This window comes from Erigeron canadensis, chromosome 8 (genome assembly GCF_010389155.1).
Source record: "Erigeron canadensis isolate Cc75 chromosome 8, C_canadensis_v1, whole genome shotgun sequence".
NCBI classification, from domain to species: Eukaryota; Viridiplantae; Streptophyta; class Magnoliopsida; order Asterales; family Asteraceae; genus Erigeron; species Erigeron canadensis.
Genome location: NC_057768.1, coordinates 7,145,940 through 7,209,120, shown reverse-complemented (window position 1 = coordinate 7,209,120; position 63,181 = coordinate 7,145,940). Strand labels below are relative to the sequence as shown.

The 63,181-nt window shown below is 35.3% G+C and overlaps 3 protein-coding genes across 3 annotated transcripts; all 3 read right to left on the bottom strand.

Moving 5' to 3' along the window:
* Positions 1–21,528: 21,528 nt before the first annotated feature.
* LOC122610192 lies at positions 21,529–21,915 on the bottom strand. Its single transcript, XM_043783184.1, has one exon. It carries the CDS (start codon positions 21,913–21,915, stop codon positions 21,529–21,531), a length of 387 nt encoding a protein of 128 aa, XP_043639119.1.
* A 123-nt stretch (positions 21,916–22,038) lies between these two features.
* Positions 22,039–22,692, bottom strand: LOC122610191 (uncharacterized protein K02A2.6-like). The gene is made up of 2 exons (XM_043783183.1): positions 22,444–22,692; positions 22,039–22,392 (listed from the first exon to the last, which is right to left on the bottom strand). Exons 1-2 carry the CDS (start codon positions 22,690–22,692, stop codon positions 22,039–22,041), a joined length of 603 nt encoding a protein of 200 aa, XP_043639118.1.
* Positions 22,693–36,206: 13,514 nt separating this feature from the next.
* Positions 36,207–37,408, bottom strand: LOC122610190. Its single transcript, XM_043783182.1, has 3 exons — positions 37,388–37,408; positions 36,996–37,331; positions 36,207–36,902 (listed from the first exon to the last, which is right to left on the bottom strand). The coding sequence occupies exons 1-3, from the start codon at positions 37,406–37,408 to the stop codon at positions 36,207–36,209; spliced, it is 1,053 nt and encodes a 350-aa protein (XP_043639117.1).
* Positions 37,409–63,181: the final 25,773 nt, after the last annotated feature.

The following is a 63,181-nucleotide window of genomic DNA, read 5'->3' as shown; positions in this document are numbered from 1 at the left end:
AACCAGCTCTACCTATACAGTAACTGTATTTAATTATGAAAGTTGGCTGGGCAATTGACCCTGTTAGTCCGTTCTTACCAGATAGGTCTATTTAAGATTTCCTCCACTTAATAGATAACCATTTGCTACCAATGGAGAATTATTTCTCATCTTGAATTGAGGTGAGTGATTTTACACCAATAGAAACCATAAATTCCATACATAATAAAAGGGATATGACCCCATTTTTTATTTTTAGTTTTCGATAGTAAATGTAGTACTATGGTCTTTAGTAGGAGACTAGGAGTGTAAAAAATAAACCGGAAAACTGAAAAACCGGTGCGAACCACATGATCTGAAACCAAAAACACCGAAACAAAAAAAACACGAAACTCGGAAAAATCGAAAACCAATAAACCGGCGTATAATGGTTCGGTTATGGTTTTTAATCATATGCCTACATATAATCATATATATGTATATTTACACATATATACAGAGGTGGTACCAGAAAATTTTTTTCAAGGGGGCAAAATTAAAATATTCATGAAAAATAAACCTAAAAGGGGAGCAAAATATTAAAAACCTATATAGAAATTTTAAATATCGATGAAAATTTTAAAAATAAATGACAAAATCTAAATTTGGAAGGGGGCATTAGCCCCCCATGTGGTACCGCCTCTGCATATATGTATTACATGAATAGATCATTTACATACTATTTAGCTAACTTTTTATATTTGCTGCCTAAAATTATAACAAATTTACTAACTTTCGCAATCTATGATTAGTTTTAGATATTCTAAGTAAATATTTTATAAGTACAACATCTTCTAAGAAAAGTTGTTAACTTTGTGTAAAATATTTATCAGAAATATTAGTAATATCATATAAAGAACATTGTAAGTAATGATACTCTTAAATCTAAAATTGCATTGCATAAACATAACATCAAAAATAAAGTATTTCAAAATTAGATGTAATGTATATTTTATTTATAAAACAAAATTAGTTGTAATGTGTATTTTATTTATAAAACAAATTACTAGTTAAATGACTATTATAAATAGAAAAGTTAATTAATTACAATGTAAATTGACTATTATAATTAGAAATTTGAACTTTATATCGGCATGACTTTAATAAATGGTTAACTGATAATCGAACCGAAATTAACCGATTTTTTCGGGTAACCGGAAAAACGATTCAAAGTTTTTAGCTAGCCAAACCGAACCCGAATAAACATTCGAAATTTCTAACTAACCGAATAGAACTGAACCGTTTATAGCCCTAGTTTTTAGAAAGCAAGGTCCCTCTGTTTATCACTCTATAGAAAGAACATAGATTCGATTCGGATAAGAGATTCTTTCTTTTAAGAACATGGCAAACTAAGTGTAGTCATTCAGAATTTGCAAGCACCTAGAAGCACTAGACCAACTCCGTTCCTCTCGTTGGTCGAGCTGCTCGTTCCTCTCTCGCTGGTCGAGCTGGGCCAAAATTTTGTTTTCTTATTTCTCCATAAACTATAGGGCCACAAAGTTATAACCTTATAAAAGTCCATCACTATAACTATAAAAATATGTTATCTTTTTTAATATTATAAATAGTTGATAAATGATAAGTAATAATCTGATCATCTTTTTGAGAAAAAATTTTTGTGAACATATTATTCATGACACTTGAAGTTGATTAACACTTTGTTGTTCATAATTAGGCGAGTGATCGACACAAATCGTCTTTGTGGTTTGTCCAAATAGTTATGTTTCATCCTTTAACTTTCAAAACCTCAGAGGCAATCCTTTATCGGAGGATAATGATTACGTTTGATCCTTTATAATAACTGCCGTCATCTCAAGTCTGTTAACTCCTTGATGTGTCTTCCACGTGAGGGTAATATAGTCACTTTATCAAAATTAAAGGACCAAACCTGATATAATACTAATCTTCAATCCAAAATAACCCAAAATTCATTACCACCACCACTACTATCCAATTTTTATCTTTAATCCAAAAAACTTAAAATCATATATAAATCTTTAATATTTATATTTATATCTATCTATATTTATACAATTAGAGATATCCTTTTGGATATAATTACTCATTCACTCATACCTCCAACAATTGAAAACCACGACCACCACCGGTTCAAATACATATATACAGTAATGTATACCATAATAATAATAATAATAATAATAATAATAATAATAATAATCTACAATAATAATCTACCAATATATATATAACAAGGTCCTAAATTCATTCATAAACAAATAGAAACCCTTATATGAATTCCATCTTTAATTTATAACCATTAAATCAAATTTAATTATTTTATCTTTGTTAAATGACAATATTAATACTCTTACTTTATATGATTAGACAAAAAAAATACCCCTTTAAGTTATAAATGTAAATAATATATCTTGATTACTTCCTACGTTAATATTTGTCTTTAGCCTTTACGACTTACATATTTAAATTTTAGTTTATTATTATTATTATTATTATTATTATTATTATTATTACATTTATAAAAATAAGGTTATAGTTTGTCTAATTTTATAATCGAACAAAACTTAAGTTAACAATGACATCACTATTTTAATCTAAAATTTTTAATTAAAACATAATATATTAAATCAATGATGAAAAAGTTACATATAATTTCATGATATATTTAAAGGTTCTGCTAATTATAGCCCGATAGACTGTTGTTAATAGCATAAATAGTTTTATTTTTATCTTATAAAGTTCAAAGTTGAATTTTGATATAAAAAATACATTATTTTCTATACATTAATGACAAAAATTTTGTATGTTGCAAGTATTATTGTATTATTGCAATCGAATGTTAAAAAAAAATCTTTGTAAAAAAATGTTGACATAATGTTATTTACGTCAGTTTAAATTAACAATTTGGAGTTATTTAAAAGCTTTACATGTGAAATAATTCATATAAATGAGAATTTTAATATTTTGCTAAAATGTGATTGAAAAGGGTATATCTGGTATTGATGTGTGAAATCTAATTATATAATTTATAAACACGAATCACTGAAAAACTGACTACAACACACTTATGGGCAGTGTACCCGTTCGTATGCAGTATAGTAAACTGGTAAATCCAAGATCGTTCAGAAGGACTTTGTTAAGCAATTGTTAAAGTAAAATGATTCAAAAGAAAGGGGTTTTTATGGCCGTGTTGCCACGTTACAAAAGTTAGTAGAAAAGTCAGTAATATAAACACGAATCACTGGAAAACTGACTACAACACACTTATGGGCAGTGTGCCCGTTCGTATGCAGTATAGTAAACCGGTAAATCCGAGATCGTTCACAAGGACTTTGTTAAGCAATTGTTAAAGTAAAATGATTCAAAAGAAAGGGGGTTTTTATGGCCGCGTTGCCACGTTACAAAAGTTAGTAGAAAAGTCAGTAATCTCTCAGGATTAATCGAAAAGATAATTTTGGTTGTAATTTATGACTTAAGAGATTTAAAGGTCATCCGTCTTGACCTCGCTCAACAACATGTTTGGATTGCACATTAATGAAGTTCAATTCAAATTAAGTTGATAAAGATAATCGTGACAAAATAAAGACACAAACTAGTACCACCAACGTTTGTAAAATCATTAAAATCACCTAATTAATCAGTTCCTTTGTAAAAGCTGGTACCACCAACGCTTAAAACAATTTCCCTAACCAACTTGTTTGTTTGACTATCGAATTAACAATTGTACCTATGTGAAGATAACATGGTACCACCAACTGTTACACAACACGTTGACAAAATAACTCCTTTTATTAAATGACATTCACTATCATACCATGAACTAATGTTAACTGTTTATAGACAAACAATTAATAGAAAATCACATACGTATTCAACTAGTACCACTAACGAACAACACATATGCCACCAACATCAAATAATACTCCCTCCGTCCCAATCTAAATGTCATAGTTTGACATTTTCGGTTTTTTCTGGTTAACTTTGACCATCTATAATTCTATTTGTGTTATGTAATACTTGAAGTAATATATATGAATCGATTAAGTTTTTAATGTATTTTATAATGATATAACTTTTGTCAAGTATTATAAAACACAAAGAATAATATTAATGGTCAAAGTTGCGAAAGAAAGACTTTGACAGTCAAACTTGGACATTTAAATTGGGACGGAGGGAGTAATTAATAAGGAATTAAATCATCAAGATCTCGACACAACAATAACTAAAATCAACTTTGAATTAATAAAATAGTGCAATCCTACATATTGTCTCACTCCATCAAGATGGATGATAAAGTATTTAATCACTCAAGGTTCTATTTGTTTTTCAGCTTGGAATTGTGTGATTATTCAAATATCCAAGTTACTTACTTTTGGGGTTGAATATTTGAATAATCACTCAATGCCTAGTCGTGATGCATAATCTTTTAACCATAGGCTTGTACTAGAACCATTCATTCATCGCCAAGGTGCAAGCACCCTATAACGTCTATCAGAAGAGGACTTTAAGGCTTGTAATGTATTCTGAGGCTCAACAGGGTATGAAAATTTGGGTAAACAAATTGGTGTTAACAAAGAAATAACACAACATTTAACAAAGTTTTCACATATAGTCAAGTCCATAAACAAACCCATTTCATTAGTTGCCAATGGTCCAAATCCCAAGAAGTCTTCCCGACAATACCCCCCAATAGAACGATAGAAACCGACACTATTGTGGTGTATGACAATCCAACAACTTATCAACCAAACTACCCATGTTGGCTTAAACAAACATGTCAACTAAAGAAAAACAACTCAAAGGATATAGTATTGCAAAATCCTTTCCGTTGGTCATAATAATGTTCCAACTCAACTCTTATAATTTGTAGAAACATTGAAGCTTTTGTTGGTGTTAGATGAACCAACTAACAAAAATGATTTGTCAAAAAGGAGAAATACCAACTGACAACCCAAACTCGTTTTTTTCATTTTTTTTCTTTTTCTGTTTTTCAAATCTTTTATTCTTTTATTCAATTTTTTTTTGTGAGCTACTTTTTCTCTGACTAATTGGCATTCTCTTAAATATTGTAGAAACAGTGACAAATCATTTAACAATATGCTAATATGAACATCCAGACTCAATCTAAAATCATGACGAATCAAACTACCCCTATTAAATGAGAGTATCCCAACCCGACATAACAATATATAACCCAAATCATTCACTAGCATAGGCAACCAATGACCCACCAGGACTTCGACTATCGGTATGGCTAGGAAAGGTGAATATTTAGGTGGATTTAATAACAAAGAACATGCTAATAACAACATGTTTTCTATTGTTTCTTGCACTAAAAGTGAGTGCAACATAAGGGTTTTAACAGGTGGTTCACTAACCATTGTAGTTAGCTACTAAGCACATTAACAAAACATGTACATATAACAAATTTTACGAAACAAAGGGTGAACAAACAAAGAACAAAGGTTTTATCCAAAATTTGCCTCTTCTTCATCTAGAATACCACGGAACGATCAACTAGGACAAGTTCTAGAATCAAAGCAATCACCGGCACACTCATAGCAAATGCATATAATCCGGAAATGGAAAATCAACCTCAAACTTGCACATCATAGTTTAGAGCTCTAAAAGAGACCCTTACTTCCGGATAAATCCAAAAGCCTAAGAGAGGGACAAATTTACAAGGCTAATAATTCCAAAACCGTACACCTATCATATTTAGCAAAGAATCAATAATCTCACAATTTGAGTGTTTTGGTGCTATAAGCGTGCTAGCAATGTTATTAATCCAGAAGGGATTGCCTAATTAATCAGTCAAAACACAATCCACATATTAAAATTTTGTACCAAGGGTATAGTCAAAGTGCTTATTAAGTTCTATAATTAGGGGACAAAAGCAATTAACTACAAGGACAAGCATGCAAAAGTTCAAAATTCCTCTAAAAATACCCGACTTTTTCCTATTTACCACCCCCCACACGTGAGTTGGACAATGCCCTCAATATCCAATGAACTAAGGCAACCCTCAATATCCAATGAACTAAGGCAAACTATGGGAAATAGGGGAAAGTAAACAAAAATAAAATCAAGAACAAGAAAAATTTGCCGGGTATGACGGGTGTTCCATGCTTGAATCATGCCAACAAGAATTTGGGCGCTGAACTTACTGCCAGCATATGCATATGACAAACTTGCTATTCAACATGAACACACGATTAACAGGCAACAGATTATATAAAGAAGCATGCAAATCACTATCCCTGCTTATTTGAAATGTAAATGAAAGGATAGAAAAATACTAAGTCTCATCACCACGTAGGGTGAATACAAACCAAACAGAGAAAAATAAAGTACTGAAATGGAAATAGTTCAAATAAATAAAAATAAAAGCCATCATAAACGGGTAGACGGCAGCAACAACTCCATCTTCCGACACTCACTGCTGCATAGGATCTCCAATAGCCGGCTCAGTACCATCAACAGTGGCATGTCCACTACTTGGACCTCCAGCTCCTGAACTGCTAGCATCACCTGGAAAAGAAGTAATACCCAAATGTCTAGAGATATACCTCAACTGTTGTAGTACAGTCGTCTGCTGCTGTAGAATTTGTGTTTGGGATGTCACAATCTCGCCCACCTGACGACCCAAATCTGCTAAATCATAAGAAGGACAATCCTGAGAGACACCCGCAGGCTGGGTTCGACCATCCCTAGACTCTTCTTCATCTGAACCATCCGCATCTCCATCTGAACCACTTCTACTACCGTCCTTAACAAGCATATTCATTCTACGCAAAGCTGCTATATCAATTAATTGGACGGCAACACTAGCCGTATAACCACCAATCCTTCCCATATCATCAAAAACTACAAGACCCATCCTAATACCTAAATGACAAACAAATGATCCACCCGCGATATCACCTCTCTCTTTACCATGCCCCCTGTCATATAAATACAATGCTAAACACTTGGCTAAATTACATGGTACCTTCTCAAGCATGCAATAAAGATAAAACAAATCTTGAGAAGTGGCATTATTCTGACAACTACCGCGGTTGGAAATCGATTCAGCTATACCATGAAAAAGAATTCGATGCATTGGGTTTGTCATGGAATACTGCTTAATGTTGATATGATAATCCTCTCGGCCCAAATTATGTTTTTTCCAGAAGGTAGCAACATTCATTGTTGACGGCCAAGTTGCCAATCCATTCTTAAAAGCAGTCGTTCTTCCGTGTATAATCCCATATGCACCCCAAATTCAGCATAGGACATAGTGTGAACTCGACCCCTAATTCAAATGTCATCACTGTCCTTAACTTTAGTTTCTGCGGTGCCAAGTGGAAGGTACTAAAAAATTCTGCACATAAATGTCTGTACACGACTGTCCTTATGGCATAAAAAATTCTTCCAGTCATTGGTCAATAGTTTTTCTACTTGCTCTTTATACCCCAATTGCTTAAGAGTAGCAAAATCAAGTGTTCGATGGCCAATAATCTTCTTAACCCTAAGAGATTCCAAATCGGCTTTTGTCTTGTATTGTGCTCCTACATCATTAGGCGATCGAACAACTGGTCGTGAAACATTAGGTTGCTTTGATGAAGGGGGAGCCACATTAGAATCTGTTTCACGACTTCTTTTGGTTGCAAGCAATGCACGTTGGCGCCTTGTTAATTGTTCCTTGTCTGCCATCTACAAAATAGACAACCAACACATTACTAGCATAAAATCACAGCATATGCAAAGACTAATAATTCATAATCTTTACATGACATCCTCATGGACTAGCTTAAAAAGATATACTTTAACACATTCCTGGCAGAAAATATAAAACTAAAATTATCCTAAGAAAAGATGAATCCTAATTTCACGTAATCAAATTTAAGCCAATACTATGTCAAGACATGACTTAGTAACAAATAGCAACTCATGACCCATCATTGTTTATACTCTAAAATTTCAACCCCCACACTTATATCACGCAATGGGATGGAAACATTATTACACAATAACAACGATACAACTACTTCCAACAAATATAACGAACCACAACTAAATATTTAAAAATAAACAAGAACTCATAAGCCATAATTAAAATAAAACTACAAAATAATAGATAATAAATAAAAATAAACCTAATAATTAACTATATACAAATAGTAAAAATAAAATTTTTATATGACTTTAAAACCCTAAAAGTATACGACGACAATGGACTAAAGAAAGAGAAACCTGATTGATGGATCACAGTAACGTAACAAAAAGAGAAAAAATTTTCGCGGCAAGAAGAACAAAAATAAATAAAATTGTTGGACTTTGTGACTTGGGATGAGGTGGTTGAATTCAGAAGAAACAATACCCTCTTGTGAAGTCCCTCACTCGATGGTTTAACCTACAAGTATAGAATAACAAGGTCAAGTATGCACTAGATTGGACTAGTATTGCTTATAATATAAATGCAAGAATATAAATAAAGCAATAAAGACTTAAACAATAAATAAGTAAACAAGTATGTAAATGGTGGAACACCAATGTAATTTTCAAGTGTATTTTATTTATTTATGTTAAATAAAATACAAGATTATTGCGGAACCAAGATATTACAAATAATGTAAATATCCTAACAATCTATGAATTACAAGTGATCTATTCTTGCCAAATAAACTTAAGATCGAAATACTTAAAGTTGTGAAGTATTCCTTGTAGCGATCGAGAGTATTTGTACAAGTTCACCAAATTGCAAAAGTGATTTGGACGAGGGAAATGACTTGGTATTTATAGGCAAATAGAACTAGTATTTAATTCTTTTTGCCATACAAATAAGGTTTCATGCATTTAAGGAATATAATATTTATTCCTTGAAAGCATTGGTTAAGTATAAAGTCAATTTGATGTGACTTGTGATACTTTAACCAACCACCTTTACACGCGTGTAAGAACTTTTAACAAAGGATTGTCCAGATAAAAGCGTGCAAAGGCAAATAAGTCAATTCCTCGTAATCAGTGTTCAGACTTGTATCTAGAACACTGACAAGGACCCTAGTTAGGAGATCTGGTAAAACTGCCAGTGGGCTCCGCCATTTGTCAGTCTTCTTTCTTCAGACTTCAGTCTTCGACTTTAGTGAGAATGTTCTTCAGTTGAGAGATCTTGACTGGAGTGAAGTCCAGTGAACCAATCTGGTGGAAACCAGATTCCTGTACAAGTAAAAGGTTCACTGGCCTTCTCATAATTTCTGGACAAATCTTCAGAGGGCTCCAGTCTTCAAGTCTGGAGCAAGTCCAGTAGATCTGGGCCTAACAAATTCCCCCTATTTGTTTAGAAATTATGCAAGGATTTTCAAGCTTCTATCTATACAACTTTGTGCTTGAAAAATCCTTGAACTTTTGACTAAGTCTAAATTAGAGTTATTGGAAAACACTTTATAGATCATCGGTGTTTCCAGTTTATACATTTTACTTTGCTAGACTTAATCTGATCAATTACTTGAGAAAAATAAAGCTTGCAACTTATATATACAGACATCAACTGAAGAAAAGTTGCAACTTTATACAATGAAATTATAAATACAAGTAAATGATAACAAGAGTTAGGCCCTTTTCTTATCAGCATGTCCAGAAGTTTCTTCCGTGGCCTTTATCTTTGTAGATGGAGAAGATGGTGATGAATCTGGAGTTCTTAATCCCAAAGCAACCTCCATCTGTTGCTTCCTAACCTATTCCTTCTCTATTCTCTTCAGAAAATACTTTGCATCTGGGGACACATCAGTCCTACCTCGAAAAGACAACCCAATTTCTTTCCGTTCACTCCAACCAAAGGCTTTGACTGATGTGTTCTTTCTTTCATCTGTGAAGTTCCCATCTCTGAAGAGCTTGATATGAAACTTGGAGAAGTTTTCATGGTTTTCTGCAAGGTTGATTTCAGCATTGATGATTTTCCTTGCATTGGCTCTGAAGGACATCAATTCATTGTACCTGTCCTTTGTTTTAGCAGCCTGAATCATCTCTTCAGTTTCCCTTGACACTCTCCTTTGCTCTGCAGCCTTTTGTACATCTTGGTTTATTCTTTCAGAGAGGTCCAGAGGAATGAAGGTACTGAGATCAGCATCTCTGGCAGCTTTTGTTTTCCTGGCTAGAGGCTTTGGCAGACCCTTGATTTTCTTTATGTACTCATTTTCAAGGGCTGCAGCATTCTTCCTTACTTTAGTCTAAAGTTCCTCCAGTACTGCTCTTCTTTTAGCTATCAGGTCCAATATACTTACTCCATATGTTTCTGAATCAAACATTTGTTCTTTCTGAGAGTATATGGACCTCAAGTTCACATCATCCAGAGCATCAAGGCATTGACGGACTCTGGGATCTTCCTTCATCTTCTTGTAGACTTCAATTTGCACTTCCACTCGTCCAGCATTGTAAGAATCAAGAGTGTTCATTTTTGTCGTATCTAATCTGTGAGCAACCATCTCTTCTCTTAAATTCTTTTTGAAAACATCAAAGATAATGCCATGTAGCCCTAGTCTGTTGGCAGTTTCATCATCAGCAGATGGAAACTGTTCTTCTATCTCATCTTCAGATACCACATGTTACTTTCTCTTTACCAGTTGTAGTTCAGTGGGCATATCTAGAAATGCTTCAAAAACTGGCTCACTGGCATCAGTACTAGCAGCCTCTTCTTCGTGTTCCTGGGCAATGGCTTCAGTACCAAATGCCTCTTGAGCTTGTTGTGCACTGGCATCTGTACCAGTCACTTCTTGTTCTATTTCTTGAGCACTGGCATCAGTACCAGGCTTCTTTTTTTCAAACAACTTTGTCCATACTTCCACCTTTTTCTTCAGATCTTCCCCCTTGGAAGGTTCAACAGTCGAAGACCTGTGGACATTCCAAATCTGCCCAAGCATGAGACGATCATTTGTCCCAAAGGTTCTTCCATTAATGGGGGTCGAGAAATTAACAATCTGGCTGAGGTTGGCCACTTCATCTCTGATCAAACCAACTTCAGTAGGCAAATTCTTTGGTAGAGCATCTTCAACCAACTTCACCATTTGTTGTAACAAACCATCTTGAATACTTCTTAAAACTGACCCAGAGATTTCATCAGTGATGTCTTTCAACATATATGCCCTGAACTTGCAAACAACGATATCACTGATGTTGCTTTCAACTGAACTCTGGTCTAGGGTTAGCCTGCTCTCTAGACTGCTAATCCTGGCTGTAAGCCTCTGAACCTCTTCTGTCAGACCTGCCAGTGGTTGAGAGATTTCATTCTTCACTACAGTCTAAACAGATGTCACCAACTTCTCTTCCAATCCCTGGACTGCCACTTTGATATTTTCAGTATTTTGATTTGTGGCTAGTACCAGTTCATTCAATTTTTTGAACACCAGTTTCTCATTCCCAATAAACAAATTCATCTCTGAAGCAAGGTTGTTAGATAACAAAGATTTAAAATCTGCAACAACCTGGGAAGAAGACTGAAGTGATCTCTCCAGGTCCGCTACCTTATTAAAAAGGTCTTGGACCTCGGTGGAAGAAGAAGTGGAGAGACCATTGGGAGGTGCCAGATCTAAAGTCATCCTGGCCACCAACGGTATATGTGTCTGGACCCCTTCAGATGTGACAACAGTTGAGTCCAGTACACGGTGTTCAAAACTTGTTGTTTCAAGTGGTGGTGGTTGATCAGATGAAGGTGGAGGTGGATTTGAGGATTCTGGTGGTGGTAGATTTGAGGATACTGGTGGTGGTGGAGGTGGCATTTCTGAAATTTCATGAGGAGGGATGACAGATGTAGCAAGAGTTTTTGTTGGTTGTTCTTTCATCTGTACATCATCATTCAGAAAATCCATGGAGGTATTGAAATATTCTTCTGAAATAGGAGATTCAACATCCCAAACTGGCACATTTTCAACCAACTGCTGACCAGCCTCAACATTTAAATCAATCTGAGCCTCCTGCCCAATCTGCTCACTCATCTGCTTAGAACTAACATTTTCCTGCACATTTACAACATTCTCCTTCACAACATTTTCCTGTTCAATATTTTGTACCTGAGCAACAACTTGTTCAAAAATCAAAGATCCATCTTCATTCATAATGTCACCAGCAGTTACAGTTTCTGCACTACTATCCAGTTGGCTAGGTACAACACTGATAGGATTGACCAGTAATCCTTCTCTTTGAAGACGTCTGGTGTTTCTAGGTCTTGTTTGAATAGCCTGCTGTTGGTCAGAGATCACCTCAGTTTATGGTGACTAGCCTTCAGTAATGAAAGCTCCAGGGAGTCCCTCATTGTGGTGAGGCCTAACTTGAGTTTCTTCATAATCAACTTGTACCATTGTGTTAGTTAATTCTCTTATGAAATTATGGATCATGGCTTCTAGGATCTCAACTTCATTCTCACAGGACACCAAATTGGTGAGATCCCTCAAATATTCAGCCATAGAATAATGACTGGTATTGTAATCATACTGGTCTCCCAAAGCACTTTTAAAAATTAAAGATAAGAATTGAATGAACGGAACACGAGTTTTTCTTTTTCTAATTTTCAACCTCTCAGCCAAATCATTCCATAAAATTTGATCAAAATCAACTCTAAGACCATACCATAAACAATAAGCTATCAACAGTTGTGTTTAATTGATCTGGTCCAGCCCTCCAGATCCACTTCCAAGGCACTCAACCAGATGAGTAAAGAAAAATCTCCAAGAATTAGTGAGTTTACTCTTATAAATTGTACCTTTTCTCTTCAAAACACCATGCTCATCAACGATATTAGTGTGACCCATTTCCCTACACACTTCCCTATGATTAATGCTAGTTGGAAGTTGTAGAGGCAACTCATTTTCAGAGAAATAATTCAAACGAAGGGCCTCTCGAAGAGTATCAACAGTTAATTTGAGAGGGCGAGATCCCTTTTTAAGAGTATAATGAATGGTATTATCATCACCAACCTTGAAATGGGCAGTGTACCAGAATTCACAAAGATATCCATGATACATCTTTCCTGGGTTCATGGTGAGAGCCCCATATAAAGGACAACTGAGAAAGAAAGAGTTGAGTCGTCCGATAATGGTTTGGGAGCTATGAGTTCCGGCAAGCTTTGCCATCCAGTTATGCATGTTGATTCGAATTTTCTCGGAATCAATGATGATGTCATTGGGTTTTTCAACACCAGCAGGAGGAGTGTAATTGTTTGTGAGGAGATTTTTGTCAGAATTTGTTTGTCTGGGGGCCATTGAAACTGAGATTGAGAAATTAGGGTTTATGGAGATTTATTGATGAAAGAGAGTGATGATTGGAAATAAATGAAGAAAAGAGTAAATGAAGGAATTTAGAGGATTTGGGAGTAAATGATTTTCCGAAGTAAATGTAGATGAAGGTAAAAATGGGAGTTATATAGAGGAGAGAGAAAATGAAATTCAAAACGGTTAATAAAAATAAATTCAAAACAATTTTGATCGGTTTTGACATCCGCATTTAATGTTTTCCATCACACATAAATGTATGACGGTTGACAACCCACAAAATTACCAACTTACACTTTTTGTCTTCCTAAGGTAACAAAAACCATCATTTTAAGTTGAAAAAGTCATGCCAAGTAAGATGAACAGTAACTGTCCATTTTAAAAAGTTTGTATGTATGGCACGCACTAACATCAAGTATTAAAATATTATGACTGACACACCATGACTCATTTCAATGCATCTGGAGGTTGACTGGACACTCCAGTATCACTAGTGGATCAGTCTAGTAAATATGCATTGATAGTACACTGGAGGGACACTCCATTAAGTACCCAGATTAGACCATACTGGTAACCTCAAACACGCACATCAACTAATATAGACAAATGAGAGGGACATATTTACAAAGAGACTGAAGTCACCTCAAACATGTGCTTCAACCTATCCAGTATCAGTGAGAGGGACACATTTACAAGGTACCAGAAACATTTTCCAGAAAATTTGTCCAGTGAGAAAATAGATTAATAAATTCCCCCTGACATTTAGACACCAAAACAAAGATATCAGTGTAAAGATAGTATCACAAAGGCGTTCGATAGCTTTACTGGTATAGATTTACAAATCTGGAAATCAAAGAACCATGCCAGTGTCACAAAGGTGTTCATAACAAGGTTCCAGATATAAGGGTTCAATATTCCCAACTCACCAACAAGATGTTCAAAAGTTTTTACATCCAGAGGTTTAGCAAAAATGTCAGCGAGTTGTTTGTCAGAGAGAATAAAATGGATTTCTATGTCATTGTTCATAACATGATCTCAAATAAAATGATACCTGAAATCAATGTGTTTCGTCTTGGAGTGCATGACTGGATTGTTGGAGATAGCAATGGCACTGATATTATCACAAAATATTGGAGTTTTCAAATATTTAATAGCATAATCAAGCAACTGGTTCTTCATCCAGAGTATCTAAGCACAACAACTGGCTGCAGACACATACTTAGCTTCAGCAATTGACAATGAAACTGAAGTTTGCTTTTTATTGGTCCAACTGACCAGTTTGCCACTAAGGAAATGACATCCACCAGTAGTGGATTTCCTGTCTATCTTACAACCTGCATGATCTGAATCTGAATAACCCATTAGATCTATGCCTGAGCCTTTGGAGTACCAAAGACCCAAATTGGGGACACCCTTAAGGTATTTCAGTATGTGTTTTACAGCAAGCATATGAGATTCTTTTGTATTAGACTGTATCTGGCACATAAACATGTTGCAAATATTATGTCTGGTCTAATGGCAGTTAAATACATCAGTGAACCTACCATGCCTCTATAGACAGTGGAGTTCACTGGTTTTCCATCTGGATCTGAGTCTAGAGTGAGTGGTGCAGAAATTGGAGTAGGTTTAAATGGTGAAGAGTTCATATCATATTTCTTTAAAAGATCTCTGACATATTTTTCTTGATTAATAAAAATGCCATCATTTTTGAAAATTTCTTCCATGTGTTTTCATCGGTAGACCCAAAAATAATATCATCAACATAAATTTGTACCAGTAGAAGATTACCTTTTTCACGAAGAATAAATAAGGTATTGTCAATTGCACCTCTTTTGAAACCATGTTTCAACAAATGTTTAGTCAAAGTATCATACCAGGCACGTGGGGCTTGTCTTAGACCATAAAGTGCTTTGTCCAGACGATACACCCAGTGAGGATGCTTTTCATCGATAAAGCCTGGTGGTTGCTTGACATAAACTTCTTCTTCCAATTTTCCATTTAAAAATGCACTCTTTACGTCCATCTGGTAGACCTTGAATTGATGATGAGCAACGAATGCTAAGAAAATTCTGATTGCTTCAAGTCTAGCCACTGGAGCAAATGATTCATCAAAATCAACATCTGACTAGCAGTACCCTTGTGCTACCAGTCTGGCCTTATTTCTGATGACGTGGCCATCTTCATCTACCTTGTTCCTGAAGACCCATCTTGTTCCAATTGGTTCTTTCTTTCCAACTGGGAAAGGGACCAGATACCATACCTTATTCCTTTCAAATTGGTGTAGCTCTTGTTGCATAGCTATCACCCAGTTTGGATTTTCCATAGCCTCGTGAATCTTCTTCGGTTCTACCAGTGATAAGAAGCTGACATATAAACATTGTTCACTGGAGGCTTTTCTGGTCCGAACCCCTCTACTGGAGTCACCTATGATCTGATCATTAGGATAAGCTTTTGTCCATTTAGACTAATGACCAGAATTGTTTCGAACAACAATATCAGTGCAAGTATTCAATTGATTTCCCTCTAGATTTGCTTCAGGAAGAGGGTCTTGCCAGACTATTTCAACATCTTCATCTGAATTAGTAAGATCACGATTTGCATCATGAAATTCTTCAGTTGAGGGTATTTCTTGAAGTACTGGTTCAGTATCAACTAAAACTGATACTGGGGAGTAGTACGGACATCTGATCCAATAACAAGTTCAGAGGGTAGTTTGAAACTTATTGAAGGATAGAAAGGAATACTACTGGGGGGTTTTGCAGATAAAACGGGTTCCAGATCAGGATGACTGGAAACTTTTTCAGATGAATCTTTATTGTAGTTGATAGGATCTGATTCACAGAAGGTAATTGGATTTTCTTGGGGAGAATTAAGGGTTGGCTTTTTATTTATTGCATTGTTTGATTCATCAAATGTGACGTGGATTGACTCCTGAACCCTTTCCAGTCTTTTGTTATAGACTCTGAAGGATTTGTGAATGGCTGAATATCCTAAGAAATATCTCTCATCAGCTTTGGCATTAAATTTGCCTAACTGACTGAAGTCGTTAAGGATGTAAACTGGACATCCAAAAACGTGAAAATAACCAATATTTGGTTTTCTATTTCTTAATATTTCATAGGATGTCTTCTTGTGTCGCTTCACATACACTGATCGATTCTGAGTATGGCAAGCAGTTGCAATTGCCTCAGCCCAGAAACTCGTAGGAAGACCAGATTCAACAAGCATACTTCTAGCAGCTTCTATCAGCGTTCCATTCTTTCTTTCTACAACTCCATTCTGCTCTGGAGTTCGTGCTGATGAGAAGTTCTGAGAGATGCCAGTGTTAGTACAAAATTTCTCCAGAGTTGCATTATGGAATTCTGTTCCATTATCACTTCTTAACTGACACACTTTTCGCTTATACTTGAGTTCAATCTGCTTAATAAGAGCGATGATTTCAGCAACAGCTTCACTTTTTGACCTGAGAAAGATTACCCAACAGAATCTGGAGTATTCATCAACAATCACCAGGGTATATCTTTTGCCAGCACGAGTCTGAACACTCACTGGACGAAAGAGATCCATATGAAGCATATGAAATGGTTCAGATATGCTAAAATTCTACTTGGTCTTGAAACTGGCACGTTTCTGCTTCCCCATCTCACATCCTGTACATGGCCTTTCCTTTTTGAAGGAAACTGAAGGTATCCCATCTGCAAGTTGTTTTCTGGACAACTTGTTAATATTTTTGAAATTTAAATGGGATAACCTTTTATGCCATAACCAATTTGTGTCTTCATCAGCTTTTGTATAGAAATACTACTCTGAGGGAGTGATTTTCATATCTATCACATACACATTCTCTTTTCTGGGAGCAATCAATACTACCTTCCAGTCCTTATTGAATTCAATGCCCCGAGAAACATTAAACAGAACCTGGTAGCCATCATCACACAGTTGGCTCACCCTGATCAGGTTATATTTCAAACCATTCACATAAGCCACCCGTCTGAATTTGACTTGTCCATTGTTCAGGACACCATACCCCTCAGTTTTTCTGCAACCATCATTTCCAAAAGTAATGGAGGTTCCATCAAAAACTGTGAACTCCTCCAGCAGGGTCTTACATCCAGTCATTGTCCTGCCAGCAGCACTGTCAAGATACCAAATATATTTCTTTCGATCACCCTGCACATCCACCAGATTAATTAGTTAGATTTGGGAGATGGGTTCCTTAGATCCTGCCATGTGGATCCCTGGAGGTATCTGGTTGAGTTCACTTTCTTCAATAGTAGTCTTAGTTGAAAAGACTATTGGAGTTGATTGTGTTGAAACCTTTTTCTTTTTCTCAACAGAAGCTATCTTTTTATCTTTCTTTGAAAAAGGTTTAGAATTTTGTTTAGGGCCAGATGAAGTACCCTCAGAGTTGTTTAATCTTGCATTACAGCTTTGGACTTGACGAGCCAGTAGTTGAAACTGACTCTCTAACCTTAACAAAATTGTTTCTTCAGATGATACCTGAGCCTTTCTAGATGACTGGACTTTAGGCTTAGGTATGGCAATATTCTTCTTTTTCTGAACCTGAGGTTTATTAGAAGCAGGTTGAAGCAAAGGTTTATTCTGCTTAACCTTTTTAACTGGAGCAATCATCTGGGGTGCTCCAGTTTTGACCTCAGACAATTGAACTGGTGGAATAAGACTAGTCTTGGGGGTCTTGGGTTCATCATAAATGGTACTGGGTTTGACCTCTTCTGGTAAACAGTCAAAACTGGAATTAAAGCTGCAACATGGGTATTTCCATCTAAATAAGCACGTTTTTGAGATGGAAATTGATTAACTCCGACATCATATGGCTTTCTTGTTTCAAGCCATGATTTAATTACCCGTTTTTCTTTTTCTAAGATTATTTACAAGTCTTGTTTTTCTTGTACCAGTTTTTCAGTGACCAAAACTTGTGCTTTAAAAGCCAATTCAATATCTTGAAGTTCTTTTAACTTTGATTATAAATTTGACATTTAAGAGAAATCTGTTTCAAAATTATTTGTCATTTCGGATCGAACAGTTTCAACAAAGATTAAATCAGAGTTTAGAGCTTCAGCAATGTCCAATTTTAGTACAAGATCAACCTCCTTATCATAATCAATTACCTTTTTAATGACAATGTCCACCCATCTTCCAGATGTGACATCTTCTTTCACAAGATGCTCTTGATCAGCCAGAGCCATATAACAACAATCTCTTTCCTCTTCATCATCAACTGATGAGTCATCAGAGGGAACCCACTTCTCTTCAGCAACCATGCATTGATTATTATCATTTTCTGCAGACATGAGAGCAATTTGAGCCTTAAGCTTTTTGTATTTTAACTTGTAGCTATCATCAGGCTTGTTATAAGAAGTAGATGGACCAGACTGGGATATAAACTGATTGGACTTGCACTCCTTCATGAAATGACCTTTTCTGCCACTCTTAAAGCATGTCAGATTGGCCTTGTCAGTAGAGGAACTGGGTGCATGTTGTCCAGTGGGTCTGTTGGCTCTTGCTTTAAAATGGTTGAACGTTTTTGCAATCATAGCCACCAGATCATCACTATCAGTTTTGTCACAGTCACGAGAGATATTATTAGTGGCTCCAGATTCCATTAATTCAAACATCATCTTCTTCATAGAAAATACATTCTCTGAAGACATTAATGTCGCACAGGGTGGTTCAGTATGACTAACGACAGGGGAACTACTAGAAGCATGATTTAAAGCATCTTTTTCAGCCTCAATTCTCTGGGCTTGATTTTCTTCAGTGAATCTGAAGGCTCCATACAATGTTGACAAAGTATGGGAATGCAAGGTTTTGCCTTGCCTCAAGACCACGATCATATGAGGCCATTTTGAAGGAAGAAAATCACAAAATTTCTCCAAAAGTATATCCTTGTCTTTTTCCACTCCCAGTCCTCTTAACTGGTTTATGATGCTCATAAATCTGGTGTAAGTACCAGTTAGAGATTCATTGGGTAGAGCAAAAAATGACTCATACTTCTTGTTCAGGGAGACTTTCCTGGTAACAATAGTGTCATCACCACCTTCATACTGGTTCACTAGTTCATCCCACATACTTTTAGCACTAGGATAAAGAACTAATGTGGGAATAAGAGATTCAGGAACGGCCCTGAGGATCATATTTTTAAAAATAGTATCAATATTAACAAGTCTTTTATCCTCTTCAGACCAGTGTTCTTCTCTCTTTTCCTTTCTAGATCTTACTCCAAGAGGGTCAAGAAGTGGATTGAGAAGGCTTCTAGGAATATAGGGTCTTTCATTTAAAATTTTTATCATATTCCTCTAAATTCCAGTAACATGTAAAATCATCCTAGCTTTCCACGTCCCAAATTCGTCACCATTCCCACTGAATTTGGGAACATGAGTGTTTGGGTAGTGCACACGCACGTGTGGAGAAGCAGGAGTTGGTAGAGGTGGTGGCGGATTATTGTTAAGAGTTGGGGGTTCATTAGTTTCATTATTAATAATAAGAGGAGGTTCAACATTTAAAGGGTTTCCTTGTGTATTCTCCGTGTTGGCCATCAAGAAAAACAGATATAGGCAAGTATGTTAGCCTTCTGCTCTGATACCAATTGTGAAGTCCCTCACTCGATGGTTTAACCCACAAGTGTAGAATAACAAGGTCAAGTATGCACTAGATTGGACTAGTATTGCTTATAACATAAATGCAAGAATATAAATAAAACAATAAAGACTTAAGCAATAAATAAGTAAACAAGTATGTAAATGGTGGAACACAAATGTAAATTTCAAGTGTATTTTATTTATTGATGTTAAATAAAATACAAGATTGTTGCGGAACCAAGATATTACAAATAATGTAAATATCCTAACAATGTATGAATTACAAGTGATCTATTCTTGCCAAATAAACTTAAGATCGAAATACTTAAAGCTGTGAAGTATTCCTTGTAGCGATCGAGAGTATTTGTGTAAGTTCACCAAATTGCAAAAGTGATTTGGACGAGGGAAATGACTTGATATTTATAGGCAAACAGAATTAGTATTTAATTCTTTTTGTCATACAAATAAGGTTTCATGTATTTAAGGAATATAATATTTATTCCTTAAAAGCATTGGTAAAGTATAAAGTCAATTTGATGTGACTTGTGATACTTCAACCAACCACCTTTACACACGTGTAAGAACTTTTAACAAAGGACAAATGGATTGTTTGAATAAAAGTGTGCAAAGGCAAATAAGTCAATTCCTCGTAATCAGTGTTCAGTCTTGTAAGGTCTAGAACTCTGATAAGGACTCCAGTTTGGAGATCTGGTAAAACTGCCAGTGGGCTCCGCCATTTGTCAGTCTTCTTTCTTCAGACTTCGACTTCAGTGAGAATGTAATTCAATGGAGACATCTTTACTAGAGTGAAGTCCAGTGAACCAATCTAGTGGAAACCAGATTTCTGTACAAGTAAAAGGTTCACTGGCCTTCTCATAATTTCTGGACAAATCTTCAGAGGGCTCCAGTCTTCAAGTCTGGATCGAGTCCAGTAGATCTGGACCTAACACCTCTTTTTGATTTTATTATATCCTTGTGTGTTGGTTTTAAGGATACCAAATCAAACAAAATTCCCAAATTAAATATATATCTCCAGCTTGCTGACAATGGCCCGCGCTGACCACCTTTGACCCGCGTAACGGCCATTAGAAACACTAACGGGCGTTAATTCCATCACAACGTCTGACAGCCATTACAAAATCCTAACGGCCATTCCAGTGGGTAACGAATCACGGACGTATCACGGGTATGACAACCTATAACGGGCATGAGTATCTGACAAATTCTAATCTCACAAAACCATCCTAACGGCCATGATAACAGATAATGGCCATTAGCCCCTTACAATCCATTTTTCGGAAATTTTCACTCATTTCCACAATGAACTTCAACATACATCAACTAAACTAAAAAAAAATTCAAAATCTTTTTGTATTTTGTTTGTTTTTCAATTTTTTTATATTTTTTAACTTTTTCAATTTTTTTTTGGATTTTTTATATTAAAAAAAATGACATTATGCTAGACAAAAATTAAAAATAAAATTACCTAGCTTTGCATCATTTTGACTTACCTACCCCACACTTAAGACTTACCGTAATGCTGGGCACCTTGAAACATGCAAATCTCAACAAAAAGCTATAAAAATGCAAAATAAAAGAAATAACACTAAGAAAAACAAAAGGCAAACACGGGTTGCCTCCCGAGAAGCGCTTAATTTATTAACGAGTCTTTAGCTAGACTTCATCATGAGTTATTCTTCTAGATCAAACAATGGGAGTTCCTCAAATTGAACTCCCTCAACAGCTTCCTCTTCATGATATAACTTCAACCTGCGACCATTGACAATAAACGACCCCCCATTCTGTTTAAACAATTTGATATACCCTGACGGATATACTTGCTTAATTACATAGGGTCCTATCCAACGAGAAGTCAATTTAGGTTGCTTAATCTTGAACTTAGACAAAAACAAAAAAACTTTATCTCTCGCTTTAAAGTCTTTCCTACGGAGCTTTTTGTCATGCCAAACTATGGTTCTCTCTTTGTACAACATGGAATTATCATAGTCACCTAATCTAAGCTCATCAAGCTCATGCAATTGTAAAAACCTATGTTCACCTGCTTTTAACAAATCCATGTTACAATTCTTTAAAGCCCAATATGCCTTATGTTCAATTTCAACCGGTAGGTGACAAGTCTTGCCATAAAGAAGCCAGTATGGTGTAGTACCAATAGGCGTCTTATAGGCGGTCCGAAATGCCTAAAGAGCATCATCTAACTTTTTAGACCAAATCTTGGGGCTATCTCCTACAGTTTTTTCAAGAATTCGTTTTAAGGCACGGTTTATGTTCTCTACTTGACCGCTAGTTTGAGGGTAGTAAGAGGTAGAAAAACGGTGCGTGACACCATACCTCTTTAACACCTTAGCCAATTGATGGTTAGCAAAATGAGTATCACGGTCACTAATAAGAGCACGAGGAACACCAAACCTACAGAACAGCTGTTTCAAAAAGTCTATGACCACCCTAGTATCATTGGTTGGCAAAGCCTTGCCTTCCGCCCAATTAGACACATAATCAACAACAACTAAGATATAAAGGAACTTATTGGACGGCTAAAAAGGTCCCATGAAGTCAATACGCCAAACATCAAAAACTTCATATACCTGAATCATTTGTTGGGGCATTTCGTCACTTTTCGAAATGTTACCTTGTCGCTGGCAAGAGTCACAAGTCTCAACTAGAGTCTTTGCTTCCTGAAAAATGGTAGGCCAATAAGAACCTGCATCATAAACTTTCTTACCGGTCACAGATGGTCCATAATGACCATCGGTAGGTCCATAGTGACATAAATCCAAAATCTTCCGGGTTTCAGCATCGGAAACACACCTCCTGATCATCCCATCTGCACACATTCTAAACAAATACGGTTCTTTCCAAAAATAATGTTTCATCTCAGAAAAAAAATTTCTCTTTTATTGAGATGCCATTTCTTCCGAAAGAACGTTAGCACAAAGATAATTAGGTATGTCTGCATACCATGTTTCTTCTTCATCTTGTACCTGCATCAAATCTTCATCAGGAAATGCATCATTAATTTCATGCTCTTGTAACTCCTCAAGGTGAGGGTTTTCGAGCCTACTTAAATGGTCGGCTGCCACATTTTCCGCCCCCTTTTTATCTTTGATCTCAATGTTGAATTCTTGCAAAAGCAAGACCCAATGGATGAGACGGGGCTAGGCATCTTGTTTAGAAAACAAGTACCTCAATGCGGAATGATCCGTGTAAACAATAGTCTTATTCAAAACCAAGTAGGGACGAAATTTGTCAAAAGCATACACAACGGCCAACAATTCTTTTTCAGTCAAAGTGTAATTTTGTTAGGCCGGATTCAAGGTCTTGCTAGCATAAGAAATGGAACGGAAATGTTTATCCTCCCTTTGGACTAAAACGGATCCTAAGGCAAAGTCGCTAGCATCACACATTAACTCAAAGGGTAATGACTGATGTGCAAAATCGAGTTATAAAATTTATAAACAAGAACTACCTAATTAACGACTAGTACACACTTATGGGCAGTGGACCCAACCGTGTATAGTATATTTTTAAGGTAGACGAGGTCGAACACAGAGACTGCTTAAGAGCAAGTGAGTTTTAAGTAGTTTTAGAAAGAGTTTGGTTTTTAAAGACACCACGTCATCTTGGTTTTATTTGAAAAGTCAGTTTGATTGAAAGAGTTAGAAATTCCGTAGAATTTATCGAATAGAGAATTGTTGTATATCAAATAGAATTAAAAGATCATCCACTTCGACTCCATGACACACATTATTTAGGTTGCATCTATGTTAAAACCAATTCAACTTGTTGATTTTATAACGAGGTTAAACAAAGAACTCACTAGTAGCGCTCCTATCTTATTACCCTATCCGACCCATTAACCAATCTTTCGACCCCTAAGTTCCGGTGACCACCTTCCCTATCAAGACCTACTAAATTGACGAATTTATATTGTTATTGTAAACAATCTTGTCTATCGATTTTACCAAACCGTTATCTATTGTTGTTTATTGTCTTGTTACCACAAGTCAACACCTATTAATTGTACCCAATTAACTAAAACAGTTTACTCCTAAACTTAGATACCTCTAAATCATTCATAGATTATCAACAAACAGTAGATAAGAGCACAAGAACTCAAAACATTAAGATTTCGACAAACTTGAATTCAAAAGATTATGCAACCATTATTCAATGTGTCACTTCATCTCAGTGGATGATGAAGTTATTTAGCTAGACATAATCATAAATAAGTCACAAATAGTAAAAGAAAGAGTAAACATCTTATACCAAAGTGCGAAAGAGAATGAAAAGCTAAAGAAATCGATGTTTGAATGCCTTGAATCCTTCGAGCAACCTTAGAACTTGGAGAACGCAAAAGCTGCTAAAAAGTGCCTCAAGAAACCCTAAAATCGATTGGAAGTGAAAGTATATCGAATGGGAGGGTTTTGGTCTTGTATTTATAGTGTTCTACAAAAGTCTTCACACAGGTGCGGGCACCAAGCATTAGGTGCGGCGCACCTGGCCTTGTTTCCAAAAATATCTCTGCCCGATATGCGACGCACCACAGGGTTGGTGCACCGCACCTCCCTGTTTTCTCACATCTTCCAACTCTCTAATCAAAATATGCTCCGCACCAGCCTTCCAGGTGCGACGCACTAGCTCTGTTTTCAGCCAAAACTTGTAATTTTCATTCCGTCTTCACTTGTACACGTTCACGAATTATCCTTATGCATCTTTTAGTCATCCAAAAGCCGTTTCTAACCATTTCACCTGTTATAAGCCTGCAATCACTAACAATACCATCAAAGCATCAAATATACATGTAATTTGCACATAATTAAGCTTAAAACGTCTTAGAAATGATATGGGAATGTATATATAAATGGACATATCAAATTCCCCCATACTTAAGCCTTGCTTGTCCTCAAGCAAACTCAGATTTCAAAACATTCATTCCCTTAGTTCTCGATTGCAAAACATGAAAATAATCAAAAAGAAGCTAAACCATGAAAGTTAGAAAACAAAAGAGATGATTAAGTAGTTTTAATCTTAAATGAAAATTGAAATGTTTGACAATATTTGAATGATCCACAATCCTCAAAAACACGACTAAGCACTTTAATCAAATGAAAGAAGAATATCTGAACTAACGTACTCCAACTACAAACTATTGGGGTTGAAATATTGTATCAATCACTCAAACCATAGTCGTGATGCATATATTTTAACCATAGGCTTTTAATAGAATCATCCCTAAGTCGCCATGGCGACAGCACCATATAACGTCTATCAAAAGAGGTAATAAACGGCTGTAATGTACAATTCTGAGGCTTACAAGAGTCATTAACAATGTGTATGGAAATTTAGGGATATAATTGGTGTTAAAAAGAAATAACACAACAATTAACAAAGTTTTGCATATAGTCTAGTCCATCACAACCCATATCACTAGTTGCCATCTAACCATAACCCATAAGACGTTCTCCCGACACTACTCCCCCAATAGACCAATAAAAACCGACACCATTATGGTGTATTACATTCAAACGACTTCAAACCACCGAATCTTACCCATATTGGCTTTAACAAACTCTACCAACTTCAAATGAAGAATATAAACAATTTAAGAACATTTTGTTGGTTTAAACATATATACCAACTCAAATACCAAAACTAAAAACAATGAAGCAATTGTTGGTCTAACTAACTCACCAACTTAACTTGATTTGACAAAAATGAGGGAAATACCAACTTACAGTCGAAGTTCGTTTTTCTTCTTTTTTTTTAATGAACTACTTTTACCCTGTCTAATTGGTACCCCATTTTTGAACTTTAAAACATATTGACAAATCATAAATATCATGCTAAACTGAATAATCTAGACTTAATCCAAAATCATGACAAAATCAATCTACCCCAATAATAGAAAATATACCAACCAGACACAACCAAGACAATCCCAAACCATCCAACTAGTATAGGCAACTAATGACCAACCATGGATTTCGACTATCGGTATGGCGAGAATAGGTTAAATATTTAGGTGGATTTCACACAAAAGAAAAGGCGAGGCTCAACAAGTTTTTTAAATGTATCTTGCACTAAAAATGAGTGCAAACAAGGGTTTAAACAAGGGATATTCACTAACCAATGCGATTAGCTACTTAAACACATGCACAAAAACATGGTTAAACAATGATAACATAAACAAAGGGTGATAAACAAAGAACAAGGGTTTAATCCTAAATTTACCTCTTTATCATCTAGCAAACTACGGGACGATCAACTAAGACAAGTTATAGAATCAGCGCAATCACCGACACACTCATATCAAAGAAAGAAATAAACAGAAGTGGAAAACCTCAAACTTGCACATCATAGTTCATAGCTCTAAAAGAGACCCTTACTTCCGGATAAATCCAAAAACCGTACACCTATCATACTAAAGATGAATCAAGATCTCACGTATTCGGTGTTTTGGGATATAAGTGTGCTAGTCATATAATCAATCCAGAAGGGATTTGCCTAAATAATCATTCAAAACACATTTCACAATTTAAACGTGTTTACCAAAGGGAATATAGTTTAATTACTAATATGATTAAATCCTATATGACAAAGCAATTAAACTATAAGGACAAGCAATCAAAAGTTCAAAAAGTCTTAAAAGTCACCCGGCTTTTTCCTATTTACCCCTCCCCCCATACTTGAGTTGTATAATGCCCCCATTGCACAATGAACTAAAGACAATCTATGGGAAATAGGTAACAGCAAAAATAAAAGAAAGAAAAGATTTTGAGAACTTGCCGGATGTTGGTAAACGTTTGTATGCTCGGTAGAATCGTCAAAAATGAATAGGCGCTGAACTTACTGCCAGCATATGCACATGAATTGCTCCTTTCCAATATCATCACGATGACTCAATGCCCACGAAATCCAGCACCGCCATCAACCACAATCACAATCATATCAAAACTCAGGAGGAGGGAAAATAGAATCTACACCATCTCCTCCAGCACGACCATCACCCTCAGAAAAGAAATCTCCACCCGGAACAATGTTTGGAGTACCCATAGTAGATCGACCCCCAGCCTCGTCTCCTACCGGTGTAGAGTAACTAAAGAAATCTCCCCCATAACCTGGAGCACCGATGTACATCCCGTATCCAGTAGACTAAGTGGTAGGATCAAACTCGGGAGGCCGATAAGCATACGACTCCTGCTGATAGCCCTGCGAAGGAAAAAGATAATCAAAAGTACCCTGACTAGGGGGTATAATCTCTGAAGGAGTATAAGTAGGGAGCTCGGGGCGATCATCCTCATCTAAATGCCCGTACTGCTGCTCGTGTTGCTGCTCAAACTGTTTCTGCCACATGGGACGAAAGTGCTCTTGTTGATCCAAAACTCTACCAAGCATACTATTAACCGTCCGGGCATTATCAAGCAACATATCAGTCGTACCCTGCTACCCAAAAACTGCACCCTGCAAAGAAGACAAATCAAAAGCAGATGATGATGAAGAAGATCCCCCCGCAAACTGAGGTGCTCTAGTACCATCCCCTATACGCCTCTTCCCAACCGGCCTATGCTCCTCGGGCAAATCCCCCACAAAAACATCCCTACCATCCACCTCATATATCAACCCAAAGCCAATCAAATCATTCACCCCAAAATGACTACACGACACCTTAATCAAAGCTCTAGTATTCCTACCCGTATCAAATCCCAACATCACATAAACCTTACAAATAAAGTTTCCACAAACCAAAACCCGATCCTTATGCGAAGCAAGATACTTAGCTAACACATATGGTGCACAAGCAAAAGTAGTCGGGGACCCCTCATAAAACAATCTCATCAACCAAAAATTGGTGGGTGAAACCTTCTCATTATGATCATTCCTAGCCAAGAAACAATGAGTGATCATACGGTGAATAACTTTCAAAATAGGTACCTGAATTTCCGATACCTTACTCACTGCCATAACTAACTTACCACTCCCACCAATCTCAAACCAAAAATCTTTAGTCGTTTTATCATTCCCAAAACCAGTTACATCCTTATCATACACTCCTTTACGCAAAAACTCATAAGTCTCCCAATGATTCAATTCCGCCCCCGAAACCATCCCGGATAAATATGCAAACTCAGGCACCGTGCAATGCCTTTGAATACCCCCTGCCCGAAAATGAATTACTTTTTTTGTATAAAACTCTTCACGTTTCAAATTCGTATCAACCCAAATGGTGCTCAAAAACTCAAGACACCACTCACGAACCGGTGTCATATCAAAACTAAAAATATTTTCCCACATCTTATACGTCATTATTTCACCATTAGCATTCCTACTTTTGCAAGTCAACATTTTCAAAACAGGGTCTTTCAAATTCAAATTTTCAAAATCCGACCAACTAACAACCTTATGTTCCATAACGTGTTTGTACCTCAAGTCTTGAAGCCGGTTCAAATAATGCACACGTTCGTTTCCCGTCACCCCTGGAAAACGTAACCAATCATGTGGTTCAGCTGGGTGATTTTTAGCATTTTCAAAGTAAGCGAACCGTCCTTGTAACGATAATGGTCATTCGGGTCCGGCTCGGTGAAATCATAGCCTCTTCGAATCCCCAGAACAAATTCATCACTACTGGACTGCTCAACCTGTTTCCCCTTCTGCAACATCAAACAAAAAACAACAAAGCAAGACAAACGTGAGTTACGGGAACCAAAACAAACAAAAATCGACATACAACAGCCCATGTGTGGCGCACCTTCCTATATTCAGAAAAATTGAAACCCCGATATGCGGCGCACCACCTGACCGGTGCGTCGCACCTGCTTAAAAATATATGTCACTTTCAAGAACCAACCCCCTTTCTTCCCTCTGAAATTTAAATATATATCACTTTCAAGAACCCTAACCACAATCCGAACTATAAACACAAAATCAATCCAAATTAAAACGATTCCACACTAATTCAATCATCAATAAACCATCCCAACCTATTTACAACCAAAAGCCCCAAATTATTTTCAAATTTCTCAAGAACCCAATCCGAATTTCTGCAAATTAACCAAAATTACTTGTACAATATAAGTGTAATCAATAAAAAACACAAAACCCTTTCAAAAGATTCAAGTAATTTCGTCTTAAACTCATTAGTTTTGAAAACCCACTTTGAATTCGGATTACATGCAAGAACAATAGAGATGATGGAAGAAAGCTTACCCTTGAAAACAATCCTCTAACCATTTTGATGAACAATTAAAAAGAAAAGAGAAATTGAAATTGATTTGAAAGTTGGATTGATTGTCTTTGAGAGAAAAGAAAGCAAAACTAGTATGTGTGTGTGTTTGTGTCGTGGCCAGGAGAAAAACAAATGGGTAGGCTTATTTTCCAGATTTTCGGGGCCCACTAAAATCCTAACCTAATCCAGAAAGTCAATGGAAGTCAACGAGTTCAAAACTGGTCAAATACATAGGTGGTGCGGCGCACCCCTTCATTTGGTGCGTCGCATTTTTTTGCTCAGGAAGATTGCAATTTTTGATTTACTTCCAGGTGTGGCGCACCACCTCCTGAACTTACCTTTAAAACTTACCTTGGCTTGTTTTTACTTACCGTAACACCTCTGGACACTTCGGAACCTGCACATCTCAACAAAAAACTATAAAAACGAAAAATAAACATATCTAAACTAAGAAAACAAAATCTTTTTGGTTTTTTCGATTTTTCAAATGTTTTTGGATTTTTTCAATATAAGAAGCGAAAAATGAAATAAATAAAATACACGGGTTGCCTCCCGAGAAGCGCTTAATTTATTAAAGAGTCGTTAGCTAGACTCACATCACCCATCACTTATCAATTGCATAGAATGGGAGTTGATCAACCACAAATCCTTCATCACAAGCTTCTTCATTAAAAATCTTCAACCATGGCCATTGATAATAAATGTTTCCCCATTTCCCTTATACAATTCCACATACCCCAAAGGATAAATATGTTTAATGACATAGGGTCCCATCCATCTTGAAGTCAATTTAGGTTGTTTCAACTTAAACTTTGAAATGACCAACAAAACTTTATCACCTACCTAGAAATCTTTCCTTCTCAACCTATGATCATGTCAAACCTTTGTTCTTTCTTTATAGAGCTTTGAGTTTTCATAAGCATGCAATCTTAACTCATCTAACTCATTTAATTGTAACATTCTTAACTCACCACTTTCAATTAAGTCCATATTACAATTTCTAAGAGCCCAATAAGCCTTATGCTCTATCTCTAAAGGCAAATGACATGTCTTTCCATACAATAACTGATAAGGTGTAGTCCCAAGTGGAGTCTTAAATGTGGTCGTAAAGGCCCATAATGCATCATCCAATTTCTTTGACCAATTTTTAGGATTATCACCTATGGTTTTCTCTAAAATTCGTTTTAACGCCCTATTTGTATTTTCTACTTGGCCACTCGTTTGCGGGTGATAAGAAGTAGAGAAACGATGATGAAAACCATACCTTTTAAACACCTTAGCAAGTTGGTGATTCGCAAAATGAGTTCCACGATCACTTATTAAGGCCTTAGGACAACCAAAACGACAAAACAGTTGCTTTAAAAAATCTACCACAACCCTTGCATCATTTGTTGGCAAGGCTTTAGCCTCGGCCCATTTAGACACATAATCAACTGCCACTAAAATGTAAAGACACTTATTTGAAGGCAGAAAGGGTCCCATAAAATCAATACCCCAAACATCAAAAACTTCGCAAACCTGAATGAAGTTTTGAGGCATCTCATCTCTCCTTGTAATGTTCCCTTGACGTTGACACGCGTCACAAGTATCCACCAAGGTTTGAGCTTCCTTGAAAATCGTTGGTCAATAAAAACCTGCATCAAACATTTTCTTACCGGTAATGGAAGGTCCATAATGACCACCGGTTGGCCCTCGGTGACATCCATCCAAGATCAAACGAGTCTCTCCTCCCGCAACACATCTTCTAATCATTCCATCTGCACAAACACGAAACAAATAGCGTTCTTCCCAATAATAATGCTTGACATCGGAAAAGAACTTTTTCCTTTGTTGATCCGTCCATCCTTTTGGAATCACCCCTGCAGCAAGATAATTAACAAAATCTTCTCGGTGTCCTAAAACAGCTCCAACTGCAAAATCACTCGCATCACACATAGTTCAAAAGGTTGAGACCAATCAGGAGAAACCATAATGGGTGAGTGAGTTAAACAATCTTTAAGCAGTTCAAATGCCTTTAAACAATCCGAATTAAACTCAAAAGGCACATCTTTTTCAAGCAAACGGGTCATAGGTCAGGTTATCTTCGAAAAATCTTTAATAAACCTACGGTAGAACCCGGCATGATCTAAGAAACTTCTAACGCCCTTTACATTAGTTGGTGGAGGTAATTTAGCAATAACATCAATTTTAGCCTTATCTACCTCAATCCCCAAACTAGACACCTTATGCCCCAAAACAATGCCCTCTCTAACCATGAAATGACATTTTTCCCAATTAAGAACAAGGTGTGCCCGCTCACATCGCTCAAGCATCTTATCCAAGTTGGAAAGACACTTGTCAAAAGAATCACCAAAGACCGAGAAGTCATCCATGAAAACCTCCATAGATGTCTCCAACATGTCTTGGAATATCGCGATCATGAACCTTTAGAAGGTGGCGGCAGCATTACACAATCCAAATGGCATCCTACGATAAGCATATGTGCCAAAAGGACATGTAAAGGTCGTCTTTTCTTGATCATTGGTGTCAATGGGTATTTGAAGGTACCCGGAGAAACCATCAAGAAAAAAGAAATACTCGTTTCCGGCTAACCGTTTGAGCATTTGGTCAATGAAGGGTAAAGGGAAGTGGTCTTTACGGGTTGCATCATTCAATTTCCTATAATCAATACACACCCGCCACCCGGTAACCGTCCTAGTAGGCACAAGTTCATTATGTTCATTATTGACAACGGTCATTCCCCCCCTTCTTCAGTACACAATGAACCGGACTTACCCATGGACTGTCAGAGATAGGATAAATAACTCCAGCATCTAAAAGTTTTATTATCTCTTTCTTAACGACATTTTTCATATTCGGATTTAGCCTCCTTTGTCTTTGAACACTTGGTTTGAAATTTTCACTGAAACATGAATCATTAGTAGAATAAGGATGTTGCAAAGCTTTATCAATTGAAAACGAAATCCTATCATTTCCTATACCCAACGAAATAACTTTATCCTTGACACGAATGATAGCATCGGCCGTATACAAGAAAGGTCGTCCTAAGATAAGAGGCACCTTGGCGTCCTCTTCCATCTCAAGGATAATAAAATCGGCCAAAAAGCCAATATGGCCTACTTTAACACACCCAGCCATGAAATCACTGGCCGTTCCATCTACATCTACTACACCGGTAGCTAAACCGACGGTTGTTGAACCTGAGGTGAAGGCTTACAAGCCTAAGATTCCTCTTCCTCAAAGAGTGAAGAAGGATAAGCTCAAGGAACAATACGGTAAGTTTGCAGACATGATTAAATCGATTTATATTAATGTGTCTTTGGTTGATTTGCTTTCAGGAATGCCGAATTGTGCCAAGTTCATTAAGGATCTTGTGACGGATAAGAGGAAGCTAGAGGAAGCTAAGGCTACTTTCCTCAATGCGGAGTGTTCGGCAATTGTGCAAAATCAAATCCCTCCTAAGCTTGAAGATCCAGGGAGTTTTTTGATTACTTGTTCCCTTGATGCTAAGCTTACTTGTGATGCTTTAGCCGAGATTGGTGCAAGCATTAATTTGATGCAAATAGGAGGAGAAATAGGAGAGTTTACTACCTTACCCGACCGAGTAGTAATGGCATTTACATGCTCATTCCTAACATTCGGTGGTTGATACTTATTACCTCCATCATTTGAACCGGAAGGCTTAGGATTTTGTTGGGTATTACTAGGCAAAGAACCTTGTTGACGATTTGAATTACCCAACCTATCAAGCCTTACACCTAAATCCTTGATCGCCGCTTGTTGACTCTTGATATTTTGATTCATCTTATCATTCAAAGTGGTGATATCGGTGCGGTAGTTCTCATTCTTCTTGTCTTGATCCACCATAAACTTCTTCACAAGATCCCTAAGCTCGGCATTAGGATCAACAATTTCAACCGATTGAACCGAAGGACCTCCTTTATTGCCTTCTTGCCATGAAGCTCCCAACCTAGACCTATAATTTCCTGCACCATTAAAGTTAAAATTGGAGTTAGAATTGCCTTGGTACCGGTTTTGGAACGCTCCATTCCTTTGAAACAACCCTCGATTTGCAAACGGTGGTTGGTATTGATTTTGAACATAATTGACTTCTTCTTTCCTTGGCGCTTTATCACAATCTTCCATGTAATGCTTATCACCACAAATGTCACAACCCGCAACCGTTGTCTTCAAATCCTTCTCAATCAAACCAAATCTACCATCCATACTCGCAAATTGCTTATCCATGTGACTTGCCAAAGCCTTAATTTCAGCCACAACATCATTACTTCCACCACTATCAACCCGAACCACACTACTTCTTCCCGTTTTAACAAGATCCAGTTTAGTTCTACCCGTTTCTCGAATCACACATGTACGAACCATATCTTCCATAACCTTATAGGCTTCGTTGTAAGTAACATTATTAATGTTACCTCCACAAGCCCAATCCAATTCCCTTTGAGTGCAGATATCTAAACCCCGGAAGAAAATAAGAATGTGCTCTTTCAATTGAATACCATGCCCGGGACAATTCCTCATCAATTCCTTCAACCTTTTCCAAGCCTCAACTAAATCCTCACCACTATGTTGCTTAAAAGCCCGGATCTCCAACTTCATTGTTTCAACCAATTGAGCCAGAAAGAACCGCTCAATGAATCCCTCCCTCAACTCTTCCCATGTCTCAAATATGTTTTCATCGAGATTCTTATACCAAGTCACCACCTCTCCCGTGAGAGACAACGAAAACAATTCAAGCTTAACATGTGGCATTTGAGTCTCCTCATACTTGAACAATCGACAAACCTTTTCAAACTTCTCCACATGATCATACGGATCCCACTTAACAACCCCGTAAAACTGATTTTCCTCAACCCGAGACAATTGATTACCCTTGACATTGAAATTCGGAGCGGTGGTTGGAGGACGAATAGCCGAGCCCCTATTAGGTGCAATGACTCGAGTACTCTCTCCAATAGTCCTATCAAACGGATGAACCATGTCTTCGGCCATGTCTCTAGGTGTAGTAGGAGGTGTAGAGGGTGGAGTGGAGTTTGGTGTTGAATGAGGTAAATTTCTAGGTGAAGTTTTCGGTGGAGTTGGTTGTTTATTTCCGGTGGTGTGAAATGGGTGGAACTTTCAGCTTCAACGTTTAAGTTTAAGGAATCTATTTTGCTAGGTGAAGGGTTAACGGTTTTAGAAGGTTTCTTCCCATGTCTCTTCGTCATCTTGGTTTTTAGAAAGAGTTTGGTTTTTAAAGACACCACGTCATCTTGGTTTTTATTTGAAAAGTCAGCTTGATTGAAAGAGTTAGAAATTCATAGAATTTATCAAAAAGAGAATTGTCGTATATCAAATAGAATTAAAAGATCATCCACTTCGACTCCATGACACACATTATTTAGGTTGCATCTATGTTAAAACCAATTCAACTTGTTGATTTTATAACAAGGTTAAACAAAGAACTCACTAGTAGCGCTCCTATCTTATTACCCTATCCGACCCATTAACCAATCTTTCGACCCCTAAGTTCCGGTGACCACCTTCCCTATCAAGACCTACTAAATTGACGAATTTGTATTGTTATTGTAAACAATCTTGTCTATCGATTTTACCAAACCGTTAACACTTTGAATTCTATTATCTATTGTTGTTTATTGTCTTGTTACCACAAGTCAACACCTATTAATTGTACCCAATTAACTAAAACAGTTTACTCCTAAACTTAGATACCTCTAAATCATTCATAGATTATCAACAAACAGTAGATAAGAGCACAAGAACTCAAAACATTAAGATTTCGACAAACTTGAATTCAAAAGATTATGCAACCATTATTCAATGTGTCACTTCATCTTAGTGGATGATGAAGTTATTTAGCTAGACATAATCATAAATAAGTCACAAATAGTAAAAGAAAGAGTAAACATCTTGTACCAAAGTGCGAAAGAGAATGAAAAGCTAAAGAAATCGATGTTTGAATGCCTTGAATCCTTCGAGCAACCTTAGAACTTGGAGAATGTAAAAGTTGCTAAAAAGTGCCTCAAGAAACCCTAAAATCGACTGGAAATGAAAGTATATCGAATGGGAGGGTTTTGGTCTTGTATTTATAGTGTTTTGAAAAAGTCTTCACAAACCGACCTACAGGTGCGGCGCACCAAGCATCAGGTGCGGCGCACCTGGACTTGTTTCCAAAAATATCTCTGCCCGATATGCGACGCACCAACTCCCTGTTTTCTCACATCTTCCAACTCTCTGTTCAAAATATGCTCCGCACCCACCTTCCAGGTGCGACACACCAGCTCTGTTTTCAGCCAAAACTTGTAATTTTCATTCCGTGTTCACCATGAAATGACACTTTTCCCAATTCAAGACTAAGTGTGCCCGTTCACACCTTTCCAACATCCTATCAAGACTCTCAAGACAATTCTCAAATGAACTACCAAAAACCGAAAAATCATCCATGACAACTTCCATGGAGGTTTCAATCATATCTTGGAAAATGGCAATCATACATCTTTGGAAAGTACCGGGGGCATTACAAAGACCAAATGGCATCCTCCTGTAGGCATAAGTGCCATAGGGACAAGTGAAGGTCGTCTTCTCTTGGTCTTTAGGGTCAATGGGTATTTGAAAGTACCCGGAGAACCCGTCTAACAAGTAAAAACACTCGTTAACAGCGAGCCGTTCGAGCATTTGATCAATAAAGGGCAATGGGAAATGGTCTTTGCGGGTTGCATCATTTAATTTCCGATTATCAATACATACCCTCCACCCCGTGACAGTTCTAGTGCGAATCAATTCATTCTTTTCATTTAAAACTATAGTCATCCCACCCTTTTTCGGTACACAATGTACCGGACTCACCGAAGAACTATCCGAAATGGGGAATATGATTCCCGCGTCAAGTAACTTAATAACCTTTTTTTTTACAACATCTTTCATATTTGGATTTAATCTCCGTTGTCTTTGCACAATTGGTTTAACATTATCAACAAAGTTTATGGCGTGCTTACAAAATTCTGGACTTATACCCGGAATATCGGAAATTTTCCATGCAAAGGCCTTTTTATGGGCCTTCAGGACGGTCAAAAGTCTAGATTTTTCATCCTCCAATAAAGAAGATCAAATGACAACGGGTAAGAAAGATGTACCTTCAAGATAGGCATATTCGAGATGATCTGGCAAGGGTTTGAGTTCCAAATCGGTAAGAGGGCACTCGATCGATGTAATCACCCGTGTGCTTTCACTATCCGTGATCTCTTCAAATGTCTCATCCTCCGGTGGAGTTTCATCAACACTCAATGCCATGATTTCTTGCACCATCTCTTCAACTAACACTTTCTCTTCTTCACTACAAGCAAGCAATGCTTGTCCATCTTCCATGTCCAAGATATCCATGAGCTCTTTCTCCAAAGCATCTTCTTCTTCTTCAATAACATCAATCTTGAAATAAGATTCATCACACGAGTAAGGATGCTTAAGAGCTCTATCAACATTAAAAACTACCCGGTCTTCTCCGACACCTAAGGAAATCCCCTTAGACTTAACCCGGATGATAGCATCCGCAGTCATAAGGAAGGGCCGGCCAAGAATTAGAGGCACATTAACATCCGCCTCCATCTTAAGAATAACAAAATCTACCGGGAATATCATATGACCCACCTTTATTTGTAAATTTTTCGCTATCCCCATGGGATATTGGAATGATCGGTCCGCGAACCTAATGCTCATGCGGGTAGGGGTCAATTCACCTAAAGACAATCTTTTGTAAATAGAGTAAGGCATTAAATTAATGTTGGCCCCAAGATCGGACAATGCCTTATACAATATAGCACCAAAAGAACAAGAGATAAGAAAACTCCCTGGATCTTCCAACTTAGGAGGAATCTCATTCTTGATGATAGTTGACACCTCGGCACTCATTACAGTTATCTTTGCTTCTTCTAGCTTTTTCTTATCCGAAATGAGTTCCTTGAGAAACTTTGCATAATTTGGCATAGCTGCAAGAAGATCAATTAAAGGAATAGTAATGTTAACATTTTGGATCAAATCAACAAACTTCTTGAAATTCTCCTTGATCTTCACTTTCCTCAATCGTTGAGGAAAAGGTATCTTCGAATGATACGGCTTAACCGGTGGTTTCTCAACAGTAGTCTTCTCAACAGCCTTGGATGGAACGGCCGGTGTCTTCACGGCTGGGTTCGGCTGCATCTCAATCTCATCATCAACAGCTTCATCAGTTTCAACCTGCACAAGAGGAGTAGTATCATCAGGTAAAGGATTTGCAGAATTATAAGTATTACCTGCTCTTGTTGTGATCGCATTCACTTGCTCATTTCAAGCATTAGGATGGTTGTACTTTGATCCCGATCCTTGGTTACTCTACTGAGGCTTAGGAATTTGCTGAATATCGCTCAGTAGTGTACCGGGCTTCTTATTTTAATTTCCTAGCCTTTCGAGCTTAGCTTCTATATCCTGAAATGTAGCTTGAGTGCTCTTTGTACTTTGCTCCAGACGAGTAGTCATAGAATCAATGCAGAAGTCAACTTCTTGAATTGTTCTTCCACTTTCTCGTTGGTTGCTTTCTGAGCACTGATCAAGTCCTTCATGATTTCTCTCAATTCAGCGTTCGCGTTTTGCTGATTGCTGAACCTGTTGCCACTAAAACCAGAATTGTTAGTATTATTAAATGAAGATGAGGGATAAAAAGTACCTGATTGCCGGTTTTGATAACCGGTGTTCTGGTTGTAGTTTCCCTGCTGCTTATTTTGAACATAACTAACTTCCTGAGCCGGCTTGTTCGGAGAATCTTCTGAGTAGTGCATATCTCCACAGTAGTCACAGCCATCCGCTATGAACTTCACATCTCTCTCAATGCTCTGGAACCTTGAATCTTGGCTGTCAAACCTCCCATTCATTTGCTTCGAGAGTGCCTTAACTTCAGCAACTAACCTTGACTCTTCACCACTCTCCACCTTAGCTACAGTTTTACTCACAGATCGCTTACTTGGAGTTTCATCACGGGTCGAGAATTCCTTGGCCATATCATCAAGGATCTTGTAACCTTCACTTGGAGTAACATTGTTCAAACTACCTCCAAAAGCACCTGCAAGTTCCCTTTTAGTTTTTCTGAGCAAACCATCATAGAAGATCTCAACCACTGCTTCAATATTCAAATTATTCCCTGGACAGTTTCTAAGCATTTCCTTGTATCTTTTCCAAGCATCAATCACATCTTCACCAGCTTCTTGAGTGAATGCCCTAATCTTGTTCTCCAGTTGTCTTTGAGTTCTTACAGAATAGAACTCATCAATAAAACCTTCCTGAAGTTCAACCCATGTAGAATACAGATCATCCGGTTGTTCCTTGAGCCAAGCTTTTGCATCTCCACAAAGAGTAAGTGGAAAGAGTTCAAGCTTCACTGGATCGGCCCGTCCTTCACCATATTGATACAACCTGCATATCTTTTCAAATCTCTCAAGATGTCCATATGGATCACAGTTTGTAACTCCATCGAACTTTTCTTCTTCAATACTCTTCCAATGATTCCCCTTAAGAGAGAAATCTACCCCGATAGCTGGAGGACGAATAGCAGTGCCCCGGTTAGCCAGTACTTCCCTCCTTCTTTTCCCGTAGGGACGGTTGTTGGGATCAACTGGTTGTGCTTGATCACCTATTCTTCTATTATGCACTTGATTTCTGTTGTCCCTTGGAATTATAATCAAACTAGGTATAGGTGTCTTATCCTTTTCTTCTTCTTCTTCTTCTTCTTCTTCTTCTTCGTTATTACCTGATTTGAGCACACCACTTGCTTCTAAGAAATTAGTGCTGAAATGGATCCCTTTCGATGAATCTTTCTTTGAAAAATGTTGATCCAAATCAATGTCCTGTTGGACTTGTTCTGCAATTTCTGGATCTATCCTGTTAGATGTAGAGGGCTCCATGTTGTTGTTTTGCACTAAGCGACGTCTGACTTTTCCCGGGTTTGACAAAGGACTAACTAAAGGTCTGCCAGAAGCTCTTGTGTTCATCAACTACAAAGAACCTGCACAATCACCACAAGACAAAACGTTAACCGCACCTGGGACAAAGAGAAATAAAATTAAAAATAAAAATAAGATCTATCTAATAAAGCAATTAACTTCCTTACAAATGAATGCAAGAAAGGGTCGAACCACTAAATTAAACAACTACTTAAACTTAAATCCCCGGCAACGGCGCCAAAAACTTGATGTGTGAAATCTAGTTATAAAATTTATAAACACGAATCACTGGAAAACTGATTACAACACACTTACGGGCAGTGTACCCGTTCGTATGCAGTATAGTAAACCGGTAAATCCGAGATTGTTCACAAGGACTTTGTTAAGCAATTGTTAAAGTAAAATGATTCAAAATAAAGGGGGTTTTTATAGCCGAGTTGCCACGTTGCAAAAGTTAGTAGAAAAATCAGTAATCCCCCAGGATTAATCAAAAAGATAATTTTGGTTGTAATTTATGACTCAGGAGATTTAAAAGTCATCCATCTTGACCTAGCTCAACAACATGTTTGGATTGCACATTAATGAAGTTCAAATTCAAATTAAGTTGATAAAGATAATCGTGACAAAATAAAGACACAAACTGGTACCACCAACGTTTGTAAAATCATTTAAATAACCTAATTAATCAGTTCCTTTGTAAAAGCTGGTACCACCAACGCTTAAAACAATTTCCCCAACCAACTAGTTTGTTTGACTATCGAATTAACAATTGTACCTATTTGAAGATAACGTGGTACCACCAACCGTTACACAACACGTTGACAAAATAACTCCTTTTATTAAATGACATTCGCTATCATACCATGAACTAGTGATAACTGTTTCTAGATCAACAATTAATAGAAAATCACATACGTATTCAACTAGTACCACTAACGAAGAACACATATGCCACCAACATCAAATAATAATTAATAAGGAATTAAATCATCAAGATCTCGACACAACGATAATTAAAATCAACTTTGAATTAATAAAATAGTGCAATCCTACATATTGTCTCACTCCATCAAGATGTATGATAAAGTATTTAGCTACTCATAATGAAAGAATGAAAACAATCGATAATTATTGCAAACATATTGTACCGATTGAAGAGATAAATCCAATGAAGAGCTAGAATCGTAAACGGAATGATGAGATGAATCCAAAAGAGATTATGACCTTCAAAGTTGTTCAAGGGGATGAAAATTTGCTTTTTCAAAACCCTAAAATTGGCTAAGTCTAAAAAAAAACTAAAAAGATCCGTCCAAAAAAAGCAAAAATAAGTATTTATATGATTCAGGGCTTAATGGCCGTAAGCAAAAGTAACGGCCGTTATACAGGTCCGTTAAGCCTCTAACGTTCGTTAATTTCTTCAGCTTATAATCTTTGCAACATCAGTCCTTCAGGCTAATGCCAGTTAACTTATTTAACGGTCGTTCCAGTGGTTGTAGCATGACAGCCATGACATCCCCTAATGGCCGTTAGTAACTGACGATTGTTTTATCTTTGATCCTTTAACGAGAGTTAAGCTCATTTAAGCATAATTTCTTCACTTTTAGCATAGCCTTTCATCACATCTTGCATCCGGTTCAAACACAAACTTCACTTCATCCTTTTTAAGTCGTTTTTAGCCATTACACGTGCTATAACCTGAAATCACTTACACATACCATAAACGCACCAAATGTATACGATAACGACTAAAAAACCAAACAAAAGCCACTAAATACATTGTGGGAAATGGGTATAAAATACGACATATCATTGGTGGTTCTTTAGAAGGCAAAAAAGACGCATTCACCCTCACGTGAAAGGCACGTGAGGGTGATAACGGTATGAAAATGACGGCAGTTATTTTAAATGATCAAACCTGAACATTATCCTTCTATAAAGTATTATCTCTTAGGTTTTGAAAGTTAAAGGACGAAACCTGACTGTTTGGACAAACCACAAGGACGATTTGTGTCGATCACTCTAATTGGGCAGTATATTCTTAGTTTTTATTCGCACCATAACAATTTAAAAATATAATTACATGATTATGTACATTTAATCTTAACTATAATCTCCTCTCATAGGAAGCAACACATTATAGTTTATTAGATTTTAGATCCGTTTCTAATACACGGAGTTTATGACATTAGCAATATTAGATGTTCATACATGTAACTCATAAAAGCTTGTAAGTCAAAGTTGAAAATATATGAAAAACCTAATTGTTCAATTTAAATGTCAAGAATGTTAACAAATAAAATAGAAAATAGTGTAATAAAGGAACATTAGAAGCATATATGTCATGATTATACACAAAGAGGGGGAATTTGTACCTTTATAATTAAGATAAAACATGAATTGTCAATCGAGCTTGAATACCATGGATATAAGGAACCATGTTAGTTGGATTTGGAATTCGATTAAGATAAAGCATGAATCCTATTACTAATTTTATATATTTAGCTATTATTCTATTGGAAATATATTAGTTATCAATCCTAATTTATTATATTGGAATTATTATTAGAAAGTTTAAATTAGTGATAAAAACGAAAAAAGTGTAATTTAAAGTCAAATATGAAAGCAAAAGTCAAACTACAAAAATCAAAAACCGTGATTGGTCGCTAATTTATTAGATCAACTATCTTTTAGTATATAAAAATAAACATAATAAAGATAAAGATTATTCTATTCAATATATATTAGCTACTACTCTTACTTTAGAAAAAAAAATACATTTTTGGTACCTGCGTCTGTCAAAATTTTCACTTATAGTCTTTAAGTGAAAAGATTACATTTTTCATACCTGAAGTTGTTTTTTTTTTCCATTTTTGACACCAAACACATATGCCGTTTGTTTTTTCATTAACGTCCTTACGTGACTAACACGTGAAGGTACCAAAAAAGAAATTTTTTTAACTTAGAGACTATAATTGGACTTTGACAACTTCAGGTACCAAAAATGTAATTTTCTTAAAAATTAATGACTCTGGGTTTTTTAAGAGTTTATTTAATTATTTTAACACATTTAAGCTTTGGGTTTTTATCTACATTATATTATAACATATATGCGAGTACTATTTTTAAAATATTTTAAGGTTAAATCATAAACATACGAATAACCATTATTAAAAAAATCTCATAAAATGTAAACCTGTGAACAACTTTATCGGGTTTTGTAACGAAGCGGAAGATTTCTTTATTGACAAACTTTTGAATCAATCGCCACACAATATACATAATCGTCTCCACAAGCAATGACTTGTAAGCCGAATTCAATTGTTACACAATAGAGCTAAAATAATATGTTTTTTTTAATAAGTTATCCGTATGTTTATAACTTAACCTTAAAAGATTTTAAAAATAATACTCATATATATATGTTATAATATAATGTAGATAAAACTCTAAATCTTAAATATGTTAAAATAATTAAATAAACTCTTAAAAAATTCATAGTCATTAATTTTTGAAAAAATTACATTTTTGGTACCTTAAGTTGTGAAAATTTTCAATTATAATCTCTAAGTAAAAAAGTTTTTATTTTTGGTATCCTCACGTGTTGGTCACATGAGGGCGTTAACGAAAAAACAAACGTCCGATGTGTTTAGTATCAAAAATAGAAAAAAAAACAACTTTAGATACCTAAAATGTAATTTTTTCACTTAGAGACTATAAGTGAAAATTTTGGCAACTTCAGTTACCAAAAATATAATTTTCTCAATGTGACACATAGAAGGTTTTAAATAAATTAGTTCTAAAATTGAAGTGATTATAATGTATTGGAAAAACTTAATGTGATTGTATGAAATATATATAATTTTTACGGGTTTGAGTCTGGGGATCGGAAATTTATGGTTTCTCATCCCCGTTCTCATCCCCATCTGCCCCATCGAGGAATAGAATTACAGTCTCTTACCTGTCTCCATTTCCGGTCAACTCGGAAATTCCTGATCAAACCGGAGTCGGATATTGAGTTCTCCATTGGGTGCGAATATTTTTGTCATCCTTGATCTAAACACAAGTTTTTGTACTTTTGACACATCCCTGAATCTAAAAATCATTATCGTCTACTATCAATTAACATATTTCATAGTATACAATTGTGTAAATCATAACATTATTATATACGAGTAATAATCTTGTTGTATATGTAAAGGTTGAGTATTGTAAAACATGTATTAAAGTGAAATAAATAGGGCAAGATCTTGATCTTTAGATTATGGTTAAATTGATGCACAAACATTCCCAAAGCAATTGATGCACGATAATTTTCAATGAAAATGAACCTTTTATTTTATTTGTTTTATTTTAATACTTTATTTTACCTAAAACCTGTATATGTATATATTACCACATAAACAAAACTTATAGAAGACTTGTGCTCTTCATATGAATTTCAGATTTCCCCACCTCTATATGTAACCCCACCAAATTAAACCACTTACATACAATATAAGTGATCATATAACTATTTATTCAATTGTGAACTAGCTTTGTACCCGCACGATGTAGCGGGACATAAGAATAAAACACTGGTTAAGTAGTGGTACTGTGTTATTACATGAATGTATGATTCAACTCAAGTGTTTATTAGTCCGGCAGAATGTGCAAATCGCCGTTGTTGTTTTAGAGTGAGCGTAATTATGTTGATCGATTATTAAATTCAATAACGCGTACGTGTTTTTTTGGTATACTATGTGAACAACTTTAGGGAAGGGAAGGGAAGGCCAGGACACGCGTAAGGGTTTTTTTAAGGGTATTTTTGAAATTTAAGGGATAAAGTTTTGATGGTAGTATAGATTAAAAGGATAAATTAGAAATTTTAGGAGGTAGTTTGTTTATATAGATAATATAAAAGATATATTTGCACACGTACAAGAATGCAAAAGGAAAATTACTGAATATGGGAACATGATGCTCCACATCCACGCAATATGTTACAAATTCATTATATCTTCAAGAATATGAACTTAATATTGCATGGCCAATATACTTATGTGGGAACGACTTATGTCTGCAGTCGAGCTAGCAAGCTGGCTAATATCCAAGTACATTGGAATCAAAAAATTAGTTTTATAATATAATGAACCTCCCGTGGTTTTTCTTCGAATGTCTACTGATCAGCATCGGATGTAATGAGACTCGATTATGATAACTAATTACCTTCGTTGGAGAAGGTCTTCACAGTATGACGATGAAGAGACATGTTCTATTTGACAATTGTCATTAGAAAATAATTAGCTTTATAATTGTTATATACCATATATATTATGTAAAGACTAATTTACCCCTAGCTTACTTCTTAAGCTTTTTTTTGAAAATTAACTTTTAATCAAAAAAAAACGACACCGACTCCACAATTGTGGAGTGGCTCGGATATTTACAACTTATGTACAAACATTGAACTTATTCCAGTCTTTTAAAGTAGTATTGCAATTCCTAGATCTATGTTTGAACCATAAGAAACTAGTTGCCTTGATCTCTTGAAAAACCTTTTCGGCCCAAGTCTTCTCGCCATTGAATCTACTATTGTTCCTTGCATGCCATATGCTACCAACACGAAACAAAAATGACTCCCTTGAGAATCTCTTTCGCTCTCCTTCCAAGTCCAGTGTGTTCTTCAATTCCAAATAAATCCTTGATCGAGAAGAAGAAAAGAGGAGGTACCTTGCACCATGTATTGACCTTGTACCAAATGATACTAGACAACTCGCATGAACACAGAAGGTGTTCCAAACTTTCTTCCATACCATTGCAGAGAACGCAATCGAGGCTATCGAAAACAATGTTCCTTTCCTTTAACGCAAGCATTGTTGGAATCCTGTTCATAGACACTTTCCAAATAAACCAGAAGCAGTCCTTAGAAACCCATTTAGGTCCCTTGATCACGAACCTGTCTCCATAGTGATTACCACTTCTTAAGCTAATGTACTCTATATAAAAGTTAAGCCCCCTGTTAATTGAATACAGACACACATACAATACAAAATTCTTTCTGTCTCCATTCTATTATTGTTGTTAATTGTTATTATCATTGTTTGATTCAAGATCATCAAATTTCTAACAATAATGCCTTTTATAATGTCTTTGTAAGAAGAAAGTAACAAGAATATGGAAGGTGATGGCAAGTTGCACTCTCTTTTATAACTATTACTCCGTATAATATTATTCTTACATGTATTTATAGGTTTTTAATAACTTTTTACATTAGAGCAAAAGGTTTACCAAAGGCTTGTTATAAAAAAACCCTTTTGATCCATGACTTAACCATTCACTAAGATAATACTTGACTCCAATCAATTACAGAAAGTATAGTTGCAAAACTACAGTTATACAAATAATACAATACATGAAGGTATAGAATGTAATCATCTTTTGTCTCATGAAAAGGCTAAGAAATTTATTGAGATAAAAGTGCACGTGTGAAAATCTAATCTTCACATGGGTGGACCATTGCTTAAAACACACACCTGGATTGGGACCCATTTGATTACCTTCCAACATCAAAACACCACCCAACGAACCCAACTACAACTAACTCAATCAGATTGGATGTCGAACCACCCAACGCATCATCCATCCATCAGTTGATGTGTGTACCCTTTTACAAAGTCGAACCATTTTTCACCATTTGGCAGTTTGGCACTAGAAAAGTTCAACTTCTATATACCTCAACTTTTATAACCTTTTCCGGTACCACCAATACATAAACATTTTGACGAGATACATGTTTCATTGTAAAGAGCTACAACGGCAAAATAAGTTACAATATTCTAATATCCTATTTTTTCCATTTAAAATTCCATTTCTTTGTTAAGTTTTGTCTCGAAATTCGAAAAGATGAGCCATTTTTTACTATCTGAACATTCTAAAAGGTTTTATTCACGGCCAGTTCCAGCTAATTTTCTTACCATCTATAGACTTGTATATTCAAACCTCACACCTTTTGTAAGGAAACATAACTCCATCCTACTACTACAACTTCTAATATGAGAAATGATAGATATTATATGTATAAATGTTGTAGTGTGGATCATAATCCATAAATCTCTAAACGATATTCAATGTGCAAAACATTTATGCATTTAACAACATATTAAATATATAGGTTTTAGGTAAAATAAAATAAGTATTAAAATAAAACAGATAATACAATAAGTTTTTTTCACTGAAAATCATCGTGCATCAATTGTTTTTTGATTTTCGTGCATCAATTTAACCATGATCTAAGGGTCAAGATTTTGTCTTACTTATTTTACTTTAATACTTGTTTTACAATACTCACCTCCTACGTATATATTTAGAGGAATAATATTTATTATTTCTATTTTAATATATTTTTATGTACTTGAGTCACATTTCATTATAAAGAAATTTTTTGAAAAAGAACTTCGAGAATTAATATAAAACAAATAATTAAGTTGAGTTACTAAACTTTTCTCTTTCTTTGAAATGATCTTATAAAATATGACAAAAAAAAAAAGTTTAAACGTAAACCGTTCATATTCATTTCCTTTTTGTGATTACTTTATGTTGCAAGGATAGATATTTTTAGGGTGTTCATCAAAACATTCAAACTGTTTAATCAGTAATCAAATTAAGATATTCTGATCCTTTTAATTAGGTTGATTTTATAAATTCCAACCAGCCAATCTAAGTTTTGAATAACAAGGTTATATAGTCCTGCCAGCCAATTTAAGTTTGAGCTACGAAGCCTATCACCAAAACTTAAACTAGACCGCACTGAATTAAAAGTACAATAGAAAGTTTATCATAGTCCTATAAAATATGCAATTCTGTCATTCCATTGATCCATTCCATTATCTTATCCTACTATATATCTCTAAAAGGAGAAATAATGATGATATAAGAAAGGGATTAATTATGGGAATACCAATATACTTTCTCATTTGTACACGGTTGCCCATTATACTTTTTTATTGATGAGGTTTACTCACATACTTTTTTTTTACACGGTTGACCAATATTACCGACTATCACAGGTAAACTGATCAACTTTGGGTCAACCGTGTACAAAAAAAAAAGTATCTGGGTAAACCTTATCAATAAAAAAATATAATGGGCAACCGTGTAAAAATGAGAAAGTACGTTGGTCTTCCCATGATTAATCTCTTTCTTATATCAACGTTCTTAATCAACGTTCGTAAACATGTATTTTTAATCAACACAACTATATATTATTTCGTAATTAATCCAATTTTAATCAACGTTCGTAAACATGTATTTTTAATCAACACAACTATATATTATATTGTCAATTGTTTCCTTACATTCTATTTTCATAATTATGTTCATATTATAACTATACTCTTACACACAACTCAACATCGTTCTAATATAGATCATTTTTAAACCACACGTTAAAAATGAAAATAATATAATTCATCTCGGACGTACAACGCACGGGTCTTAAGACCTCGTTACAAAGAAAAAATAAGTTTTATGGTCGGGCACCAACATTCATTATTATTGGGTTGCAATGATATGCAACATCCACAACATCAAAATGTTCAAAATTTTTGTATTTTTGGTTTCGTATGAAATATTTGGTTGTTATCTCTTTTTTAATAAGAAAGATTCGCATGTATTAAGTATGCGGGATCATTCATAAGATATTTTTTTAGCCATACATCACTACTTATTTTTTTTATTAATCACGAAAAGGCCAACGTACTTTTCCATTTATACACGGTTGCCCATCATACTTTTTATTGATGAGGTTTACCCACATACTTTTTTTTATACACGGTTGAACCAAAATTAACCGGTTTACCTGTGATAGTCGATAATATTGGTCAACCGTGTACAAAAAAGAAAAGTATGTAGGTAAACCTCATCAATAAAAAAGTATAATGGGCAACCGTGTACAAATGGGAAAGTACGTTGGTCTTCCCGTGATTAATCCCTATAAGTGAAAGGACCAGACTCGATAAACCGAAAACATGAAATATATATATATATATATATATTTATATCCCACTACGCCGCAGTGGGTCGAGGACTCCCCACTGTGCCGTAGTGGATATCCTCGGCCAGAACTTGAACATGACCCACTGCGCCGCAATGGGTTCGACACATCTCCCACTGCGCCGCAGTGGGAAGAACCAAAATTGTTTCCGTGGGATTCCACTGCGCCGCAGTGGGCAAAGTCACGGACCACCTGACAGCAACCCTAAAACTCATTTCGACCATGAACAACTTGTAACCATCAAATTTCGAACCAACAGCTGAAAGACACTTTCTAGAGATTTATCACAACTTCATAGACACATTTTAAACACAATTACAACATAGTTTGTTTCATAAATCGAAGATCAACCCTAACGGGTCATTTACCCGTTTTAGCAACAATATCGCCCAAATGCGACCATACCAACTTTCAAAAACTTTACAACTTGAGCATTTACAGAAAATGTTACCGAAACATGACTCCAAAAAAAAATGTACCATAAGCCAAAGGAGAGGGACAACTAGGTATCTACACCAAAAGATTGTCATCCATCCAAGGATAACCTAAATACCTTCAAGAACTTCCAAAGGTTACTTCAAGCTCTAATTCAGTTTTCTTCAAATCAACAACACTAGTTCCTTCTTCCGAAACTACCTATAAGAGTGTAAACAACTAAAATATAAGCAAAGGCTTTGTGAATATACTTGCATAAATTTACGAATACGAAGAAGGGCATAGTACAAGGACTTTCACATGTAACCTATGGCATCGTCATGTCACATTTACATATTCACCTTGCACACAAACAATACATATATGGATCCATATAAGCTAAACAATCATATCTATCGGGATTCTTAGGCCCCGGAGGTTCTTAAGCCTCATATCACATCAACTATCGGGATTCTTAGGCCCCGGAGGTTCTTAGGCCTCATAAACAATGTCCCACATGGGCTTCATGCCAAATCAATTACCATGCTTGGAACATTCACATCTCATGGTAATTGACCCAATGTAAACATAAGGGTATGCAAATATACTCACCTCCTCCGCAACAAAGACAACAAAGCTAAACAATAATGCTCAACAAGCTCAACCTATGATCATATCATAAAATGCATAAGCTTTTATTCACAATTTGACTAGCTTAACCTAGCCATACACAATTACTAGCCTTTTCTAAACCCAAGACCCAAGCCATTTGTCATTGAGTTACTTTCATTCTTATAATAACACTTGGTAGCTCATTCTACCATTTTTCATCATCTTTTCAATAACTAGCCAAAAAGATTCATCTTTTCTCATAACTTTAATTTATCACAAGAGCTTATCAATTTCATAATCAAACACATTATATAACTCAATGACAACTAGGTTAACTAAGAAATTGGGAAAAATTAACCATAAATCATTTCTAGTAAAAGCCCCCAATTTGGTTCATCCATGAACCTAATTTCAAAATAAAAGATAAAGCTAAATTTGGGGAAATTCCTTACCTCAACAACGAAGACAATTACTTAGGGTTTTTAATTCACAATTCCTTTCTCTTTTCTCCAAATTTTCAGCCACCACCAAAACCCACAACCCTAACTTTTGATTCTTAAATGGAGATTATAAGTTGGTGATGTTTGATACAATGATTTCTCTTTTGAATTAGAAGAATTAAGCTTTTGATTTTGAAGAGAGGAGATGGAATTGCATGAAGATGTAGAGATGAAGAGAAGTGGAATATGACTCATAAATCATATGGATGGCTGGCACTTTCAGGAGATGCCACGACTCATCCCACCTTTTTGTGGGTATTTTACCCGCTATCCGCTAAAGTTCCAACTAAATTAACCCCATATCCAAAAATAAAATACTAGGAAATTAATTTAATGTCAAAACTATAAAAATGGGTTAATTTCTTTTACCTTAAAATCTTCGGGGTATTACAATAAAAAAAGCTGAAGTATCAGCCATCTAGACTCACCAACAATATTTTTCCTTATTTCATCATGGTGCCATGATCTGCTAACCAAAAATATAATCAATTAGTATCAATAACAAGGGATATGGATTCATGGTTATAAATCATGTTATTATATATATAATCTGTTTATAAAAAATAAATGCATTTTACTCAAATATTAATTATTTCACCTTATCTATAATCCTTTACAAAACATATTGGACTCCCTATTTTAGGAAATTCAGCAATCTTTTCAATATCTCCATATTGCCCCTAATTCACACATTACCTCTAATTCTATATCTTTAAACACAATTAGACAAACACCCTAGCAAGATCTAACACAGAATCACTTCTTTCTCTCATTTTTATTTACACACACGCATATCGATTCCTCCTCCACTGTTTTCTATTATTATCACCGTTTAACTGCCGCAACGCGCGGACACCCATCCTTGTTATATACAAACTTATTCAACACATCCACATTTTACACGGGATTTAAATTCAACTGTATTTTATATTAAACTTCTTCACCTTATAAAAAGCTTTCTAATCATCATTTTCGTTAAATTTGTTAATTTTATTTGAAAATATTAATTGAGTGATCCATTGTAGGAAAAATAACCTTGGAATGCATCTCGCTAGGGATCAGTAACAAAGCTCGAGGTAACTGACAACTTGGGATGGGGGGAAGAAGATTATGGAAACACTTACTCGAAATCTCATTTATCAGATTCTATTGTGGAAGACATATAATTTTTTCTGAAGAATTCGTCATGATATATCTGATCCATGCCTAATATCATGAAAGGGGGCTGGGGAGCGAGCATTTACGGGAACAATAAATAACACTAAGAAAAATAATTAGAGGGATTGAAAGTTCAGGTTTTTTTTTTTGAACGGCAAGGCAACTATATATTATAATGAAAGGCCAACTAGCAAGTTACTAGTGGTCAAAAGAGTACATTATCTAGACCTCGCCTGAAACTTTAACTACTAAGACTGCATAAAGATTGGAAAAAAAAACTTGTGTATGGTGACCCAAGACATAAGAAAAAACCTCATCAACTAAGGCCGAGCCACCGGTTTTCACTTCTTAATGTTTTTGATTCAGTCCGAAACAAGTTTCAGGAACCCGCAAAAAACAAAAAGAAACAAGAAATAAAGACAACAACTATCAGAGGGGATCGAAAGTTCGGTTTTATTTTTATTTTTATTTTTTTGCAATTCTCGTAGTTGTTATCTCGCGAAGGGTCTAGAATATGTTGTATTGGTAAGCTAAAGATTTGTAATTGTAAATGTATTTATACATTTAGCCTCAAGCGTTTTGCCAATTGTCATTTCTAATAAACGGTTAGATATATTGACATGTTTACTAACCATAAGTAATGGATTTAAATATAAAATGATATATCGTCAATTGGTTTGGTTTTTTAGTTGGTTTTTGCATATAAAACCAAAACCTTAACTGGTTCATTGTTAAAAAAAACCAAAATCAAACCCATCGATCCGGTTCATTTTTTTACAAAAAACATCATTCAGGTTTTTTCAATTTTTGGTTTTCCTAGTATTGTAACACCATTAAAAATTGTAATAACTATTATTTACAAATTCAATTAGGCAAGACAATCTTCATCCGACCGAATGAAAACTTACACAAAAGATTTATTTATTTTTTCTCTATTGTATCCTGTTGTATCAAATACCTTCATAATGTTTATTAACATAGTACAATAAGACTAAATTGATGTTTATTAAAAGAAAAATCATATTAGTACAATATCTTTTGATTAATTTACCAAAATCATGCATCAAGTACTTGTATAATATGCTATATATAATTTATACAACATGGTAAATTAATAAAAAGAGATGATACTAATATCACCTCCTTTATTAAAATATATAGTATTAGACTAGAATAGATTTGTTGGATTTTTTTTTCTGGAATGAATAGATATATAGGGGAATTTAAGACATTGAGGTTGGATTTAAATCTCAGTGTAAATTTATTGTTCTTTGGGCTGAAGACAAAGGTTTTTCCTAAGAAATAGCCATGTTTTCCATTGTATTAAAGTTGTATATATGAAAAGACAATGTCGTTAAGCATAAATTTGACGTTAAAAAACAATGTATATATGAATAAGGTTTATGCGAGAACTTTTAAATTAAAACTTGTTATGTACATATAACATCCCAAACCATTTTATAATCGAAAATCATAAAAAAAAAAAAACAAATTGAAACTTAATATTAAACAAGTTGGAATATTTTATACTTAGAAAAAAATATTGTAAATTTTCGCCAAAAATCAAAGTTGTCAAATTTGAAAAACAACAAATGGAATCCTCTTTATATGTTAATATAAGACTTCTAAACAAGTTTCAAGTCTCGAAAAAGTCAAATGAATCCCGACAAAATTTTAAAAAAGTCAGAAGGTTTAGACAGTCGATGTTCTAGCATCGGCCGTAAACATCGGCCATCAAAACAACAACGGCCGTAAAATTCAGTTTCGTAAATTATGACACTAAGGCTGTGTTTGATAAATATGAATGGTTTAGTGCTGAATGATTCAATATACTGAATGATTCAACAACTCTGAATGAATATGATTCTGAATGATAAAAATTGTTTGATAAAGATTTTGAATAAATACTCTAAATAATATAAATTTACAATATTACCCTTTAATCGAATAGCATAAATGATACAACTTAAAATATAGTATACAAACATTATAAACATGATAATTTGCATACAATACTCAACATCTTCAATAATATACTATATTAAATAATCACATCATCAATCTAGTTCGATATCATCAACACCATCAATCCAATTTGAAACATCATCTTTATTAATTATTACTAGTACTATAGTTCTTACCGTAATATTAGTTATAGGAACAAATCTGCAAAGATAAAAAAGAGTAGATATCAAACATATATATAAATACCTACCTTCCACCAGCAGCAATTTATATTATTTTTATAATTATACTTATACAATATTATATTATATATTATATTTTAAGAGAAATAAAAGGGGGAAAAAAAATCATAAATGGTCATCATAGAATAATGATATAAAAACAACACAAGAATTATTAACAGACTTCGTTGCATTCTTATCGCCTCCAAGATTATAGTGATGGTTATGATGCTATTTTGAGATTTCCAATTTCCATTTCCATTATTATTATTATTATTATTATTATTATTATTATTATTATTATTATTATTATTATTATTATTATTATTATTATTATTATTATTATTATTATTAATGAGATTATTTATTTATTACGAGTATGTTGTTATTCTTGTAGTTTGAAAAAAAAAATAATACTGATATGTAGGAATAAATAAACAAAAAAGAACCATGTAGATCCAAGTTAAGCAGGAGAAGCGTTAAAAGGGAAAAAGGACATGATGTAGTCGAGGGCAATAAAGACAAATATGGTTGCTGAATGGTTTTGGGGGTATTTTAAAGATGAACAATTCAAAATCATTTAAGTTTCATTCAGCATCATTATGTCATTCAGTGGTGGGAAACAAACACTTGGGTTGCTGACCGAATCAGCATTCAAAGACGAATGGTTTCATTCAGTACAAATCAAACACACCCTAACTATCTCCAGGAGCGACTGTCAACATCGACCATCAGATATAAACATCCGTCAACTGCAGTTTCGACCAAAACATGTACTTTTTGACATAATTCAATTTATGACTCGATTCCAAACCTTCCAAACACTTTATCTAACTAAATAAGCTGAAAACATGTGATTAAACATTTCAAAATCCTTCACTAACTAAATGAACCAAAGTTACAAGCAAATAGAACATTTATCCAACATTACCAAAGTTTTTCAAGGTTAAGGATTCCAAAGTTTATAACTTGCAAACCATGACATTAAAACTATCATTTACATTATACAATTTACAAGCTTGGGCTACCTGGGAGCACATGGACATTCGGGATCATCTAACCATCAAAAGCGAGAAATGGTAAGAAACATCTTACCCAAAAGTTTCACACAAAAGTTCTTCAAATGGGTTCACTTCTTAACCACGGCTACTACCTTTCCCTATAAGATGATAAACACTAAAACGTAAGCAATGCTTAGTGAATGTATACATATATGATCATAATCTAGCTATATAATTTTAAGTGCATACAAGCAACTTTGAGCCAGTCTTTCAATAGTCAAAACAAATCATGATCATGCTAATTCTACTTGGCCAAGGATGTTTGCTAGTAGGTATCTCATCATCTACTAGTAATACACACACCATATACGCTAGTAGGTATCTCCAGAGGCGGTACCTAAGGGAGGGCAAGGTGGGCAAATACCCCCCCTCTAAAATTTAGATTTTGTCATGTATTTTAAATTTTTTCATGAATTATAAAAATTTCTTATAGGTTTTTAACATTTTGCCTCCTTTGAAACTTTTTATGATTTTTAAATTTTGCCCCCTTCGTGATTTTTTTCTAGTACCGCATCTGGGCATCTCATCATCTACTAGTCTTATCCACAATATATGCTAGTAGGTATTTCATCATCTACTAGTCTTACACACACAATTTATGCTAGTAGGTATCTACACATCTACTAGTCTTACACAAAATCAACATACAATTAAACCCTAAAAAAACACACTTTTCTCTCTAGGTAGGGGCGATTTTCAAGAAAAAAGAGGCCGGCCACTTTTTGGCCTAATTCCGGCCATTTTTTGGCCGGATTTCGATTTAATTTTCGTTTAATCATCTTCCTCGTTCAATTACCTTCAATTCCATGTAACATATCATGTCTCAATCACGAGAAAAAAAAAGGAAAAAAGAAAAAAACTGATGAAGAAATCTTGAAAGAATTAAGAAATAATGATCAATCATATATACAAGATTTTGAAGCCAATAAAAAGTATGTTCAAACATTATACAATCTCAGATCATCATCAAAGGTTAGTGATTTGAATTCTGCCTCGAATTTGGATCAAAGGGATATGGTCACCATGCCGTCGCCGAGTCCAGCCCCTCAACCGCCGCAATCCACCATGCCGCCACCCTCTAATCTGGTTGATCTTGAACAATTAAAGGCTGTGGAGGCTGCGTCTGGGGTTGGAGATGATTCTGCTCAAAATTTGGATGCTCAATTAAAAGATTTTAGGGTTCATTCCACCGAAACCCTAGATAAAAACCCCATTTTGTCAACCGCCATCGTACAACCACCGTCCTCCACCTCTGTACCGCCGCCTGAACAACTAAATGATGGGGAGGGGGCGATTTCTAATATGGATGGCAATCGATTAATTTCACAGCCTCAAATTGATGGACTGGATCGAATTTTGGCCGGAAATGGGGCTAAAAAACCCTAATTTTGCTACAACCACCGTACAGCCACCACTGGATCGGTTGCCAACCACTAGGGGGGTCCACTTGATACTTCTGAGGTTCTGGATACACCTATTTGAAACCAGGTCCTAGCTAGTGAACGCGAAATTGAAAAACATTTTGGTGTCTCGCTTGAAAACGACAAACCTTGTGATAATCTTGATACATCTTTTGTGTCGGCCACCATTGAAAAAGTGGCTGATTCTTGGGATAAAAATGTTGTGTTGCAAGATGATGAAGGTAGGGACTTGCATGATTCGACTGGTGATGGATTGAACTCGCCTGTCGAACCAACCTTGCATGGTTTGCATGCAAAGGTTGGTGTTTCTCATGATTCTCCTATGCCAGATCTTCCTAAGTTTCCTCCTGATGCCACTTATTTCAAGCCAGCTTCATGTCATGCTAATGACATTCATACTTCTACAGATGATGCTCCTAAGCATGATGTCACCCCGAATGATCTTGATGGACATCCCGATAGTCCTTAGACTCAGCAGCCTCGTTCTTATGCTTCCATATTTCAAGATGCTGCAAACATTCGCAAGAAAGGTAAACTGAGATTCATTCCTCCTGTTATCACTTTTGGTGTTCCTAGAGCTGTTATTCCACGTGATCTTTTGTTACAACAAAGTGAGTGCTGGAATAATACTTTAGTTGGTCATTTCATTGGTAAACGTCCTGCTTTCCCTTTTGTGCAATTTCATGCTAATCGTTTGTGGAAAAATTTTGGTTTGGAGGATGTTATATTGAATGACCAGGATTTCTTTCTGTTTAAATTCAAGTCTGATCAGGGTCAGTTGCATGTGTTTGAGAATGGGCCATGGTTATTTAATGACATTCCTATTATGCTAAGGAAATGGGAACCTGAAATCTGGTTTGACAAGCCAGCAAATGATAAGGTTTCCTTGTGGGTTAATATTTATGATCTACCAGCCATTATGTGGAATTATGACATTCTTAGCCATTTGGTCAGTTCTATTGGTATCCCTATTGTTGTTGATAGATATACTGCTGAAATGTGTGAAAATAAGAAAGGCAGGGCATTATTTGCTAGAGTTTTGGTTGAATTTAACTCATTGAGAGATATTTCTATGTTTGCTGAGGCTGAGATTCTAGATTCCGTGAGACGGTTCAGACTTGAGTATCATTGGCTACCTCTCAGGTGTGCACATTGTAAGATTTCCGGGCACAAATTTGATGATTGCAGTGTGAGACCAAGGACACAGAAAGAGATGGAAGCCCGTATGGCTTCTGCAGCTCCAGCATCACAGGTAGGTCCATCAGGGACCAAGGTAGGCCCATCAGGGACCCAACAGGCTACTCCAGCAAAGGTTCAGGATTAGGATGGGTTCCAAAAGCCCAAGAGACGGAAGAGGAGGCCCAAAAAGACCCCTTCTTTCTCTATGCCTAAGCCCAAGGTCATATATGTCCCTAAAAAGATAAATGACTCAAAGGGTAAGGCTTCAACAACAGCTACTTCTACTCCAGCTACTTCTACTCCAGCCACTACAGATTCATCAGCTCCAGTCAGATTTTCTGCTGCTCTAGTTCCACAAAGACCACTCCAGATTCATACAGATACAGTTCCAAACACTCACTCAGGTACACAGGCTCAAACAGATCATGATTCTATACTTACACCACCTGGTCATGCTGTTGAGACTAGGAACCAGTTTGATGTACTATGCTAGATGAACACTGATGATATTTATGCTGAAGAAGATGTTGAGTCAGATGATGGTGCCACAAGACAGTTCATGAAGATGGATAATTAGATCTGATCTAATAGTTTACTAGCTCTGTTTTCCATTCTTATTGTGTAGATTGCTAGTTTGATTGTTAAAGGGTGGTCTGGGCCTGTCCAGCCACTTAGGTTGATTCATTTCCTACATCACGGGTCCCCTTTATCATTTGTGGGGGGCCCGTGTGGGCATTTCATTGTAAATGTTTATTGCATTTATAATACATTTTCCTTTAATCAAAAAAAAAATCAACATATAATTGGGTCATAGGAATTTACCCACCTATGACCTCTATATAACATAATTATGATCATATACATATACACTCACCTTGGTTCTTGACAAAAAGGCACACTTGACTATTTGGCTCACTAGAACAATCTTCTCTACCTATACATTAAGTAACTCACTATGAGTTTTTCTTAACTCATTTCATTCACAAAACTAACCAAACTCAAAATTCAACCATCATACATGGTGTTTGGCTTTCAAGATCATTTTCAATAAAAAATTTCCCATAATTCTTACAATATAAAAATTTGGCCAAACACTCTAAAACAATACTTTCACCAATATGGTTTCACCATCATAACACCATTTCCATCTTCCCAATTTTCTAATAACAATCTCATTAGGATTCTAACAAATTCCCAAACTTACAAATATCCCAATTTATTCAAATTCCCAATTTCAAATGGGAAGAACCCTTCAATATTATAAGAACCCTAAATTAAAATTAAGTATTTAGGAGGATTTCTTACCTTAAAATAACACTAACAAGAAGCAATTGAAACTCAAAATTCTTCATTTTCTTCTTGTAGAATTCGACCCACTCTAAAACACCACCAAAGTCCTTGATTTGATTCTTAGTTAGATAGATTATTTGGTTGAAATTTAGGAAGGAATAACCACACAACAATCACTAGAAGAAATTAAAAGATTTGAGTAGTAAGGAATTGAGATTTGGAATGAGTTTGTGTGAGTGGATTTTATGAATCATCAAAAACTCATATGGTTGGCTTCTTCCCACCTTGCCACATTTTTCTTTCAAAATAAAAGGGTATTATATTCGCTAGCCACTAAAGTTTCAACTAAATTAATCTCTTCTCTCAAAACTAAATACTAGGAAAGTATTTTAAGGGCTAAAATATATAAAATATTAATTTATTTATCTTTTATATTTTTGGGGTGTTACGGTACATACTAGATTTTTATCCCGCGAAAAACGCGGGTATTTTTTTAAAAATCGATTTTAGTAAATTGATACAAAATTATATTTGAGAAAATAAAAGACTTAGTTTAGCAGTTTAATATATTAGATAAAAACCAATTACTAAGACATACTAATAACATTATTAGTAAATAGCGGGGAAAATGTATATTCATCATCAATATAACTATATTTTAAATTTTGTATCTATTAAATACCTCTTATACAATTTTTTAAAACAAAACAAATTAATTTGATGATGTACACTACCACTCCTCCATATAAGTTGTATAGATTTTTATAATAAAAATCATTTTTATTAAATTAATATTTAATTATAGTCTAACCAAAAAAATATAATGTTTTATGAGTAAACTATAATTATAAATCAATATACAAAAACTAAAAGTAAAACTACAAAAAAGACACGTACAAAAACACTGCCATACAAAGTTCTCCTAGGGAAACCATATGCCATACAAAGTTCTTTCCCCTAAAACCAATATATTTAAACTTAATGAATAAAGGCCCAATCAATTTCAAAGCACCATCAAAACATAAAATTCTATTCAAACTATTGCCTTCAAATTCGCAAAGTGAGTATTGACTTAAATGAGCCAATATTGCAGACTTAACAAACCAGCAGTTATGCCAACAAACATTTAACTGCCAACCTATAGATCCCTATACTCTTAAATACTTGAAAACGCCAACTGACCCTGACTACGGCTACTCATTATCATGTTTTCACATTAACTTACAGCTTCGCAACAGCTGCCAAAAGTCATATAGGCTGCTAGAAACTTAACCCACAGCTCCAACCAGCAGTTTTCAGCAAATCATACACCATTTAAAAAAACCTTCAACCATACTTTCATTAGCTACTTTCAGTTTTCCAAAGCAAAACAAACAGAAAAATATAGTCCTTAGCAAGTGCTGGCGATTTCTACTTTTTACCCAAGTTGCCTGCCGACCCGTATTTGCAACTTCAATGACTCAATCCATTTCCATAAGCTTTATCACTTAAAAACACACCCAAAATCTGCAGATTACTTTCAAATAACAAATTAATCACTTCCGACTTACAAATTTCCCATTTTGGTAAAAAAAAAAAAAGGTTAAGCGGGCCAAATGACCCAAAATAGAATACCAAATTGTTTCCTACCCATATGACCTTCAAACGAATGTGATTTTGCACCAAACTTTCATAATCAAATAACATTGATATAAGATGATGTATAAATTTGAACAGGATGGGCATGTCCATCTCTGTTGGAATTCAAAAGATGTAATATTTTTGATGATTAATAAAAATGAGGAAGCAACCTCTTTTTTTTTAAATTAAAAACCAAAAAATAAAAATAAAAACTACATATTCAACCAAGCAATTACTTTCATAGTGGCATACATGTTATGATCACTTGGCTGCAAAAGGGAAAAAAACATGGCATACATGTAAACATTTTAGCTTCATTCCTAAAATATAAAATTTCAATATCATTCTCAGAGTTGGAATCGACATGCACCTTTCTTGTCGACAGCCCTTTTTAGTTGCGTAATCATACTTGCATAAACACTATCGAATTTAAAGTACATCAATAACATAAAATGACCAGGAAGTTAGTTCTGAGAATGAAGTCTTGAAAACCTACACATTTAAATAACTTTAAAACAATATTGTTTATGACTTACGTCAATTGTTTATAATCTTTGTTTACATGAACAGAGACTTCATTATTGAATCAATCAGACCAGACCTGACGTATTTCTACCTGTACTGAAAACAAAACCTGACAACCCAAAGTTGTTTTAGCCACTACGCAGCCCACCATACCCACCCATCTTACCACCTACTATTTTGACTACTACATAGTAAGAATAGTATAAACTTCATTTCGGTATAAAGCTCCGGGACTTCGAGATGGATCAAAACCAGCGCAGTCTTCAATGTCGTTGTTATCCCTTTGAACCAGAAACTTTCATGGTTCAAATTTGTTGAGCTTCTCCCAGAAGTAAGGAGATCTATGGAGATTATATATCTATTTGAAAAATTATGACCTTGTAAATTACTAATGCAACAACATCAATCTAAAATAATTAGCACCCAAACACATGTGGTTTCTGAAAGATTCAAAACACAGTTGAGTACTTATAGGAATGAAGATATCTGTTCCGGCAGGGATTTGATATCCCTGTTTATCACCCTTGGTAACCTCCTGTTAAATTGAATGAAGTTCATGGCATTAGCAACTATGTAGAATAGGAAATTCAGTAGTAATTATAGATTCAAAAGAAAACTATATATTACCGGGTTACTGATCTGGTTTTAGAGAACGCCTTCTATGCCTTCAAACTCGTCCTCCTGGACAACCTCGCCCGTGAACCACGAAATAGCATGTGGAATAATTTTGTCCCGTATGGTTGAACTATACAAATAACATTGCAGGTTAAAGACTTAGAAACGTACCAACAACATCTGGGTACCAATTGCTCAGTAAAAATAATATTACATCACTCACCAAATGTCATAGTCTTGGTTCATTTGATTCTGAAGTTCTTCGGCCTGAAACCAATAGATTTATAATGGTGACTTTTCAGCTTAAATGCAAAGATCAACCACAAAGGCACCAAATGGGAGGGTTGGGTAGCTGCTCAAAACATGACACAGTGCGTGCGGGTCATAACAGACAGTTTGGGATAAACATGAACACTTTTTTTTTTGTCTTTTTAATTTGTTTATACTTAAACAAAAGCATCTTCAACATCATTAAAAGAAATAACTCGATAAATAATAATTTGATTTTTTAAATAAGATTAAGAGGTTTGAACTTTTAAGTATTAAAACACAATAATGCTACCTGCTTGGTTAAATGACCATCCAAACCGATCCACTCACAGGTAAATAGGTCAAACTTACGTATGAGAACCTACCTTCAAGCAAGTACACAAAAAGTTGAAACCTAAAGAATAAAATCCATGTCAAGGAGCTGAAACTCGTGTTCCAGATTCCCAACTTCAAGTCAGTACACAGAAAGCTGATATTTAATAAATACTAGTAAAAGAAAGAATATTAAAATCCCGAAAGTACCTCATTTTTCGGAGTGCATCAGATTCTTTCAATAACATCTTATTATCTCAAATACCTCAAGTCATTCACCTTGTACATGCTCTTCTATACTTGAAGCATCTGCAAGCTCCACCTTTTGCTCGTCCACTTGTATGGATGGTATCTCATCTTTCCAACTGAGTACTAAATCAATGTCCATCCTAAATATACCAGACAAACCTTCAACTTTTTATATATTCAAACCCTAGTTGACCCACTAGTTAAGGCCCCAGTACACATACCCGTTAAGGCCCCATTTCTTACCCACTGGAGCACAAATAGAGTCACAATTAAATCAACAAAACATACATGTTAGACATTCATTGCTTTTTGAAAACGGAAATTAAGTAACTTATCGCATCCATAAGTTCCTTAATCTCAGATTCTTGTAGATTGGAGCCGACTCTTTGCAACCCTTCCATTGTTATCTGTGTCAATCATTTTAAATAACTGCTTTAACCCACCACATTGTAGACTTGGTTTTTGAATTTGGAGTTAACCACATTCTTATTTGCTAAATGTGTAAATTATTAAACACAATGCACAGATATTTGGAAGAATGAGATCATATACATACTTACAAATACTTGCAGTCATGAAAGAGTTGTTGTCCATCAGCCCATGCTTTGTTATTAAGGCTCAGCTGAATATCCACAATGAGATCATATACATACTTACAAATACATAAGCTACAAGTATGCTGCTAGAACTACAATCCTCCTAATATTGTAAAAATACTAATTAAGAATGTGATATTCATATAAGTTGTAAAAATACTAATCAAGAAATACATATGATATTCATTAGTGTTAAAATACTAATTAAGAACCGAAAAACAGAGTTGCATATTTACTTCTAGAAAATTAAGAACCGAAAAATATAGTTTTTATATAGGCAATACACTTACTTAATATATGCTAAAGCTTCTTTCTCCAGCCGGCCTGGTCCTGCACTCCTGCCCCAAGAATTCTGCACATATGTATCCAATATTACGTGTTTATATATTATATTTTTATTTTCCTTTTTGTTGATAAACATCATATAACCGATTTTTTTTTTAAAAAATCATAACCAAAATATATATTAAAAATATATATATGACCCAGATCTATAAAAAGATCTATATATAAAAAGAATGGTTATCTAAAACCCATATCAAATCTCATAGATGCATTATATCATCAAACACTTTACATTGTCAACATTCATAGATGCATTATATCATCAAACATACAAAAATATATTCCTACAAACTGAAGTCAATGAATATTCAAGTCTTCCTAAATTAAAATAGAAAATAATATTAAAAACCACTTTGATATACAGTGATTATGTACCTTGTTATTTCTTTCATCGAGATGGTTTCTTTCCAAAAGTGAAAATATAAAATTCAAAACCTTTATAATAAAACCAATTATTAGAACCCATAATAAAAGATTGAATCAACAAATTGAATCAACAAAATAGAAACTCAAATACACATACATATATACTTAATTAATAAAAGATGAATCAAACTTTTATTTTGAAACCTTGATTTAAAAAATCTTAAATCATAAAAGATAAATCGAACTTACTGTAGAGTAGCGACAGGTGACGTGTTACTTGATTTTCTTCACCTCTAATGAAAATTGAAACATGACCAGCTTTTTGTTGATTTGGAGGATTTCATGGTTGGATTTGATTTGGTTG

Coding starts and splice junctions, on each gene's coding strand:
- LOC122610192 (XM_043783184.1), bottom strand. CDS start 21,915: ATGGATTTGTTAAAAGCAGGTGAACATAGGTTTTTACAATTGCATGAG.
- LOC122610191 (XM_043783183.1), bottom strand. CDS start 22,692: ATGTGTGCAGATGGGATGATCAGGAGGTGTGTTTCCGATGCTGAAACC. Junction 22,393..22,443: donor TGCCCCAACAAATGATTCAG/GTATATGAAGTT, acceptor GGACCTTTTTAG/CCGTCCAATAAGTTCCTTTA.
- LOC122610190 (XM_043783182.1), bottom strand. CDS start 37,408: ATGCGATCACAACAAGAGCAG. Junction 37,332..37,387: donor TGCGATCACAACAAGAGCAG/GTAATACTTATA, acceptor CCTCTTGTGCAG/GTTGAAACTGATGAAGCTGT. Junction 36,903..36,995: donor TAACTGTAATGAGTGCCGAG/GTGTCAACTATC, acceptor ATATTGTATAAG/GCATTGTCCGATCTTGGGGC.